The sequence below is a fragment of the Glycine soja genome, chromosome 14 (assembly GCF_004193775.1).
Source record: "Glycine soja cultivar W05 chromosome 14, ASM419377v2, whole genome shotgun sequence".
NCBI lineage: Eukaryota > Viridiplantae > Streptophyta > Magnoliopsida > Fabales > Fabaceae > Glycine > Glycine soja.
Window position 1 is genome coordinate 51,294,384 of NC_041015.1, and position 71,123 is coordinate 51,365,506.

Consider the following 71,123-nt stretch of genomic DNA (forward strand, 5'->3'; position numbering starts at 1 on the left):
GAAAATGACAACTTTTATTTTTAGGAAGAGAAAAAACTTTTAAATAAAAACACGTCTTTTAATAAGTATTCTTGAAACTTAAAAGTATTAGTTAAAGATTTAAAATAAATTTTTTTTATTAAAACATAATCACACGTTGAGAGTATATTAAAGTTACAACAAAAATACAGTAATAACATTTGTAATAAAATATCATATACTTTAAGTTCATTAACTAGCACTTAAAATTATTCGCTTTTATTATTTATTTTAGTTATCATATTATTAGTAGATAATATTTATTAAATTTATCGATAATTAATCTCTATCAAAAAATTTGGTTATCATTTTTCTAAAAACTTTATAATTAAATGCAATAATTATTTTATGATCTTGATCGACTTCTACCTTTCACATGTTGGATTTTCATAAGATAAATACATAATGAAAAAACTATTAAGACAAAAAAAATGATAAAGGCAGAAATTTGGTTGCTAATCACCTTAGTTACCGAAAAATCATTAAAGAGAACTCAGCTATTTTCTAGTTGCTCACAAAAACAAGTTTGTCTCTCTTAGCTACCTTTGCTTTTATTGTTAGAGATCAAATTAGCGACCAAAATTTTGATTTTGTTAAAAATTAAAAATTATTGTTTTGAAATTTGGATTGGACCACCCTGTTCAATCAAACTGAATTGAACTAGCTAGGTGAACGATTTGGTTACTCAATAAAAACGATTGTTTTCATAACTAGTGAAAACCGGTCAAGAATCAACCCAAAAATTGATGAAAATCAATGTAAAAAGTCGGTTTGAACCGGTATTTTAAAAAAATTATTTTTGATAACTATGAAATAATCTTAAGAACCTATGAAATAATGTTTTTATCATAGTTTTTAGTATTATAAAGTTATGGTATTATATTTATTTAATATGAATTTATGTGCTATTTAATTATTATTACTATTGTTATTGTATTAATACTTTTTTAACTATAATTGAGCTAATATTTTCATCCGTTGAATGTTGAGTCTGATTTTAAAAATATTGATAAAAAAATATTAAATATGCATTAAACACATGGTGGATGTATGAGCTTACTCGTATCAACAGATACCAAGACGAAGAATAGAGTTTCTACCCATGCCGATATCAGGACAATTACTATACAACTCTATCTAAACCACATGCACATTACCATCCCTAAGACCCTAAATAATTGAGAAAGCAGGAAAAAATGTATTGAAGACGTCCATTTATGTTGTTTGATAAACACTGACAAAGAAGACTTAGAGGTAGATTATAATCTCATCAGTCAATTTCAATTGTCAAATTTTCTTCTAAAATAATTTCACATTCTTATAATTTTTTTTAATTTTTTGGTTCATCAGCAAAAAGAATCCTGATTAATCACAATTCAATTTCACATTCTTATCTCTAGGCATAATGAACTTTAAAAAATTGGAAATCTTTTAAAAAAGAAGATGATGCATTTAGAGATGATGATATGAAAATCAAATTAGTCGAGAATAATTTGGTAAAGATCAAACTAAACCTATTTTCAGTTTATCACCTGTGAAGCTTTTTTTCTCTTATATATCAAAATTGTATTCGTTTTTTACATCAAAATTGTATTTGTTGAATTATCGATTTAACAATTTTTAAAATAAGAATATTACTTTAAAGTTTGAGACCACACAAATCCTATGAGTGAAAAGTCTAGAGAGTTTTTTTGTTTTAATTGAAAAGGCTAGAGTTTCGTTATTTAACAAATGTCACTGTAAACAAATTGATAATTGTCTTATACATTGCAGATATTTTTTGTAGATACCTCTATGTTATGGATAAAATTGTCATCCATAATGATTTATTATCTAGGTCTTCTCATATTGTAACGACACCTATCATTTTCTTTTTGAATGAAAGACCTTTTTTTATTTTAGGCCAAGACACTCAACCTTGTTTTTGTTTCTTGCACTCAAAGTATATAAGCTATGTTTTCTTTCTCTCGTTTTTTGTCTTTTTTTTTTTTTCCTTTTCTCCTTCTTGAAATGAGACTACAACTTACCCTCTTCATCATCATTCAACAAATCCTTTAGGATATTAAATAAATCTTGCCTTTGTAATCAAATTCATCACCATTTTTCTTCAAATTTATATCACTTTCCTCTTCAACCTTTAAAGCTTTGAATGTAAACCTTTTTTCTAACTTAACAAGTTGGTGATACCTTTTTCCCAATTAAAGAGTTGAGTTCATTTATATCAATTTTACATCTAAATTAAAGATGAAAAATAAGTTTGGTTAAGTGATAGCATCCAAGTTTAATTTTTTTTTAAAATTTAAGATGTTATTTAATTTATTTAACATGGTGCTTTTATTATAATATTCAATATGACCTTTTTAAAAACTTATATTGAATTGAAAAATTCTTTTAACACCTTTTGAGTAAGTTACCAAACAGATTATTAAATAAGTTAAAAGAGAAAATAGTTTATATATCATTAGCATAAATTAATTTTTATATTATCAACCACAAATTATCATATATAATAAATTTATTGAGTTTTATGATCACTACGTTAAAAATTATCTTTATTTTTTATAGATTATAGACCATAAATATCTCTCTATTAAATTGATTAGAAAATAATCTCGCTATGCATGATTATTCCTTACCTAACTTAATTTTGCACATAAAAATTATCTTGTTAAATACATCATTATTTCATATGTATATGTAACCAAATCATATATCATTAAGCCAATTCTGAGTTATTTTAGAAACTATTATAAAATGAAGGCAAATGTTAATAATATTCTAAGAATATTGATTAAAAAACTTAAAGAAAAAAATATTTTTTATACTTTCTTATAATTTACAAAATAATTTTTTTTAGTTTATTAACCAATATCTTTCTTAATTATAGCGAGACCCCTAAAATGAAATACAATTATTGTTGTTGTCCTTCCTATTAAATTGAAAGTCTTTTTAATGTCCATACCATACAGGAGAAATAATAAGAGAGACAAGTGCGTGTTTTGTAGGTGAAATTTCATCAAAATCGAGGGTGTGGGTGGATTTCATCAAGAACGAGACGAGACGAGACGGAGGATGGAATAACTATGATGATCCTTTGATCCTTCTAAATATGCGCTGTATCTCTATTCTCTATTATCTAGTTTCTAGTCTCAGGAATGAATCAACAATCTAGTCTCAATCGCTTATCAATCTTTTGCGCCTGCGACTACGTCTCCTTCCCTTCACTTCTTTCCTTTTCTTTTCAGTAATGGGATAATAATGATACCAAGGCGTATCTAATTAGTGTCTTTTAGAATATTAATTTAAAATTTTAAAAATGTTTATTATATAAATTATAAAAAAAATTACAGATAATATAATCTTTTGTTTTCTAATGAAAATATTTTATTTTAAATTTCATAACTAGTACTCTTATAATACTGATAAACATTTACCTAATATTAATAATACTATGTAGTTAATTTAGTTTTTTTTTTCTCTCTCTCTCTCTCTCATTTCATTTACTGTGAAGTAAGTCAAGCTCCATCACATCTTAAATACCTGCCGCTGCAGCCATCACGATTCACACACCCTCAACTTCTTATTCAATATTCCTTCACACTATCTTCTTCTCTTCATGAGGGTTTAGCAAAGGGTTGCTAACAGAGTTTATTGGCATTCTGTCCACCTCCACTTCCTACTCTCTCTCTGAGCCACATGTTCGTGAAGTTGGAGGTGGGCATACTGTCAACTGAGTTCTGTTGTCTGCTCTTTGTAAAGCCTTCATGATATTTATTCATCTCTCAACAATTAAAAGGTAAATAAAAGAAAGAGCCACCACAACGTTACATCGATCTCCCTAAACCATTATTTTTCTGTTTCTATATATATTTTTCAAATATATACTTAATCGTGATTCTTGTAATGCTTATACAATACTGTGTTCGATCTGTTATCATCTAACTTATATATGATACGAAGACCATGACTTTCTCCTCCTCCCGAAAGGATTATTACCACCATACTGCTTGCTGTTTTGTTTTCTTCTTCTGCAGACCCTAATAAGTTGGCTACGCAAATTAGAGATAAAAGGGAGAGGTTGGTAGCACTAACATGCCTTAATTTCCTTCTTTGTATTAGGTTGCGTTCTCTCAGTCCTCGCTAAATATTTACTATATTTGTTGGTTGGCTTAGGACATGGAAACCCTAATCTCTTCCTTGCTTCCTTCGATCTGTTAATGCTCAAAGTTTTCATTTTTCCTCGTGGATCGGTATAGTGGGAGACTTGATGACAAGATCCTCTCTCGGGATGAGATGGGATTTCAATAAAAAGAAATTCTATTCCTTTTCAAATCAAAGTTTAGGTTTTTATCATTTAATTTGAAATCTGCCATGGTTATAGATAATTATATTTACATGTTTTGTTAGTTACTTGGTTTGATTGTCATAGATATGACAAACTGGAAATTAAAGATAGGTACATATATAGATCAGTGTCCGTGGCTGGCTTCAGCTTTAGCTCCATGCATGCCAGACTTATTGCCATTTTGATTGAAAGAAAACAAAGGTGCTTTGGGTTATTCGCGTTACTTATTTGCTAATAATACAATACATAGCCATATGTAGGTGAGTGAGGCAGATGGGTGTACGTATCTTTCTTTCTTTCTTTCTTTCTAGGCTCCACGAGCTCTCTGAACGTCAAGTTAGGCTCATGATTGCAGATTGAAATTAAAACCCTCTTGCTCTTCTTTCAATGCAAAGCGCAATCTTCTATGGCGCGTGACGTCCATCCAAAGTCAGTAACGCTTGTCTGCTTCCTAACAATGTTGAGAATTTTCATATGATTATTTCTAATCAATTCTCTTCGGTTGGGGTTTTGAGAGATTAGTTTCCTTGCATACATTTTCAATCAAAATTAATGAACTAATAAATAGGTATGTCCCAATGAAATTTTTTCTTCTTTTAATTTCTTAATTAAATGTTCTAAGAACATTATCATTAGACGAACATTAATCAGTGTCTTTTGAACATTAATTAAAAAAATTTAAAAAAATATATTTATTGACAGAGTACGTGATGTGATTAATAGGAGTGGTATAAGGTGTAAACACGGGATAGCAGGGTGGGTGGCCCTCCAAACTTGCGCTGGAGTGTACTATGACTATGCATCTCACAGCTAGCTAACGGCAAATGCATTTTGAATTTGGTTCCAAGCGTGTACGATTCCAAAGTTTGCAAGGAATTTTACCTTAATTATGGGACCATTTCATTATTATGGCAGACTCGTCGCAGTCTTGTACTATAATGAGGGATATAACACCCCAAGGATTTTGTTTTGTTTTTCTCTAATAGATCTGATTTTATTTGGTTTCCTTTTTTTCTGAAATGGAGTGTTTAGATGCCAAAGTCCCAAGCACGAGGTGGACCAATCAAATGAGGAAGTTGGTTAAAAGTAATTTCAGATTTCAGATAATAGTAATCTCGTAAAACTGTAAAAAGTCAGCATTGTGTGTTCCCTAGATAGTAGTATTATTTAGTCACTGCCTTTTGCTTGCTTGAGGATATATCATATAAGTATATGCGCGGTGGGTTTGCAGGCAATCATGAATCTTCAAGACAACAGCACACGTTAATCAAACAACTTTTTCACAAGACTTTTATAAGCTTTGGAAAGGGCATGCAACGATGAGTGCATGTTTTTTGGATCATTATGTTAAAATAAGGCTCCCTTTTAATTTGTTTCAGCCTACATGTCTTAGTCTTAGATATATATACAGTGCTTTTAATTTCAAGGATAAGAGTTGCAATATTGCAGAAGGCAACGAAAATGATCGCCGCTTCTTCCATAATAAGCAGAAAAAATGGTCTGAACTTTATTATAAGAAATTAAAAGAAGTAATTAGATAGAATAAACTGGACAGGATAACTTGTTAACTTATTTTATTTTGAAAAAAACCTGGCTAAAACTATCTGTAAGTAAGACTAACAAAACATTTATTGTTCAATAAGAATTTGCATGCGTTTGGCTAATGGATTTAATAAGGATTTATCTAATGAAAGTTTATGGTTGATTATAAAATATATTTACAATAATAAGCGAATTTAATTCATTTATTAATTTATTTGACACGAAAATAAATAACTAAAGGCGTGTTAGGGAGCGATTTTAAAAAAATTATGATGAACTTAAAAAATTTAATTTGACTAGTATATGATTTACAAGATAGGAGCTATATATGATACTTGAATCAATTTTGTTTTTTTCATCTAAAAAAGAAGTGAATCAATTTTTTTTCTTCATATAATCCAATTTAATCAACAAGTCAATGAAACTTAATTTCTATTGGTTTGATTTGTAGGAGTATATTGGTTGTTAACCCTATAACTTGAATTGAAAATAATATTTTTTGTTGAGTTGATTTGGTTTGCTTTGGTTGAAAACTTCTTTTGAAAATTGTTACAAAATAGGACGCCAAAATTATGGGAAAAAATAAAGAGATCAATTAAAGTCGTTGATCAAGAATTTAAGAGATTCTCAAATATTATAATTGGTTTGGATTTTTTCCGTTTTGGATTTAATCAGATCGAACAATATATATTTCTATTTTTTCCCAATTTTGTCATTATTATTAATTTAAGGAAAATATATTCTTTTTACTTTTTTACAGCAGATATTCTTTTTACTAGAATATGTTTTTACTTTTAGATTTGTTTTCATATTTTTTGTTCCTACTTCAATTTTGAAGAGTTTTCAGTCTTGACGGTAGCAAAGATGGCTCAAGGACATCAACATTTATATTGAAGGACACAAATGTTTCCTCTTCATTCTCTTATATATAAGAATGGCTTTTCTTTGTTTTCTCTTAATACTTCTTTTCTGATATAGTTATCTTCATGTTGAATTTTTTTCATCTTCGACTTCACTTTTATTCTCAATGTGTTCTATGACAAAATTGATGACAATCCACAGTTCTCCTTCACTCCAAGTCTCCAACAACTGTGCTATCTCTCCCTGATTATGGGTAGCTTATTGTTGTTTCTATTTGCTTACCTTCTTTTAATAAATGATTATTCATTGCATGTTTTGTTAGAGGGGGAAATTCTAAAAACAAATTAATATGATATGACTTAGTGATCATAATATGAAATAATTTATTTAGTTCTCATCATAGTTTATGTTAATTTCTTATTAGTTAACACTTTTAATTTAATGAAATGACTAAAATTGAAGATCTTACATGAAACTAAATTTTCATATTTTAAAACAGAATGACCAAAATTATAAATTTTAAAAAAATATAAGAATTAAATGTTTCTATTTTAAAATAGAAGAATAAAAATTAGAAATTTAAAAAATAAAGGAACCAAAATTATATTTAAGTTTTATTTTAAATGTAATATTTATTTATAATTCAATTCATAAAGATTAATTAGATATCTCGTATATTGTCTAAATACAAAAGTTCTAGATAAAAGAAAATATCACTTATTTAAGATATTTCTATTGTATTTATAAACATATAACATAAAAGTATTAAATATGTTTTATTAAATATTTTAAGTTATTTAAGAAGTAGGTGTTAAAATAGTTTAATATTTTAATATAATCAATATTTTAATATTATTTTTATCAAAACAGCCAACATTAACATTATTAATATATTTAAGGCATGACTTTACAAACGTACTTTTTTTATTTATTTTATTTAACTATTATCCTTAAAATTAGTATTTTAAATGAGTTATTTCGATATCTTAAGATATTCTTTTTGAACATGGAAAAGAGTAATGATAATGTATTGCTATAAGGCACACTAGATCATTATCAGCGTTTGCCAGTCGGAGGATGAGTAATTGCTTCCACATTAATGGGTTGAATGGAGCATATGCGAATTATTGTCCTCATTCAATCATTATACTCTTTTGTCATGGCAACCCTTTTTGTGGGAACTAGGACCGCCAAAGGCAAAATTATATGTTCAGATTCGCACTATCATTAGTATTTAAGAGTTATTGGTTTTTGCTAAATACTACTAATAGTTATCGTAAAACACATTCTCTACAAAGAAATTTTTATTTTGAAAATCTTTTTTTTTTACAAAATAGAATCAGTACTTCTCTCCATTTTAATAATATAATGAATCAGAGAAGCAACTCACAGATTTATTCAACTACAGTCAAGCAAGGTTCGATCATGTGCCACAAACCTTCTCTTTCCCAAACAGAAATACTTCCAGGACAGGTAAAGAAATAGTGAAATGCATTTTCCAAATTTCGTTGACAGAAAAGGCAAGAAGCTGGACATTCTATACCTCTTGATTGCAGTCGTATTCTTGTAGGAATGCAATCCATGCAAACCCTTCAAAGGAAAACTTTGATCTTTTGAGGAACATTTAATCTCCAAATTGCCATCCAATTACCTGGGATTTGAAACTGATGTTGGTCTCCGAATTGATACATAACTAGTCTGTAAGTCGACTTCACTGAGTATAATCCGTCCCTGGAAAACTTCCAAATTCTTCTATCCTCATCAAATAGAGGCACTTACATAATTTTATCATACCATTGAGGCATCAATGCATAAATAAGTGTTTTGTCCCATTGTCTAGTACCCGGTATCATCAAATCTTTAACCACCAGCTCTTTGACTGCGAGTGAGGAACATCACCAATAGGACCCGAAGTCTCATTATTAATCCAGTGCTGAGACCAAACATTAATATTAACACCATCTCCGATCCTCCTTCTGAGTGCCACCTTTATTAAGTCTCGAGAACTCCAAATGCTACGCCAAGAATAGCTTGGATTATGACCAAGAGAGGAATCCAAAAAATCCACTCAAGGGAAGTATTTGGCTTTGAAGAGTTTTAGTAACCATATCAGTGGGGCTGAGAGATAAACCTCCACCCTTGTTTCCTAAGCATAACAAGATTGAATCCAATAAGTTCTAAAAAATTCATACCTCGTAGGTCCTTTCTTACTGTTAATTTCTCTTATTTCATCCATTTTATTCCTTTGCTATTTGCACCCCACCAATATGAGTTTAACATACCTTGAAATTCCTCCATAGTTGACTTCGGCAAGAGATAGGCACTCATAACATAGGTGAGAATGGCCTGTAAAGCAACCTTAATCATGAATTCACAACCTGCTTTGGATACAAATTCCCGCCATGGAGTTTATTCTCTTTCACACCTTATCTTTAACAAACCCAAAGGTACTCCTTCTATTCTTGCCAATAATTAAAGGCATTCCTAGGTATTTCTCAGCACCAATTCTAGCGTGAACCCCAAGGATATTTGAAAGCAAATTGCGCCTTGCATCATCAGTATTTGAACTAAAAAAAGTACTAGATTTATGGCTTGACCGGAAGCCACTTCATAAAGCTCCAGAATTCTCCTTAATTCATTCACCTCATTCGTAGTAGCTCTACATAACAGATAGCTATTGCCCACGAACAATAAATGCGTTATTGTTGGGGCACCACGCCATATTTTGATGCCATGAAAACGACCTAGTTGTTGAGCATTCCGGATAAGGAACTTAAACCTTCTCCGCAAGTGAGAAAAAGGTAAGGAGAAAATGGATCGCCTTGCCTTAACCCTCTACCAGGACTTATCGGACCAACCAAATTATGATTAACATTGACCTAGTAGTGCACTGTTTTCACACACAACATAATCTTTTTCACCCAAACAAGATTGGATTCCATGATCTTGATCATGACAACTCTTAGATATCCCCAGTTAATCCTATCTTTGGCTTTATTGATATCCACCTTTAGAGACAACTCCTCAAACCCTCCACTTCTTTTGCTCTTCAAGCAATGGATAATTTCTGAAGCCACGAGAACATTATCCATATTGGATCTGCCAGCTATCAAAGTAGATTGTTATTCTCCAATTATAGCAATAAGGTATTCTTTAATTTGTTGGCAAGTGATTTGGAAAGAATTTTATAAATAATGTCGCATAATGCAATCGTTCTGAACTCTTGCATTGACTTCAGATTTTCACACTTTAGGATTTATAACTACAGAAGTATCATTGGTTCCAACTAGCTAGTAACGAACTTGTTTCAAACCAAGAGCAACAAGCCTCAAAGATCTCATCACCTCATAAGCTCCAAATTCTCCTATAGAAGGCAGAATTTAGACCATCTGGCCCGGGTGATTTGTAAGGATGCATATGGAATGCAACCTGAAGCTCTTCTTTCTCAAAAGCTGCACTCAACATAATATTTGCTTCCACGGTAAGGTAACTCAAATTGTGTAAAGAAATCTCATTTATATGTTTTAATTTGTCTTTTTTACAATGCATTATATATTTGTTTAGAGTGGTCATAAATGAGATTTCTTTGATTAAGAATGTAATCATCATAGACTTAATTTATCTAAAAAAAATATTGTTTTCATTTAATGTAGTGTATCAATATTTAAAATTTAAATAATATCAAAATTAAGTAATAGTTTTTAAAAGAAAAAAAATAAAAATAATTAATAAAAGAAGTCGCCTGATTTGATTAAAAAAATTCTAAAACTATTATCGTTTAAGAGTATGAGAACTTAGGAGATGTATTGGATTTGAATTTCAAATAATTTTAAAAGATTTTATTTTAAAAAGTCAAAAAATTCTTATGATATTTAATCGAAATTTTAAATAGTATAAATAACTTTTGTAATATTCAACTAAGACTTTTAAGAATTTTTAAGAAAGACAACAAAATCTGGAGGTATTTAATTAAGATTTTTTATAATTTATAAAAAGTCTTTTAGTATTAAAGATATACAAATTTTGATGAATTATTCTTTAAGAACAATTTCAATAGATTTCATCTAACTTTTTTAGTATAAAACATTTATCAAATAATCTCACTAAAATCCTTGAAATTTTGTTAGACTTTTTTTTTTTGCTATTGGTTATTAAACTTTCTTTTTTCCAATCACATATCTTTTTCTCTCTTTAATATTTTTCAAGATGCATGTGTCATATATATTTTTCCTATTTTTTTTTAAATAAAAATATCAAATATACTCATTTCCTTTGTATTTTTTCCATTTTTTAAATTAAATTAATGTTTGTCTTATGTGCTAAGACTAGTCTTACTTTCCTTATACTGACTATGTTCATCACCTGCTCAACATCATATTTTTGTGATTGTCATTCTTAATTTCGTCATCCACATAACTCACTAATCCTCCAACCAATTTTTTACCCTCACTAACCCCTTCTAATATATGCTTATTATTATACCCCATTTAAACATGTCCTTAGATTTATCATGAAATAATTATAGTAATTAAAAAAAACAAAAAAAATTAATGTATAATTTTAAATTTATTGTTCAAATCCAAAAGTAAGAATGAAAATATATTATTGCAAGAAAGATTAATATAGGAAGACATAAAGTTAGAATCAATATAACTATTAAAAGATTTAAAAAAATTATATTAATTTTAATTTTTTTATTCAAACCTCACCATTTCTTTTTTTGTATTAACTCTTATAATTTTGAATGTGTTTTTAAAAATTTTCAAATCTTATAAATCTATATAGTCCTTTCGAATCCTTTAAATACTTATAATATAAATTTCTTAAAATTCAAACTATCATAAAAGTCTTGTAAAAAATATAATAAATCATAATATTTTTATATAATCTTTAAAATTCACAAGACTTGTTTTTTAGTAAAATAATCTTTTTAAACCCTAATCCAATATACTCCTTAGATTTATAATACAAAAAATGATAAAAATCTAGATGTGAATATTAGATCTCATATACGAATATTTTTATTAAGAATGTTTTTAAATAAAAAAATATAAAAATAGAATTTTTTTTAAATACTTCTTGAAACCAATATTTACTTGACTTTGGTTAATTCTTAATGGGTTAGGCTCGCTCTCTGATTGCCCAATTATTTGTTGTCCAGACTAGTTTGTTTTTGTTTTGTTTTTTAGTCAAGTTTCTCTCCCTCCCGATGTTAGCCAATTGTCCGTCGAATTAGAGTGTTGTTAGGTGCACCCAACATTATTATTGGTGCATCCAACACTAACCACGAAAAGACAGAAATACCCCTTACGGATCAAATTGATCCATAAGTTAATTTTTAAGACTTACGGATTAACTTGATCCGTAAGTCTTTTACGGATCAAGTTGATCTGTAAGTCTTTTACGGATCAAGTTGATCCGTAAGGAGAGAAATTGGCAGAAATAATTTTGTCATTTTCAAAGAATGCTGGATGTACCTAGTAACACTCAGTTGAATTAAATGTCGTTGCGGGTGCTTAGCAAACAGCCCATTAGGCCCAATGTCCAATTACGCCCATTAACTTCCCAATGTAGTTCGCTTTTAATCAAATGTTTTTTTTTTTCTGATTCATATTTTGACTCGTAAGAATAACATGTATGAAGAGGTTTATAACAACCTTCATTCTTAACTAATTGAGAGTTGGATTCTTTTAGTTTTTTAATCAATTTTTATTTGATTTACAAATGCTAGTAGTTAATCTTTTGTTAGAATATTAATGAAGAATACAAAGCTGCAACTTCTCTTTCCTTTTTCTCTTTAATCAAGTAAATCTTAAATGTAAATCTCTCTTCTCAATATTAAACTAATTTTATGACTTCAAAATAAAATGTGTTTAAGTAGGCATATTCATCAAGTGTTTATTAAATAAAGTCTTATAATATTAGATTTTATGTCATATAAAATTAATTATGGAAGTTAAGATTATACAAAAAAATTGGTTAAATTAAATCACAATCCAAATCAAACCATACTTAAATATTCTAAATAATGCAAACTGATTTTTAAACCAATTTTGGTTTAATTTTTAACAAATAATTTGGCTATCCAATTTTTAAAACTAGTTTTCAACTATAACTGATTTAAAAATCAATTCAATTGCAAAATTTGTTTTTTAAAACTAATTTAAAACCAACTTTGGACTGTTTTTAAAATTAAATTCGGTTTTTGAATAAAAAATTAGTTTCAAAACTAGTTTTGATCAACTAAATCTGGTTTTGTTCATAAACTAGTCTAAAAGTTAGTTTGGTAAAAACTCAAATTAGTTTAAAATAAATAAAAATAGTTTGATTTTAAAAGTCATTCTACATATTTAGTTTTAAAATGGATTTGGTTTGGTTTTTTAAAACCAAACCATGCAAAACCCTCATTGATATTTATTGAGATAAAATAATAACAATTTATTTTCGTAAGCTTCTCTAAAAAGTTTGTTAAAATAAGTTAAAGAGAATTTATAAATGTTAGATAATTTATCAGGTTCACAAAGGTCAAAAAAGTTTATATAAATTTTTTCCGATATCATTTGTGTAACTTATTTAACTAAGTTTAAGGAAATTATAAAAAAAATATAAAATCACTTGGCAAATGCTAAAATAAGAAAGTAAAAGTAAATTTTATATTAAAATGCATAAAAACACTATTGAATATATATATATATATATATATATATAGTTATAATTAATTATGTATAAGTAAATTATGATTACTATATACAGTTGAATCGTCATTTAATTTAAGGAAAAAATATCAAAATTAAATAACATGCAAGCAAATCGACTGGGTCAGGGTAGGAACTGTGGAATCGATTCAGGCAAATCCCCTGTGGGCTGTGGACTGTGGCTGTCAGTGTCTGATTTTCATGTTATACTCAAAATGGCGACATCATGGAATGGAAACGATTAGATTTCCAGAACTTGCCACTAATTGCGTATAACTATTCATTAAATTAAAAATGGTTTTGCAATTTTATCTTAATAAGAAATTTAATATTAGTTTTATTTTTCTTATTTTATAAATAAATAAAATAAGAAAAAGGATGAATTGGTATTTAGGTAAATTTCATAATTTAATATGTGAGAGATAATAGATAAGTTTGTAAAATAGAAAAATATTTTAAACTTTGAAATTTAATATTAAGTTGATTTTTAAAAAATATAATTTATTATTAAATTAATCATTAAACATTAAAACTTAATAATAAAATAATATCATAAATTTAATAACAAAATTAATATATCATAATATATTTAAGAAACTAAATTTAAAATTTTCAATTAGAACACCACCAATATCCGGTACTATTATTTGAATTGATAGAATGTTACTAATAATATTAAAAGTATAAATAAATATTATGAAATTGAAAAGCTGATCCTCTATTAGTGTACCTAAAAAGAAGGCGAATTAAAGACAGAGACTATTGTTTTGGTGGTGAGGGAGAAGATGTATGTTTAAAATGGCGACATTATCTTTCCTTTCCGAGGAGCAGAAGCGACCTATAATTATAAAAGTGGCATAGCATAACGTAACAATGTTGTCATATGGTTGCCACATTCGACATCTCTCTGTCTTAAATTCCACTCGCCTCCGACAACATTCTTCTTCAATCGCTAAGACAGCAATGGGTTCTCTCTCTGCTCTCTACCAACCTATCCAATATCCCACTGCTCGCAGAGACGACTCCGTCCTTGACGACTTCCACGGCGTCAAGATTGCTGATCCTTACCGATGGTAGGGAACGGAGCTCCAATAGTATATTTTCATTTGGTTTTAGTAACAACTAACTAACTAAAGTGAAAGGAGTCTAGTTCAGTTGGTTGAGCTATTGTCAACATGACACTTTCTTCGATTCTTACTTACAAGTGCTTGTGTTTGTGTTTTGTTAGGCTGGAGAATCCGGAGGCAGAGGAAGTGAAAGAGTTCGTGCAGAAACAGGTTGCGCTGACGGATTCGGTGCTGCAGAGGTGCGACTGTAGGCCCAAACTGGCCGAGAAGATAACCAAGTTGTTTGATAATCCTCGTTACAACGCTCCTTTCAGACGAGGCGATAATAAGTATTTTTACTTCCACAACACGGGGCTTCAGGCGCAGAGCGTGCTCTATGTGCAGGACACTCTGGAGGCTGAGGCTGAGGTTTTGCTCGACCCAAATGCCCTCAGTGAAGATGGCACTGTCTCACTCAACACGCTATCCGTTAGCAAAGACGCTGAGTTTTTGGCTTATGGACTTAGTTCCAGCGGCAGTGACTGGGTCACAATAAACTTGATGCGTATTCGGGACAAGACTGTCCAGCCTGACACTTTATCTTGGGTTAGTTAGAGAATGAATCAATGTTCAATGACTTAACTGAATGGAATTCAAATCAAAATAATGCTAATGCTTCATGTTTCAGGTCAAGTTTTCCTCTATTAGTTGGACGCATGATACCAAAGGTTTCTTTTACAGCCGCTATCCCGCACCAAAGTATGTCGTTCTCTCTATTCTAATCTTCTTTCCAGTACTTTGAAATTTCTCATTTGTGATCTTACACATTCAAAGGGATGATGGTGGGATTCAAAATTTGAGTTCATTACTTTTCTTTGCCAAGTAGGGATGGAGAACTAGTAGATGCTGGGACTGAGACTAATGCAAACCTTTATCATGAGCTCTATTATCATTTTTTGGGTACTGATCAATCACAAGATATTCTGTGTTGGAGGGATCCTGAGAATCCTAAATATATGTTTGGAGGAACTGTTACTGAGGATGGCAAGGTACCTTTTTGTTATTTTGACGCTGTTCTTTTCAAGGTTTTAGTGATATCAATATCATTGATGCTTCATTGTTTAGGCCTTACCATTCATTTTTTTTTTTTTTACAAATGTATATCATATTACCGTGGTATTTTTTTGTTGTTGCTATATTCAAATTGGACTTTTTTAGTCATATCTTAACTTAAAGACCTGGATCTTTAAACTTCACAATATTCTAATTATTGTCAGAAAAAAGGATTATGCAACTTACTGTTATGTAATTTATTTAAATATCTACTTCCATCAGAAAATATACTTCTTTTTTTCTTTCTTGTAATTTGTAGGAACTATGGTTAAATTCATAACATTGCAACTTTGCAAGTTAGACGTGATAGTAAGCTTAGGCATAATATGATTTTCCTTTGTCAAAGGGCATTATTGTGACAAGGCACGGAAATGGTTTTATGTATACGATGTGATTTCAATTTCCGTAAAAAAACTGACTGTTTTTTCATTGATTGTGCAGTATGTTCTTCTCTATATCGAAGAAGGGTGTGATCCAGTTAACAAGCTTTATTACTGTGACTTGTCTGAACTTCCAAACGGGCTGGAAGGTTTTCGGAATGAGAGTTCCCTCCTCCCATTTGTCAAGCTGGTTGATAAATTTGATGGACAATATCAAGCCATTGCAAATGATGACACATTGTTTACATTTTTAACTAACAAAGATGCCCCAAAATATAAACTAGTCCGAGTAGATTTGAAAGAACCAAATGCTTGGACCGATGTTATCCCAGAGTCTGAAAAAGATGTGCTTGAGTCAGCACGTGCTGTAAATGGTAATCAACTGATTGTGAGCTATTTGAGTGATGTGAAATATGTTCTGCAAGTAAGAGACTTGGAAACAGGTTCCTTGCAACATAAGTTACCAATTGACATTGGCACAGTCAGTGAAATTTCTGCACGGCGTGAAGACACTGTGCTTTTCATTGGTTTTACAAGCTTTTTGACTCCTGGAATCATATACCAGTGCGACCTGGGAACACAAACTCCTGACATGAAGATATTTCGTGAGATTGACATCCCTGGGTTTGATCGCTCTGAGTTTCATGTCAATCAGGTAAAAAAGAGTTTCTTTGATGTTGATAAGTTGTTACCATATTTTAAAGTTCACATTATTTGTTTATCTCTTTTAAATGTCATTACTCTGTATGAGTACGACTATTGCAGTCTCTTGGAATCTGTGTTGTGGTTTTATCTGTTTGTTCTATTCTTTAATGTAACTAAACATTTCAGGTTTTTGTGCCTTCTAAAGACGGTACCAAGATTCCAATGTTCATTGTTGCCAGAAAGGATATTGTTTTGGATGGTTCACACCCTTGTCTGTTATATGGATATGGCGGCTTTAACGTCAGTCTTACACCATATTTCAACATCAGTCGCACTGTATTGGCAAGACATTTAGGTGCTGTTTTCTGCATAGCAAATATACGTGGTGGTGGAGAATATGGGGAGGAATGGCATAAATCTGGCTCCCTTGCAAATAAGCAAAACTGCTTTGATGATTTCATTTCAGCAGCTGAATACCTTGTATCTGCTGGTTATACCCAACCCAGAAAGTTATGTATCGAGGGTGGAAGCAATGGTGGACTTCTTGTTGGCGCTTGCATAAATCAGGTATGATTCATTTGCCATTTATTTGGGAGTTGCAACTGGGGCTCTTTGGTTGGTGCTTTTCATGTCTTGTCCTTTGTTAACTGTAATGTGCCTTTTCATTGAGTTTGTGGTATTGATGAACCCCAATTTGTGAACAGAGACCTGATCTTTTTGGTTGTGCCCTGGCTCATGTTGGTGTTATGGACATGTTACGGTTCCACAAATTTACAATAGGTTTGTTTTGATCTGTTTTCTTTACTAAATTGTAATTTTGTTATTGTGTATCATTATTGATTTAGTTTTGTTATTCAGGTCATGCTTGGGCCACAGACTATGGTTGTTCAGAAAAGGAGGAAGAATTTCATTGGCTGATCAAGTATGCTATACCGATCATGAAAAATAAGAATGATGTTTTATATTTTATAAATGCATAATTGTAGTTTCTGCAAGTATTTTATTTTAGTGATGATTTGTATAAAATTGCTTGTAAGTAATGATACTGTGGTGAACATTGGTAACGATGGAATGAGCAGGTTTTGGACAATTAAAATGGATTGATAATTTGTCAGGATGCTTTTAGTGAAAGTGTAGTGGATTGCAGATAGATTGCTCTTAATTTAGATACATAATAGACTCAGGTAAATATTTGTACTCGACCCAGCTCAAAGACATTCATTCCATCGTAAATACCCTTCAGACAAGTACTTTCGACTGCCTTATGACTTATGAGACTATAACTAGTCACCACCTTTGATCCTTGACTATTATTTGCAATCAATGCTTGTTTTGTTTCCCTGTAGTTCAGAAGCTACACGTGCATTTCTTGGTGTAGGAAGCAATTTTGATAGAGATAGTCCCATTAGACCAAAGTCATTACTTTTGTGTATGATTGCAGGGCTTCCTCACTCTTTGTCTTTTGCTAAATAATCAAATATGAAAAAGAAAAAAAAGATAAGTGAGTAAACAATTATCAAAATGATGACAACTAGCCCTTAATAACGAGTGATTTAGTTGTTTGTGTTTATCCACCTTGGTTTATGATTGCTTCTTGAAGCCGAACGTAGCTCAAGCTATTTCCATTTCTAAGGGCTATAACAATTCAGTTGGAGGATTACTAGGTGTATTTTTAACTTTAATATGATTTCATGAGCACATGTAATTTAGATTTCCTTCCTGGTTTATAGTTGAGAATTCTTATTATCACTCAGGAACTTTTTTTCTCATAGTATTGATATGATTTAGGGACTATGTGTGTGAGATATGATTTTGTTTAATACATTGTGCTTAGGTACTCACCATTGCATAACGTCCGGAGACCTTGGGAACAGCATCCCGATCAGTCAATTCAGTACCCATCAACAATGCTATTGACTGCTGATCATGATGATCGTGTTGTGCCATTGCATTCGTTAAAGCTGTTGGCGGTTAGTCTGTTTCTCTTAACTCAAAAGTATTGGTTGGATAAACTTTCCAACTTTGATTTATTGAATTATTTTGCAAACTACAAAATAAGTTGTTACAACTCACAAGCTACCTTCGTTATCAAATCACTATTTGCATAATGAAGATTTTGGTTTCTGCTGCAGCACTCTTTAACATGTAATTCAATTTTACTTTTTATTTCCAGACCCTGCAGTATGTCCTCGTTACCAGCCTTGATAAAAGTCCCCAAACAAACCCAATAATTGGTCGCATTGAATGCAAGGCTGGGCATGGAGCTGGGCGTCCAACACAGAAAATGGTAATCGATTAGCTTCCCTTCTCCATTGTTGATTGTTGTAGTGTCGTTTTTAAGTTAAATAAGTTGTTAACCGCAGATAGATGAAGCTGCCGACCGGTACAGTTTCATGGCCAAAATGTTAGACGCACATTGGATTGAATAGAGGAGCATATTCAAACATAGGGTGGAGGAAGGAAAAACAGAATATTTTTTTTCTGACGGCAAGAGGCTATTTCATTTCTTCCTTTTCCACCCATGAAAGGAAAGGAATTGCATTTGGTGGCCAAGAGGGCATGTCAATTATAAATTTATTTTTTGGGAGGCCAACCTACGTAAGGGATCATAGTGCCATATAAAGTTGGAACACCATTCTGATGTCACTCTTTTATACTATTACTACCCTCTGTTGCAAAATGGTATTTGTATATGCTCCTTAGTTTTATTTGAATCGAGCTAGCTTCCCTTTAACATTCAAGAACTGAATAAAAGGATGCCTCATGCTTTTGCTATGCTGTCGAGACAATTTAATCTTTATACACTACTATTGAAAAACACGGTCATTGAAATCTTTTCCATTCATCTGTGGTTCAATTGGAAAAATTGTATGAATTGAACCTGAACTGATCATGATCCGAATCTGCAGAATAGTCGTTTGAAACCATTGCTTCTGTTATACCAGATGGTAGAGTACCCCCAATATTGATATTGGCCATTGGGTTATAATTTTTCAAGTCAGATAATTGTGGTCGTGACTGACTCGTGGAGTGAGTTTCTCGACCAATGCGAAGGCTTATCTTTGAATATAAATGATACTACTATTTCAGTAATTGAATTGCACTATAAGTCTATAACAATAGTTAAAATATTTAGTGCAATAGGACTGAGTTAATATCTTTTGAGTCATAGTTATTAACATTGGACCAAAGCTGCCAGTTTAAACCGTTTACCGTCAAACGCATGTTAACCACCAGAAAAATAACATTGCTCAATAATCAATAGTGAATTATAAAATGTACTTTCTTTCCGTAAGTAAAACAGATTCCTATTGTCAAATTTTTTCTTAGAAAACTTGTATTTATACTCCAAAAAAATTATACTTCAGACTAAATAAAATAAATTCTTATAATCTCAACATAAACTATTTTTTTAACATGTATCTTTCCAAGATAAATTCTATGCAATCGATTCTGAATAGACCCTAAACCTCAATCATAAAACTATAATAACTTTTGGATTTCTTTCTACGTTGCTCAAGGGCACTAACGTTCGGGGACCGAAATAAAATGCTTGTGCTCTTATCTCTACGAAAAGATACAGTTCTAGGAAATCTTTTACTGCTAGAAGAAAGTAGCTCCAATTGAAGATGCACATGGTGTGTCTATCATTTCATCAGACCACCGTCCACTCCAAAGTCAAGCTACCGGATTGTGTCAGGAAACACTCCATTTTGATGTCTGTGACATCAAGTTGCAAAATTTCAGCTCTGCAACCCAAAATTGATCCAATGCTGCAAAACCAAAGTAATAAATAAGGCACATGCCAATAGGGTAACGTGTTCAAGGCAGCTTCGAAGGAGGGAATACATCTTTTTATCAGTTCCCATAAATTGAAAGCATCGTTAGTCATACCTAGGATGGGTGCATCCAAGATCCTCATGAACAAGTTCCTTGATGCAAGTAAAAACATATTAGATCTTTCAGACTTCCACTAATTAGTGATTACAGATTTCATTGTACATAATGATGACTAAAGGACTGTCTATTATACTAACGTTCAAAGAATAGATTTTGATAAAAATTAATTTTAAACCATTGAATGCAACTCAGATGTGTCTAAATTCAGTTGCAAAATTTAAATTGGAATGTCTATCACGGAAGAAGAAATTGACTGTGTTTACCAAACGGGCACTAATTGGAGTGGAACGTAAGGAGAATAGAGCTCGCGCTAGGTCTTCGCTAGTTATAACCACTCAAAACATAAGACAAAATGGTAGTCAATTATTTGTCCTATGTAATAAATCTTTTCACCCATAAAAAGTACTTATATTGGTTTGGAATTGCTTAACATATATTACTTACCATATTTTCACCATTTATGCCAATAAAATGTAAAAGCCTATGGAGGATGAAGCTGTAAAGTTAGTGGTGTTAAAACTTGAAACCATAAGATTCAGTCACACAAAACTGCTTTTAGAACATGTGATGGCCATTATGAGTTTTTAGTTATGCCTTTTGGGCTTATTAATGCTCCCTCCACATTTCGATCAGCAATGAATGACTTGCTCATACCTCACCTGTGTCAGTTTGTGTTGGTTTTTTTTATGACATTCTTATTTACAGTAAATCTCATTCAGAACACTTACTTCACTTACGCTTGATTTTAGATTTGCTAAAGTCTAATCAATTTTATGCTAAGTTGTCTAAGTGTGTTTTTGCTGTGGAGTCTGTTCGTTATCTTGGCCATATTCTCTCAGCAACATGTGTTAGTCCAGACCAAGAAAAGATTAAACATATCTTAGATTGGCCTGAGCCACAATTTTTACAGGTGGTTTGTTCGCCAATACGCCTCACTTGCCTCTCCTCTCACCGATCTTTTGGGTTCCACTAAATTTACTTGGAGTACAACCACTACAACAACATTTACATAACTTAAAATTAAAAAATACACAAGCCCCACTGTTGTCTCTGTCAGATTTTTCCAAGCGTTTCATCATAGAGACTGATGCTTCTACCCTTGCTATAGGTGCTGTGTTGATTCAAGAGGGCCATCCACTTGCTTTTTTCAATAAAAAGATGAGTTCCCAAATGCAAGTTGCATCTGCCTATATCAAGAAACTCTTTGCTGTCACAGAAGTAGTAAAAAAGTGGCGTCAGTATCTTATCTGGAAACTACTTTGATGACTTCATTTCACCAAATCTGCTGGTTATACCCAACCCAGCAAGTTATGTATAGAGGGTTGAAGCAACGGTGGACTTCTTGTTGGCGTTTGCATAAATCAGGTATGATTCATTTGCCATTTATTTGGGAGTTGCAACTGGAGCTCTCCGGTTGGTGCTTTTCTTGTCTGGTACTTTGTAAATTGTAATGTGCCTTTTTTGTTGAGTTTGTGGTATTTATGACCCTCAATTTGTGAACAGAGACCTGATCTTTTTGGTTGTGCCCTGGCTCATGTTGGTGTCATGGACATGTTACGGTTCCACAAATTTGCAATAGGTTTGTTTTGATCTGTTTTCTTTACTAAATTGTTCTTTTGTTAACGTGTATCATTATTGATTTAGTTTGCTCATTCGGGTCATGCTTGGACCACAGATTATGGTTGTTCAAACAAGGAGGAAGAATTTCATTGGCTGGTCAAGTATGTTAACTCGATCATGAAATATAAGAATGATGTTTTATATTTTATAAATGCATAATTGTAGTTTCTACAAGTATTTAATTTTAGTGATGATTTGTATAGAATTGTGTGTAAGTAATGATACTGGGGTGAACATTGATAACCATGGAATGAGCAGGTTTTGGACAATTAAAAGGGATTGGTAATTTGTCAGTATACTTTTAGTGAAAGTGTAATGGGTGGACATGGATTACGGATAGATTGCTCTTAATTTTGATACATAATAGACTCGTGAATAGGTAAATATTTGTACTCAACCCAGCTCAAACACGTTCATTCCATCGTAAACACATTCAAGTTATATCCTTTTCTAAGAGCTATAACAACAATTCAGTTGGAGGATTGCTAGGCGTAGTTTTAACTCTAATATATGATTTCATGAGCACGTGTAATTTAGATTTCCTTCCTGGTTTATAGTTGAGAATTCTCATTATCACTCAGGAACTTTTTTTCCCATAGTGTTTATTTAGGGACTATTTGTGTGTGATATGATTTTCTTTAATACATTGTGTTTATTTAGGTACTCAGCATTGCATAACGTCCAGAGACCTTGGGAACAATATCCTAATCAGTCAATTCAGTACCCATCAACAATGCTGTTGACTGCTGATCATGATGATCGTGTTGTGCCATTGCATTCATTAGAGCTATTGGCGGTTAGTCCGATTCTCTTAACTTTCTAACTTAGATTTATTGAATTAATTTTGCAAACTACAAACTAAGTTGTTGCAACTCAGAAGCTACTTTAGTTAGCAAATCATGATTTGCATAATGAAGATTTTTGGTTTGGTTTCTGCTGCAGCACTCTTTAACATGTTATTCCTTTTTTGTTTTATTTTTCCCCCGACCCTGCAGTATGCCCTTGTTACAAGCCTTGATGCTTTTTGCTATATTGTCGAGACAATTTAATCTTTAAACATTACTATTGAAAAAATGGTCATTGAACACTTTTCCATTCATACGTGGTTCAATTGGAAAAATTGTACGAATTGAACCTGAACTGATCATGATCCGAATCTGCAAACTAGTAGTTTGAAATCATTGCTTCTGTTATACCAGTGGGTCGAGTACCAGCAATCTTGATAATAGCCATTGGGGTATAATTTGTCGAGTGTTTTATGACCATGTTTCAGATAGTTGTGGTCGTGACTATCTCGACCAATGCGAAAGCTTATCTTTGAATATAAATGATACTACTATTTCAGTAATTGAATTACAATATAAGTCTATAACAATAGTTATAATATTTGGTGCAATAGGACTGAGTAATATCGTTTAAATCATAGTTAATAACATGGACCAAAGCCGCCAGTTTGATTGGAAACCGTTTACTGTCAAACGCTTGTTATGTGTTAACCACCAGAAGAATTAAATTGCTCAATAATAGTCAAGTATAATAATGAAAATTATATTTTAGACCAAAATAAAATAAATTCTTTTAATCTCAACATAAATTATTTTAGGATTTCTTTCTACGTTGCTCAAGGGCACTAACTTATGGGGACCGAAATAAAATACTTGTCCTCTTGTCTCTACGAAAAGATACAGTTCTACGAAATCTTTTACTACTAGAAGAAAGCAGCTCCAGTTGAAGATGCACATGGAGTCTATCATTTCATCAGACCACTGTCCACTCCAAAGTCAAGCAACCAGATTTAAAACCGGATTATGTCAGGAAACACTCCATTTTGATGTCTGTGACATCAAGTTGCAAAATTTCAGCTCTGCAACCCAAAATTGATCCAATGCTGCAAAACCAAAGTAGTAAATAAGGCACATGCCAATAAGGTAACGTGTTCAAGACAGTATCGGGGGAGGGAATACATCTTTTTATCTGTTCCCATAAATTGAAAGCATCATTTATCATACCTAGGATGGGTGCGTCCAAGATCCCCATGAACAAATTCCTTGATGTAGGTCCCAGCCTGTACAAGTACAAGCATATTAGATCTTTCAGACTTCCACTAACTAGTAATTACAGATTTCGTTGTACATAATGACTTAAGGACCGTCTATTATAACATTCAATAGAATAGATTTTGATAAAATTAATTTTAAACCATTCAATGCAATTCGGATGTGTCTAAATCCAGTCGCAAAATTTAAATTGGAATGTCTATAACGGAAGAAGAAATTGACTGTGTTTACTACACTGGTACTAATTGAAGTGGATCGTAAGGAGAATAGAGCTCGTGCTAGGTCTTGACTAGTTTTAACCACTCAAACCTCAAGACAAAATGGTAGTCAATTACTTGTCCTATGTAATAAATCTTTTCACCCATAAAAAGTACTTATATCGGTTTGGAATGCTTGACAAATATTATTTACCATATTTTCACCATTCATTGCCAATAAAATGTAAAAGCCTGTGGGGCATGGAGCTGTAAAGTTAGTGGTGTTAAAACTTAAAACCATAAGATTCAGTCACTGTGAAACTTTATATATGTAAGAGATAATACAAGACAATACCTGTGTACATAGGTGCAAAAGAAAATATTGGGAACTTCCCGCAATTGTCTCTGTTTTCATCCTAAGATTTGAGAAACAGCAAGGGATGGTGAAATTTCAGTTACTAGTCAGAATTTCATAGTGAACATGGCATATAACAATCAATAAATGGAAGAACCCTACCAATGAATAATCTTTTCCCGCTCTAAAGGACTGCGACGATGTAGCACCCTTATAGGAGTCCTCTGCAAAACTTTCTGCTCAAAAGAAAAGAAAAATTTGTTGCTCCCACAGTTACAAATTAAAATAAAAAGCATTGATTATAAGCAAAACACCCAGTAGAAAATTATCGTGTTTATGAGCATGAACCAAGGAGAAACACAAGTGATAGACTATGGGTGGTGATCCAAGTCTATACAATGAAAAAGAGAGGAAGTTGGAGCAGCAAGAGGGCGAGGTAAGGGGCGGCAATGAATGAACTACATCAAATGGAGGCAGGAGGAATTGGTTAGGACTTAGGAAGGAGCACGATGGGTATAACAGAATGACCAGGTTGCAAATGTTCGTTGGTGTTGATTCCCACCAAAGAAACTTGCTCAAGCTATACCAAACTTTCAAAGGAGTCAAGAAAATGAAATCAATTGTTATGCTTCATTTTCTCATTTGCTAGTTAGTGTCTGCATTTTTTATTAACAATGGATTTCAATCTTATAATTGAAGTTGAAACTTTGAGTGATGCTTTTGTATGTTAAACTTCTCTTACAAAATACAAGTTTGATAACAAGTAATAGACAAGCAGAAAAAGCTCACCAAATCCTTGAGTGAAGAAACACATTGAATATCTTCATCCTTTAGAGGACGAGAAATCCACACCAAAGCAGCATATTGTTTCTACACAATTTTAAGCTTGTAATAGTTAGGATGTATAGATAAAACAATGGATGAAGGAAAGCTGCAAACCAAAAACAAATAAACAAAAGTAACCAGTTAAGAATCAAAATGCAAAACCTGCTTCTCTGCTTCACCTTCACGCATAAGGTTCCATCCATCACTACCAACAAGTTTCAGATTTTTCACCCTAACCTACATGAACATATGATATTATGAATTTAGTCATCATGAAATAAATAAACAACATAGAAACATCACCAATTCAGCTATCACATTACCAGTTTATTCTCCATTTTATTTATCGTTTTCTCTATATCTTTTACAAACAGTTCAGACGGGATATGTCTTCCATTTTGCACCTCAACAAGAAATGGCCTGCCTGGACCCAACATCCGGACCTAGAACAGTTTCATATCAGATAAGTTCATTCATCAATAAACTTTAAAAAGACAAAAACCAAAAATTTTTAGTACATCAATATCTTCTCTGCCTGCAGCATGAAACTTAAAACTATCACCTTGGCAGGCTTGGAGGATGTTTCCACCAATTATTTCCTACAACCAATTGTACACACTTGTTGTCACCTTTCACAATCAACATTAAAAGGAAACATAAAGGACCACAACCATTTGCCAAAATAGACAGTACCTCAACTGATGCTTCTCCCATTCTTTCATCATCAATGATCCAGCGTGTTTGACTCACATTCCGTGAATACTGCCAAGAAAGTAAAGGCATAAAATTTGAATTTGCACAAGATAAATTAACTCATTGTCAATCGTTACCTTGCAAATTGTAGTTACTTATATCCAGAACAAATAAAGGAAATTATATTCCATGCATGAAGAACATTATTTTTTGAGAGGTTTAGTCAATTACAATTTGTTTCAACTATATTTCAAAGTGCAGAAACAAAGTTCAGTTTGCTAAAATCAAAGAAATATTGTCACATAGTTTCTATCCCCAATATGTATATCATGTCATATTACATATCAGAACATTTTAACATGCAAAATTATGAGCGGCATTCGGATAAGGAAATGCAACATTTGTAATGTTTTAAAACATTGCTAGAGGGAAAAACATCTATGCTAAAGAAATTTGATATACGTAATGGCTTCAGAATTTCAGTCCAAATGTCCAATTAGGAAGAGTGGGGGAGGATAACAAATTCATTACCTTTAGGTATCTTCCACCAAAATAGAAAGGCGTCCTGTAGCAACTGTAAGTAAAATGGCAAGGCTCATTTGCCTAAAAAGCAATGAAAACCAAGTTAGCAATAAAATCATATAAAATCTCAATAGATAAAGAACAAAAAGTCAGTACTTTATTTATATTATATAGCCAAACAAAACAAAACATAATTCCTATTGTGAACCCACCATGAAAACTCACAAGGATTTATGGCACATAAATTTAAGAGGTTGCATTCTAACAATCATGAAATCAGCATGAAAGCATAGCAATTTAAATCCACAGTACATTTAGTCATAAAAATGGAGGAGATTTGAGAATTACCTTTTCTAGCAAGAATTTACAGCAGTCAGAGGAATCATTTTCAAGTGTACTGCTAAAAGATCTTTCTCCAACTATGCTTGGCTCACCTATAAAAATAAAAAATAAAATCCAAAATGGTCAATGCAAGGAACTGTAAAATCAAAGGCAGTGTCGACAATGTTACAACCTACAAGGAATGGCCCTCTCAGCATCAATCAATGGTAACTATTGGTTTATTGCAAAGCATGCTTCGACTGAAAAACTAGCATAACTATAATACACATAATTTCTTTTTTGTATGGAACAGAATTTCAAGGGATCCAACAAAGGATCTTTTTCATGGCAGCATTATACTTTAGAAGAGATTAATCATTGTAATAAAAGGAATTCTCAGCACCAGAGATGCCCATTTTAATAGCAGCATAATAAGAAAAATTAACAAATTCATTGGTTTGTCCAGAATTCTAATACAGCCTCACTCAAAGGCATAATACCATATGCAATCAGAAAATATCACAGTTTAATTTGAAGTGCCAAAATTCAAGTCAATCAGATGATATCAGTTTTGAAATGGAAAGACAACACAAAGGGACATGCCTATTTTTCTTCTCTTGCAAGTCTCAGCAGCACAATCGGAAGATTTATCATTCCCTTTTGTGTGAGTATATGTTAAACGAATGCGGAAAGGGCCCATATTTGATTTACATTCCTGCAAAACTAGATTTCCTGTAAAGGGTGATTGGAAAGCAAAACAAATGGAGCAAAAGATAAATGACTGACCAGAAGATTTTGAAGAGGATAGATAAGAGAAAATTTTAAGGCGTCCTTTGTAGAGATGCATCCACTGTGCAAGTTTTCTTGGAACCAAGGTTGGGATCCATATTTGGTTTTCATATAGGAGCTACCAAAAAAAAAAAAAAGAAGAAGAACAGGTTTGGATACATGTATAAGAATAGAAGAAAGATGTGAAATAGAAAATAGTTACCAAAGAAAGTTAACATCATCGATAATGATAGGTGGAATGGAAACTTCAAGGGAAAAGGTATCGAACTGATAGGCTTGTCGTTTAACCATGTCAGCAATGAGAAGAGGGAGATTGTCGTTTTGAACATTAGAATATGTGAACTGCAGAATCCCTAAGCAAAGTGTGCAAAGGCAATCTTGTTGTGTTGCATCGAAGAGGGAAGAGAGGGAGGGAGGAGAAGCATAGACGGGGCCTTGGAGGCCGAAGAGGCGAAAGATGCAGCGAGTGCATACCTGTGAAATAGCAGAAGGTTAGCAGAAGAAGAAGAAGAATTGCAAGCAATGAAGCGAACCCACCCCGTGCGACAATAACTCCTTGACAGCATCGGAAGGCAAAGCCCGCACCATTTGTTCAAACTCCTTTTCACCCAATTCGGCTTCCTTCTCCATTCCTCTTTCCAGTAACCTACTCACTCACTCTGCGGGTTCACTTTTTTTTTTTTTCGATTTTTAAAGTTTAAATAACCAAATTTGTAAGATAACCGGCTCATAAATTACTCCCAAAAGAATAAAAAATTCAAATCTAAGTTTTCAACGGTTAAATAATTTGATAATAAATTAATCCTAAATTTTGGTCAAAATATAACTTATTATCAAATTAACACTTACACATTATAATTTAATAATAAAATAATTTTACAAATTTATAAATAAAACTAATTTATCATATTTATGGATTAACTTTTTATTTTTCATTTTTTAACATCCATTTATTATTGCATCACAATTTTTAGAAATAAATTTGATTATATATCCATTTAAATTAAACCTCTTTTTCTCCTCATTCTACTTTATTTTTTCCATCTATTTTAAGATTTGGTTTGAAAGATAGTTTAGAGAAAGAAAAATAATAATCACATTTTATTCAAATTTATAAAGGGAATTAAACAAGCTTAATAATTAATAATAACAAAAATAAATATTAAATTGACTAAAACATGGAATAAATACCTAACAAGGACATGAATTGACACAAAATTATTTCAACTTAATTATAATCTCAAGTTTGAATCATAAAAATATAATTATGCTAAATACTTACGAAAAAAATTATTATTTAGTATAATAATTCCTTTCAACTTGACCATAAATAATATTTTTTAAAGATATTTATAGTTCTTACCAAAATAGTAGACACTAAAATAAGTATTTATTCTCTTTTAAATATTCCCTCTAAACCATTGAAGTGACATTTGAGTGAAATAGTTTATTAGTCTATTTTAACTATCATCTTGGTAAAACAATTTTGATTGATGATAAAATCATCCAATAATTTATGTTGGCATCAATATTGTCATTGTAATTAGTGTCTACTATTTTTAACTTCATAGATATAAATATATCATCAATCAATATATTATTTCTATGTCATGGTTTTGATACTCATATGTCAAATATTACAAAAGATTAATTATGTTTTCAGTCTTTAGACTTTTTAGGGTTCGTTTAGGATAGTTGCAAGCTTTTGGTTTCAGTTTTCAAATGTAATTTTTAAAACAAAATGTGTTTGACAAAAATTAATTTAAAATTTTTTTTAAATCATTTTCGAAACACTTTTACACTCATTTTTAAAATCAAGAAAAAAAATTATGAATTTGATTTTTAATTTTTAAAAAATACATTTTCAATACTTGACATTTTGTTATCATCATTACCTTCATCACCACCACCAATATCATTTTTGTCATTGTCGCTACCATCATTGTTGTCAATGACATAACTAGCTATCAACACCACCATCATTGGTACTGACATCATCATCACCACCAACATTGCTACCATCACCATTAATGTAACTGTCATCGTCATTGTCACCATCATGATCACCAATACCACTATCACTATCACCATCATCATCACCACCAACATTGCTACCACTACCTCTACCACCATCATTGTTACCACCAACACCACTACCTCTGTAATTGTCCCTACAACTACCACCAACATCGTCGTAACCACTACCACCGCCACTATCATCACTTCCACCATTGTTGCTACTAATATAACCACCACCATCAGTATTACTACCACCACCCTCATTAACATTGCTATCACCATTACCAACAATACCACCTTCATCATCGTTACCAAAACCACCACCATCACCACAGAGCCACCAATTATGCCACCACCAACACCGCTATCACCGTTGTCACCATCATTGTTACCGACATTACTACCACTACCACTAACATTGTCGCTATCATTATCACCACTTGCTGCCACCACCATCGACATTGTCCTCGTCACTATTATCATTGTCACCATAACCACATTGGTATCTCTATCGTAACCGTCACTGCTAACATCATCATCATCACTAATGTTATTATTACTATCACACAAAAAATACTCTTAAATTAATTTTAATACGATATAAAACTTTTAAATTAAGTTTATTTGAAATTAATTATATTTTAAAACTGATTTAAAATGTTTTTGAAACTAAGACTAAAAATTAATTGTTATTTTTAAAAATTTCAAAACTCAGAAACAAAAATCATCCCAAAACAGGACCACGTTTTTACTTTTAGTTTCTAATGAGAAAATTAATTGACTAGGAACTATTTTCTTTTACTATTAATATTTTTAGTCATTCGTTAAGTGTCGCCCTTAATTGATGACACAATGATGGTTGCTGTCAGTGCACATGTTAAATTTTTGCGACAGTTAACACTGCAAATTCTTGGTTGGTTTGTTTAACCGCCAAAATTGTTTCTCATAGGAACAACACCGCGATTGATCTCTATGCTGGTGCAAGCTTTGGGTTGGCGAAATCCTCTCATCTTACTAAAATGACAAAGTTGTTGCACAAGAAAGAAAGGCACTAATAATAATTAGTGAACCTTGGACAAATGAACCTTACTACGATTATCTTGTACGACTAATATATAATCTAATAACATGAAGGAATGGCATTACATGACTTCCGGACAATACTTTTTCAAAAACATAATTACAAGCGGTGCAGAAATCAATAAATTGTGTTATGGCCTTTAAGCAAAGTAATACTCAACATTTTCGACTGCATAATATTCCACAGCCAAAGAATAGCATTAAGATGACCAAAGAGATCAACTCTCAAGTGCATAGTGATCTATCTGAGAACTGCTAACCCCATGTTTGGTTATGCTTCCAATCCTCCCTGACCTGTGTATGTTTTTGGATCCACATTCAATTATTATCGATCTCTTTTACATCTTGGACGTGAATTATATATAGCCAACCGACCAATGCAAGGATAAAAGAATTAAAGCCTATATTTTAGGTCGATCAACAAAAAAATATTTACTATTAATTTTTATAAAATAAAAAGATCACATATATTAAAAAAATACATATATTATCAAAAAGATTTAACATATAATTTTCTTTTTTAAAGTAAATTTTTTTTCCTTTAAATTTACTTTTAAGTCTCTCTCACCGGACCAATCCTTCTAGCCAAAATGTGGAAGGCATTGTCACCAAAATCTATGGACTAGCATTTATCCAACTATTTTAATTAGAGAAGAAAAGAAACTATGAATGACACATTGCTTTGCGGAGTGCTAAATGCTAACCTTCTTACGACATTAATATGTAATAATAGTAAATTTCTTTCTTCTTTTTTTCTGGAAAAGAATGTGACCTCGAGCTGGGGTCATTTGTAGTTTAAATCACACATGTCCATCGGAGCATAGCATAATTACTGAAACAGAAAAGAAATAAATTCAAAATCAGAAGCAGATAAGTTAACTGCTTTAATTTTCATACTCAACAAGGTTCTTGCTAGCTAGCTCAAAGGGGTCGAGTGTGTCTCCCACTTGCCCTACCACAAAGTAGTGCATTCTTTGGAACAGGATATTCATCTCGGATTGATGTCGATGTTGTATAAACGCGCATGTAAAACTGTTGGCCAAGGTACTGCCGTGCCCAAAATTCAGACCTCAAGTTCCACATTCCCACGTTGTCAAGCGCAATATATATAGCAGTCCATGACTTGGGATATACCTGCACCAATCATCAAATATTTATTTGAATGACTTGTAAAATCTAATCTTCTGAGCATTGAGTAACATATTCTCTATTGTTAAGACACAATGCTTATTCGCACCTGAGTAGTGCACCGCGAAACTGCGTCTCGAAGATTGTACGTGTTCCTGCTAGCAGGTGTCCACTGTCCTCCATCCATACTACAAAAATAATGTTTCGCGTTAAAATGTAAAGAGATAGTAGTAAAATCCAATACTAATGACAAATACAAAAATAAAAATTAAAAATATTAGATAATAAAAAAAAATAGCTAGTAAATTGAAGAACAAAATTAGATTTAAGTGTATTTATAATGATTGATGACTCACCCAACCACGAAGAAAGAGTAGCCATCGAGATGATAGCTCTGAATGATGTCTTCGTCGTTTTGGAAGACAAACTCCACAAATGTTCTGTAGTCAGTTTGCAGCACAGATGTGTCAAGGTATATGCCACCGCCAGTGGGCCTGTCGGAAAAGCTTCCGACACGGAAAACGCCAGGGATTTTAAAGTAGTCGGCGAGCTTAAGAGGAGTGTCTGGAGCAACGTAAGACACACTATTGATTGCGTATCTTTGTTTGCCATTCACTATACCAGGTGAACTCGACAGTATGATGGTCCTGGTTGTGTTTATGAGACCGTAATGGTAGGAGCCTTGCGGGTTGGGCCTAGGCCCACTTGCTGTCAGGTTGGTCCTGATGGAGCGGGCCTGATTCAAAGACCAATCAATTTGGATGGTGGGTCCACCAGGGGGTGGGCCTGAAACTGGGCCTGCAGAGTTGCTATAGCGAAGAACTCCAGTGGAGGTGAGAACTGTGGAGGTAAATCGAGTGGAGACCACAATGTAGTAGTCCTGAGCAGGTTGATCCGCGGTTACCAGAACAGAGTAAGATTGGCCCACGTGGACATCAAGGGATGAGTACGTAGTTTGAAGGGTGTGTGTTCCTTCAACTTCCACCAGTTTCAATTTGTGGTTTTGTATGCGAAAGTTAAGGGAATTTTCCAACCCCACATTTGATATCCTAAGCCTGTAGGTCTTTCCTGTTGAGTCATAATAATAAGATAAAAGAGCTTATGTAATGAACTAAGCATTTTACTTATCAATTAATGAAGGACAAAGACAAGTAACAAATGGGATGCATACCTTGTTCCACATTGAAATATGCACCATTAGAACCACGACCATTGATTAGGATTCCATTGGGGAAAGGCAGCTTCCTACCGCTATCAAGCAGAGACATCAAATCCTGTAAAATAAGACAAACAAATGGTTGAGCTTGTACCAAAGATAAGATAATTAATAAAGTGAAAGATAAGATAATACTAGGTGAAATTAATTACCGTGTGGTTGAGCTTGTACCAATCTCCAATGAGGACAGTGTAATCACCGGCAGGATCATCGAAAGGGACTGGAATTCTAGGTCTGCTCAAAATCCTAATGCCTCCAAAACCACCAGCAGCTTTGTGAAATGCAAGAGATGGGAAGTAGTAGAAGCTTCCAATTTGATCCTTCACTTGAAGAATGTATGTGAAGTTCCCTCCTGGTGGGATGGGGCATGTTGTTCCTAATACCCCATCTTCGAATGAGTTCCTTCTCTGCTGTACCCCGTTCCTGCATGAATTTGTTTTCCATCAAAATGAATGCTGATGTTCTTATACTTGCTTCTAAAATGTTCATACACATATATGTTTTTCTTTCTGCCAAAACATTAATTAAAATAAAATGCATGTTATTAGAAAATAAAAAGAGAAGAAGGGGTAGATTCTAATATCCCGCCTGATTTATTACATACAATGTCATGATTTACTTGAGAAGTTACCAGGAGAAGATTTAAGGCTTCTCAATCAATGGATAGGTTGGATGTCTTGTTATATTATTAATTAAAAAGGTAAAGGTGGTTATTTTTAGTGGAAAAATAAAATCAGTGTGATAATCCATCCATCCATCCATAAATAAAGTAAATGGGCCCACAATATAAATTATTGGCATGGCTAAGAAATAACAAAAAAATGAAACTGACTATTTCATCTTCTTGCATTCTTTTCTGTTTTATTTCAGCAAGCAATCCGACATTATTTACATTGTTATTTGCCATTTTGCCTCATGTAGAAAGCCAAACTGCACTGCTGGCCAACCACTTATGCGGAATAATAACTTTTGATAATGTTTTCCATCTCCGTATATAATATACCATTTCCAGTCTAATACAATCACCAAATTCCATGTCCTGTCATAATCACGTATGTTTGCCCTTTCGTAGGAATAACGTTAACATGTAAAACATTAAAAAAAAAATCGTTTTCTATCAAATGGATTGTTTTTTCTTTTGCACAATGTTATTAAGTTATTCTAAGAATAATAATAATAATAATAGATAGAGTTATTTTGTTGAACTTTTGTACATATATTAAATTTTAATAGTTTAATTATTGAGTATTTTGATATTATCTTAAGAATTATATTATACGTATCAAATTTTAAATATTGAAATTAAGAATTATATTGTATATTAATATTAAGCTTATTTAATAAAGTATTAAATAATTTTAAATTTTCATAAATAACTATAGACTTTATTTAGTATTTAATAAGAATTTTTAATTTAACCATTATATTATTGAAATTTAATATATGATAGAAATAATTTCCGTATATAAATGTCTAGACTTGACCTATTTGAGAATAATTTTTAATTTGACAAATAGATTATTCTAATTTAATATATAATGAAAATAAATTGAGTGTGTATCTAAAACTATTCATTTTGATAACTTAATTATAGTAAATTATTAATCTAACCTTAAATTAAAATTAATTATCAAGTAGATCAAGTTGATAATTTTTTTAAAATATTTAATAGTTGATTAAATTAATTCAATTTAACATATAATATAATTTTTTTAAATATAAAGAAATTTTAATCATAACATTATATATATAGGAGTGCTAAGAAAATAGTATTTTCTAACACACTCTTTTTTGTTGGTTAAGATTTATTTATAATTATAAAATTATGCGAAAGATTTATTAAATAAAACATGAGAGTTAAGACACAAAATTTTTGCTAATTCCAATGAATTTCAACTTATAACATAATTTGTTCGAAAAATTAGTGTATATATATATGATTATTTTGAATTAGAGTATTTTATTTGTCATTCTTCAATAACAACATCTTTGACAAGAACATTTTTAAGAACTTCTTTGAATCACTTATCTTTTTTTGACTATATCATTTTTAACATCTTTAATTTTTTTTTCTTTAGCACACAAAGTCATAAACATGTTTAATTCCAACTTAAATTTTAAAATAGTTTTAAAAAAAATTATCAGTAACCAAAAATAACATCTTAGTACAATATAAAGTACTAGTATTTGTCATAAATCTAAGATATAATTTATATATTTAAAATATTTATTTATTATAAATTTTAGTTATATATTTAAAATATTTATTTATTATAAATTTTAGTTATATAAATATAAATATTTGTTCTATGTAATACAGAGGTTAAAATACTGTTATATATATTATTTAAGATCTGGTTTGATGTCCGCAAATCAGAATTGGTGGGTTGACCCATGCCCCCTAGAAGGGGTAGGATGTGGACATTTGATAGTTGGCACTTTCCAGTTGCAGGTCATGTGACTCAACAAACATCCAAAATGTACTGCTAAACGTGCAACATCACATTCACACATACCAATCTTTAATTAAGAAAAACTAAAAGTTTAACGTAAGCATGAGCATAACTAATTATTCATTTTTTTTTGTTGAATTAACTAATTATTCATTTGATGCTTAGAATCGGATTGAAAATGTATCATGGGATTTAATTGAATTGGTTGAGCATATGTATTATCTCTTCAATTCTCAAAGATAAAAAAAAAAAACTAATTGCAAATGTAAAGTAAGTACCAGGAGAGGAGAAATGGCTGGTCCAAGCTGTTGAAGACATTGATGATGAGGTTGTCGTTGGTAACAGAATGAATGTCTGGACCTGGGAATTGACCGTTGATAAGTATTCCCTGTTTGTGTGAGTGTGTGTGAGAGCAAGACACATAGTATGTTATTATGTTTAGAATGAATGAGATGAAAGTAGAAGAGAGAATCAAAGACCTGTTGGCGAACACCAAGTGGATAAATGTCTCCGTATGTAACATTCCAGTTGAAGAACCTGTATGGATCTTCAGCCACCACAGTGATGCTAAAGGCAGAAATGCACACTATAGCCACAGCCACCGCCGCTGTTTTGAGCGTCATTTTTGCTCTCATTTAATTACTCAAAAGCAGAGAAAGAGAGAGACACACACACACACCACACTCTCTGGCCTCTGCCTCTGACTGGTGAATGAATGAATGAAGTGTAGTGAAGGGAGAGAGAGAGGTTACAAATGGAATGAAATCGACAAATGGAGTGCCTAGGGATGGATGAATACAAATACACGTTTTTAGGATGTGTTGAGTAGTTTAGAGGATGAAAATAGATGAGAATTTATTTAATTAAAGAAGAATATAAAAAATATGAATCTTATAAAAAAATACAAAATTTTTGTTGAATATTATTTTTTTCTTCTTTATCAACTACATCATAAATTATATATAGAAATGATTCTTATATGAAATTATTCATTAAATAAGAATAAAAATATTTAAATATACCAACAAATAAAAAATAATATTGGAACACAGTATGTTTCATAAAAATAAACTTTAGTTTCAAACAAAATAAGTCAACTTTTATTTAATAAAATAAGCTTTCATATGAATAAAAAAAAAGAGAAATCAAGTTAAGTCAACTTTTGTTTCTTGTCAAAAAAATGAGAGCCTTTTTTTTTAATTTGAAAGTCTTTCTTCAAGTGTTTTATTTGTCACACTTTTAGCTTTTTAAATGAATAATAAATTCATATATTCACTAGTTTAACTTGTTTCAATATATAATTTAATATACAAAAGTTGATGAATATAATTAATCAATAAAAATAATATTTTAACTTAATAATCAAAATTACTAAAACATTTTAAAGATTAATTGATGGTTATTAATTAAAAATAAACTCGTTATTATACCAACAAGTATAAAAGTTCTAAATTTTCACATGAAAAATAAATTATTCAATTTTTTTTAAAAAAATAGTTAATTTTAATTAAGATTTTATTGAAATAATTGATTGAAAATATGAAACACTTCTGGTAATGCACTTGTCTACAGTAATTTTATTTATTTTGTTTTGGTTAAAGGGCAGAATGAAATGGGTGTCGGTGGCGGGGTCCACTCATGGGAGGAGCTGAATATTTGAACTGTGTGTTGTTGTCTCCCAGTCCCAGTCCACATGGCCTCGTGATTGTGCTTACAACTGTGCCTCCTAATTGGTTTTGTTTTCACGTCTAAAAAAGACAGTGCACATGTGAAGAATTTATACGCCTAGTATTCTCAATCGTTTTTCTATTCAGATCAGATGCATGCATTCACACACTCACTCATTTTCCAACTTTCAATTGCAGCCTTTCAATAATTCCACTTTGGTTGTTCTTCAAGCTAGTTCCACTCTAACAAAAGCAACAAATTTAAATCTGTTAGTAAACAATATCATCATCATTATCATCATATTCATGTACTACAAAGGAAGCTTTCTCTCTATATAAAATTTTCAATTACAAAAAAAAGGAAGAAATGAAACATGTACTTTTCACACTAGCTAAAAAAATGCACAACTAAAAGCTCCTTTCATCAACCAACCTTGCTATACCATATAATACTAGTGGTACATAGGCATACCTATTTTTAAGGTATAGTTATTTAATTTTTCGTTAGGCAAGAATTCAATATGCATATACCCTCCAAAGTCAAAGATACATACTTATTTACCGACTATTGTTCTTGGCATCTTCTTCTAGCAACCTAATGTGTTGTCAGATGTTGCTGCACTAACTTAAGTTACTAGCCAGTGGCTAGCCATTTTCCTTTTTCTTTCCGGCTGTGATGGTCGAAGTCTTCGAGAGTTATTTGGTAGTAGAAATGATAGAAAAATACGAATCAAAGAGAGAGAAAAAGAAAAGTGATCGAGAAATGAACAACTTGAGGGGCTATTCCTAAAGGACCTAACAAATTTTTAATTAGAATCATAGCATCTCTTTGAATTTGATTAATTCTCTCTTTTATCCTATTGTAATATTTTCGTTGAATGATCGTATTTGAAAACAATTTGATGATGACAAAATTATCAAAGATCGACATTTATCATTTCTATTCAACAACATATGAATAGTTCCATGATTTTAACTTAGTGATTGTTGAATTTTTTTCCTCAAATCAATAGAAAAAAATGGATTAATAGTGGTGTAGTCTGACTCATTATCCAAGATAAATCTTGAACTGGACATATTATTCCTTTTTCTTATATATGAAATATGGGATTTCACTAAGTCAATTCTTAAGAAATATCTAACCAAACCATGTATATTTATTTCAACAAAAGAAGCATGTGCATTCTATTTGGTTTGCTCAACCAAAAAATTATTCCGAGAATATACAAGAAGATAAAAAAAATACGAGATTGTATCCAAAATTATACAAAAAAAATATAAGAATTTCCCCCGGTGTCGAGGGAATTGGACAGATAAAGATTCAAACAAGAATTGATCTTATATAAGTCATAACATATATGGGATTTCTAAAGTTATTAATAGAGGGTAAGTTTCAAAAAATCGAAGAATTACGGACAAATATGTAAAAAAAAAAAACTAAATGGTATGAATCGAAAATTAAACATTACTATTGTAAATTGCAAATGCTCGTAAACATCCTAAAAGTTGAGACCTGTATCTTTTATTTCTTTATGATGTACACAAAAATGCAGCTAAAAAAATGCATCTCATACATTTTATGACGGTTCATTTTGTGGCCAGTAGAAATGACCACAAATCATGTATTTTTTTTTTTTGCATTAAGTGATACTTTTTTCTCACCATTAAAAATTATAAAATTTTATATTCTAACCAACTAAACTAATTTTCTCTGATACTTAGCACCTTCCCAGCATTGGGAGCATGCGATTCTAACGTGAGCTTTCGGGATTCTGTTGTTGTATCTGATGTTAAAAATGTGTCATCTAAAAACACTTGTGCCTGTGAAATTGCATTTTATTCTCATCACATTAGGCTGATGATTCAATTTCTTTTATAGGATGTAAAGGCAGAGACCTAACTCAATCCAAAAACTAGCTTAAAGAATGAGGATTGCCCCTCATATATTTATGAAACTTGAATTATTTCCAACAAAAATTAAATGAGAGACTTCTGTCTGATAAAACCCCTACTCAATCGAATACACAAACATAAATAATACTTACCAAAAGATAATGATGGCTGAGATTGATAATAGTTCCTTTATAAACAAACATAAATTAATTTCTATTGTTTAAAAAAGATAGAAAGCAATGTTAAGGAAAATGTTAATCAATATGAAACAGAGAAAATGAAAACCTCAAAGAAGGATGAATATCATTGTAAATCATACTTTTCACGTATATTTCTCCTAAGAAACTCAACATATCTACAAAAACAAAAAATAAATATACTACTTCCTGTGTGATTGCAAAAATAAATTAACAATGATTTTTTTATTTTTCTTTTTCTTAATTCTTCTTTATTTATTTTAAACTAAACACTCGTATTCCACTTTATTTCTCGTATATTTCTTTTCTTTCTCCCAAAATAACCAAACACACCAGTAACGAATAATAATAAGGACTATTCACGGACATTGAAAAAAAAAGAAAAATTTATTATAAAATGTGATACTGCTTATCCTTTCTCCCGTACAGTTGTGTGCGTGTGCTGAAGTTTTAAATGCACATGTCTGGTTTGTGTGAGCCAAGTAATACAAGAAGATGCGCATATTATAAGGAATTATCTATATAGCTCAATCTGTCCTTTCGTGAGTAGGTCATGTACTGGAAAATAAGGTACAGTTCGTTGAAGGTTCACATGCCAACTATAGCATTCCAAATGTGCAAACACTTAGCTAGCCTTTTGTGTTCCACCCCCGGTACTTGTACATACTATACTACAGACCAGAAAAGGAATTTTAATTTTCTATATAATTTTTTATTTTACATAAATAGCCCGATTTCTAAGCTATACAAAGTTGCAAACTTTAAATAAAATAAAATGTTACCTAAAAAAAGTAGAATTGCCACTTATGTTAGAAGTTATTAATATATGGTTATTGGAAAAAAAAAAGGTTTTAAGAGAAAGCAATGTTTATTGGTATATGTTTTAAAATTTGTATCTAAATGCAAAACAACTATTTTTTACAAAAAAAATCATGATAAAAAGATACTTCAGTATTTGATGTCAAGGCAAGTTAATAAGCGATTAAAGAACACATTTAACAAAACAAAAAAATGTACATGATTATTCCACCAAACTTTTCGACAATGTAACAAATTATCATGTTATCAATTTTGTTGTTACATAATTTGTTAACAGTGACTAAAATAATTCAATAGAAGTATCATAAGAAATTCAAAAAAAAAAAAAAGGACTGTGAATGGCGAGGAGGGGTGTCTAGTATTATATGAGACAGTGAACCTTTAGACATCATAAGTATTTTTAAAGACTAAATTGAGTTGATGATTTTCTTAAAGAATCAAACTAAGTATTTATTGAAGTGATTAAATGTATCTGCTTTATAATTCAATAAATAAAACCATGTTGATTAAAAAGGACATATCACATATTAAAAATCATATAATATATTTTAAAACTTGTGTGCCATTGCTTTAATTTTAAATTAATAACAGATTTAACATTGTAACAAGCAATGAACCAATGAAGTAATAACAGAAGTAGTATTAGATTTGACAGCTTTCCACTACCAAAAAAACAAGATTAGATTGCGCTCCTAACCTTCAAGGCATTGCTGGATGGGAGGAGCATTCCAATCCAACGCAATTTGGGAGCATCTTACGCTCCAATGTGTTGGGTTGGGTCCATTTTCAATTGATGCACATGAAAACAAAAAGTCAATGAAGTCATGTGACTATCTATCACTAATTAAGCAGTAAAAAAATCTCTCACTAATTAATCATCACAGGAAGGCTTTTGCTCGGTCCATATTCTGTCAAATCACAGGCATAGAATCGGGTCCCATTTCGTTAGTTGGCATTTTATGCCATCCTAGATCCAGCTATTTTGCAAACAATATCAATATTAATCATTTAATCTGCTTATAATCTACTATTTTTTCTGCAAATTGACATTTAAAAATGATAAAAAGATTATACATTAATAATATAAAAAAATTTACATAATAATTCAATTATAACTTATCATATATAATAAATTTGTTAACTTTAAAATAATTATCTTAAAATAATTCTGATAATTTATAATTAAATTAATGTATACATATATTGATATGATAATATAAATAATCGTTTAAATTATTTTAAAAATCAATACACTTATTACAAATATTGAATTATGATAAAATAATTATGTAAAACTTTACATTATTAATTTTTAATGTATAACATTTTTTCTCAAAAACTTATTATAATCGATCATAAGGTCTATTGTATCAAAATAAATTATATATTTCATTTGTCATATGTGCATGTTACTCGAGTTATTATTGAAATCATATCTTATTAATAAAAAAATTGAAAAATGAAACATTTTTTTCTTCTACGTTTTCCATTCTCCATGAGAATGAAAGCATGGGAGAGATTTAGTGAAAAGGAAAAAATCATGAGAATAAAAATCAATTCCAGAAAATAAACAAAATATTGAGATTCATAAATTATTAATGTTCAAAAACCTTCCACGCAACTCCAATTTCTTGTGTACAATTCCTAAGTCCATCAAAGCATTAGCTAGGTATGTCAAAACTAAGCTTGTCACGAGCAATGTCCAATCGTATTTAAAAGGTAATATCTTCTTAAAAGATTCTATTTCATATATTTGATAAGTCATTTAAATAATTCTCAAGTAAGTTATAAGCTATTTTGTTTATAATTAACTAATTTTTAAGCTTTCAACTTTTTAACCAACATATAATTAAACTAATTTTACTGACACTCATATTGTGCTTTATCACGCAATTATATATAAGACGAAGTATTGGACGCAAAATGGCTTAACAATTATGCTCGGCAACTAAAATACACACATAAAACTCGTTGCACTTGAATGATTCAATGACCACATGTCAACGAAAAAATGAAAACGTCGAGTCATTAAGCAAAATATTTAAATAAGCCACTGTAAGGTGATTAAGTAGAAAAGGTTTATCTTAAAAAAATGAAAATTTTCACGGAATCTTTTTTCGTTCCCATAAATTTAACATGAGAATATCATTTCTTGAAAAAAAAAATTTTAAAAAAATATCTGGTTATATGTTCAATATTCTTGAGAATATCTTTTAAAATTCAAAAATAATTTAAATAAAAATACATATAAAAAAATTAATGATATTTTAAGAAATAGTTTCCCTTATTCCTATGAGAATATTTCATTTTCATCCCTTCTCGTGGAAATAAAAGTGTGAAAAACATATGATAAAACTTATAACAAGCATGGGTATGTAATATTCTCATGTTACATTATGGGAAATAAACCTTTAATCCCTAAAATAAATACACTCTTAGTTTAATATACTTTATTGCCTAAATATAATTTTATTCTTTCTATTTCATTCAAATATAATTCTGGTTTCTTATAAAAAAAAATAGACATTTAATCCCTCTATTTTTCAAACTTTTGATTCCATCGTCAATTTCTAAATAAAAATGTTAACCACTAAAACGCTAACGTGATACTCCAATATTAATTTTTAAATTATTAATTTGATTAGTAGAACATTTGATTTAATAAAAGTTTGATTAAAAACTACTAATTATTAAGAATCTCTTTAAGTTACCTAAGAATTTAATTAAAAAAAAAACCTTATATTATAGTTTCACATGAGCAATTCAACGGTCTATGTTTACTTATTAACAGTGCACACCCTAAAAATTGACAATTAAACTAAAATTCTTAATTTTGAAAAAGAAGAGAACTAAATATTTATTTTTTTAGGAGGATTAAAATTACAAATTAAATAAAATGAAATAGAAAAATTATATTTTAGCCTACTTCCTTCATATTCCACAATGCACTTTTTTACGGTATCCACCCTAGCATGATTCATAGTGTGTTTGGTTTAAAATATGAAAATAAAAAAGATAAAAATAAAAGAAATTTTTTGAAATTAAAATAGAGTGTAAAAAGTATAGGTTCCTCTAAAGAAAATCTAAAATTTCTCTCATGCATATATTATTCTTATCTTTTCTTCCAAACACACTTTGTCGATGCATGCTATTTGGAGGGAGGGAAATGTGATACACAATACAAGATTGTATCGATTGTTCCATTACTATTGTAAAGGGTAAACTTTAGTGGAAAATCTACTGTACTCTTGGGTTTGGGGCTATGCAGACTTAGGGCTATGCAAGAAGAAGAAAAAAAGTTATAAATTACTATTATAAAAGGGCAAACTTTAGGGGGAAATCTATTGTACTCTTGGGGTTGGGGATGTGCACACTTAGGGCTATGCAAGGGGAAAAAAATAGTTGTAAATTGTAATGCAATCAGATTGAGTCAATTAATAGTGAAAATAATGGAAGCCCTAGATGTGCAAGACTATTTGATAGAAGCCTCCGCTGTCCGAATAAAGCCCAAACGAGGGTATAATCCGAAAGGACTTAAATACGACAATGGATTTGGAAGGCCGTTACAGTCTTAGAATTGGAGATTACAGTCTTGAAGATATTCAATCTGAAGGTTTAGACCTTACAGTCTGAGAATTGGAGATTAAAGGAAGAGATTGCTGATCATGCAAAAGTGCTGGCTGAGCTTGAGGCTGCACAAGCGCAAGTTGGTTGATTTGCTCAATAAGAAAATTAGTTATGTAGCTGAACAGAATATAACTCTTGTGATCATAACTCTTAAACAGAAAGTTTCCAGGTTGCAAGACCAAGAATGCAAAGATGCTTCTTGTGATCAAGATATTCAGATAAGGATTCCAAAGCTAAAGGATCTTGAGTCTAAAGCAAAAGAGTTGAGGAAATCTAGTTTAAGATTGCAGATAGAAAAATCTGACCTAGCTCAATGATTGGATTGTACCCAAATCCTTGCAAATGCATTCCTGGAAGGAAGACCCAGCAGTAGGAAGATTATACTCACCTACTCTTTTCCTTTAGTTTAGTCACTGCTTGTTAGACAATAATTTTTACCTTATGCTTTTGGGATGCAGGCAGATGCAAGAAAGTGAGTGTCTTAAACAAGAAAAATGTGTGCTTGATGAAGGAAATGAGCTACTACAGTACGATCGATGTTCATATCTTGAAGAATTAGTATATGTGCGGTGGATAAAAGCTTGCTTTACGATATGAACTAAGAAATTATCAAGCCCCACCAGGAAAAACAGTTTCAAAGGACTTGAGCAGAAGCAGCTTAAGCCCTACGTCTGAGAATGAGAAGAAAGCAAAGCAGCCTATTTTTGAAAATTCATTTGCTGCCAGAACTAACACCACAAGCCAGACAAACTTTTTGGCAAGCTAGACATCAATTAAAGACGTAGAAGATGAGCATTAGAAATATAGGTAGTAAAGTAGACAATGTATATTAACTTGTTCCGCTCTTTCCAAAGTGTTTTCCAACTTGCTCGGTTCACAAGTCGTGGATATCAGCATAAGAGCATCCACTCAAAGCCGATCTTTGCTCAAGATTTCTTCCATCCTCGCCACCGCCAGGTCGGTGTTCGCCTTCATCAGAGGCCACCTGAACTCTTCCGGTTCTAACTCAATCAAAAGGTCCAGTATTTTTCCAATGGCTTTGTTGCTCGGAGCAGGGTGGCCATGACAGGCACACGGTGGCAGCGATGGACGTAGATGAGGCGAAAAGGGATTTTAGGGTTTGGAGCAGCGGGTTGTGAAATGCGGGGTCGTTCGAGGCTCTAACGAATAGATGGTTAGATTGTTGCAATTTAAGTTTAGGAATAGAGACCATCGGGATAGAGGGAGACGCGAGTGTTAACATGATCGTCGTTGGAGGAGAAGGGGAAGCATGATCTAAGCTAGACCATAGGTGTTCTCACCTATTTCTATCCTTACAAATGATATGAATATATTCACATTTGATTTGCTTATAACCTACAATTTTCTCTACCAATTGGCATTTAAAATTTTCTCTTGTTTTGTTAAAAGAATAAGTATCATTCTGTTCTTATTGGATTGACTTGTCCATTATCTATTAACTCTAATATTATACGACCCAATTCAAATACAACGTTATAATATAACACATGTTAAACCTAAAAGGTGAGATAAATTACATTTTTACACTTAAATACTTTTAAATTAAGTCTTCTTTCTTTCTTTGAGGCACCTCCTAACAACCGGATCATAATGAAAAAAACATATTTTATGAAATAAAAACTTGATTATTGATTGAAAGGTCTATTGTATTATATATATATATATATATATATATATATATATATATATATATATACTATTTTTTTATCATATGTCAATGTCACTATAGAAATTATTCAAATCATATCTTATTAATAAAAAAATGGCAAATGAAAAATCATTTTCTTCTTCATTTTCAATTTTCGTGAGGATGAAAGTACTAGAGAAAAATCATGAGAACCAAAAATATCAAATCTAGGAAACAATCAAAATATTGAGATTCATAAAGAAGGGTCCAAAACTCTACCAAACAACTCCAATTTCATGTGTACAATCCATAAGTCCATCAAAACATTAGCTTGATATGGTCTAAACTAACACGACAATCGTGTAATCTTTAAGTTGTTAAAATTATTGAAACCTAACCAACCTTAAACTAAGGTAAACATTCTTTATTAAGGTCTTTTAGCTTAGCTAATGAATCTCTCGTGAACACATGTCATGAGTAAAGACCAGTCATATTTAAAAGGTAACGTCCCCTCATAAGATTCTATGCATTTTATCCACAACATTAATGTATTTTTAGTAAGTCACTTAAGTAGCTTATAAGTTATTTTGACCATAATCAACTTGATTTTAAACTTTCAACTTATAGTTTATACTTTCTTTTATTCCTATTTAGAAGACTCAAATTAAAAATTGTTTGTTCATTTTTATAAAATAAATCCACAATTTCTATTGCACTAATTTATTTTTAGGCTAAATTCTCTTTATTAATTGTATTGTAATAAAATTTTCAAAAAAAATGTATTAGAAAATTATACCATAAAAAAAATGTATTGAAAAATTAGAAGAGATACAAATTTAAATTTCAAACATATTTATTATTATCAACTAAATTAATCACCTTTTATAATTTTAATAATTTTAATGAATTAGGTAATTGTTAGCACAGAATTCTGGCTGCAGAGAACGGTGTAGGCCCCTTTACACAATAATCCTAATAGATGTAGGGTGTGTTGTACTCATTTACCAATCTACAGATTGAAAATCTATTGAACAGCCGAAAACAAACACTAGTTGACTTCATATCGTCGCAACACAACTAAACTTGATAATGCAATTGTCGAAATTCACAATAGTATTGCCCACTCGTCACATTTAGTATTACGTAATTTCTCAACCTTTTCTCTATTGAACTTTTTTAAAAAAAATAATCATACATACCAAAACTCATGAGATTAATGAGACAACTACACGCTACAGAAGTGCTGAAATATTTTCTTAGTAGAGTCCCCGGTCTACAAAATATACTTCAATTTCCTGAATGATTTTTTCTGAAATATACTTCAATCCATAAACTTGTCCTAGTGGTATTCTTCCGACACCCAACAAATTTTTTTTACATCCAACATATTTAAAAAAAATTATAATTTTATCCTTTTTTCCTTCTTCATTCCTATACAAGTTTCCTCTCCTCCTCCACTGTGAATAGACTGCCTCATCACTGATAAAAAAAAATTTACCTTCATTTACTCCATACAAATTGATGATTCATACGGATTGTTAATCCATATACATGAAATACACAAAAGAAAAAATATAGACAACAGAACTCACGATGACAATAGCAAAACGAAGGCAGACACCAACAACGAGCACATAGATTAATGAAGACAACCACGAATTGACAAGATGAGAGAATTTGGGGAGAGATGAAAAACACATGAATGAATGATGTATACAAACAGATTCTCAATTTGCATTTCACATTTAAGCATGTCAATGAAAGTGGGGCAAAATTTATTTTTCACTCAATGATGGATGTAGAAGAAATGATGTCGGGTGCAGAAAGAAAATCCCCTTGTCCTAAGGAATGAGCAATTCAACACCTCCCACCCCCTCCCACCCAAAAAAAAAAATTAATGCAATCAATTTCAGTCATTTAGCACTGAAAATAAAATAATGGAAGCGCTAGATGTACAAGACTATTTGATAGAAGCCTCCACACTGTCCGAAATAAGCCCAAACGAGGGTATAATCAGAAAGGGGGCATAAAAAATATAACAATGGAAGGCCATTAAACGCCTCAATGCTACATTTGAAACAACCGTCTGGCATGTGGTGTATGCTAATTTTCTCACATGATCTGGAAGTCCGTCAAAATGATTAATTATTCAGGGCACGACACGCAAAACTCGTTCTCTAGAAGGACTTTCGGGAAGGTTAAGATTTGGGACACAATAGAAGGACTTTCAGGAAGGTTGAGATTTGCAACACAATAGAAGCAATGAAGCATATGTATTCATACAAGCTAAAATTAGACATTGTCCGTTTCAGAATGTCCCTCGAGCAGCTTACTTACATCAAATCGCAACATATCTACATATTCCTGCACAGCCAAGAATGTCAATTTTTTATGAGACTGAGCACAAATCATCATGAAAAAAGCTTAGTGGGTTGCATTTAAAGGCAGTGCAACAAACAACTTTCAGCTCGCAAAGGACAAATATCATTAAAACGACTTACCCTGGCAAGACTCTCATTGCTGCACAACTCATCCAGAAGATCATTAGAAGTGCTTCCACTGCCAGATAGCTGGACAGCAATTTCAGCTACAGCACGGAAAATATCAGTAGAAGGACCCAGGTGCTCAATCCTCTCAGCCAGTGGTTGAAGGTAAAGCTGGAGAAGACAAGGAAAAAGTCACATTAGGACTACTGTTCTAGCATTTCAGCTTAGAAAATAAAATATTAATATTGCTGAGGTATTCCCCCAAAAAAAGACAACACAAGTGTTTATTCTAAGAAGCGATCTATGTTCACTTACAAAAACTTAGCTAGATCTTACTAATGTTTTTCATAGTCCAAAATATGTTGAACATCCTACAGCCATTTTCCCAAAATTCAATGCAAGGCAAGAGGTGTCAGATACACAAAGATGATGGTTATGATACAATAGTACACAAATGGCTTGCAAAAGTAATACAATACTCATACAAATACTTGCCATGTCATGCATGAAACATTAAAGGTCAAAATGGGCAAGCCAGGCTATGCCTAACTCATGAACCAAGCAAAATTTTTCATTGCACATTGCCTTCCCCGTGTACATCTAAACTTGAGTTAATTCTCCAAACAAAACTTAAAGTTAATGCTTTAATTGATAAGTCCTGAGTCTCAACTTTTCCTACATCAACATTTCAAAATCCTAGATATAATAGAATACTCAGAAACAAATGAATTGTTATCTTCATTTAATGATAATTTCCATTTTCAAATTTAGGAAGTATCATAATCAATCACAAATGATACACCAGTTGTTGCTGAAAAGGATATACATGCTAATAACTTTTGAAGGATCCTAACCAATCCCAAAAGTTTTTTTTTGTAGGGGGATGTTCAGTCCATTTAACTTTAATAATAAAGAAAATTAATCTAAAAAGAAACATTAAAAGGGGTTGATTTACAGGCCACACAGACTTGCTAGCCGTGTCAAAGGTCTGTAAGTTTATGGCCCTAACTCTCATAGGTAATTGAGTCACCCAGGCTGGCCCAGCTGCCAAAGCCATTTTAACAGTTCCATCTTTCAACAGAAATAGCACAGGACACCTTGCATTCAAGGCTGAGACTAGGGTGCGTAAGTAAACTTCTTACGCACCGTGCGAAAGGATCAATATATATCGTTAGATTAAATGGACAGCGTAGATTTTTTTTTCCTTTTTGCATTTTTTCTTTTCTTCTTTTCTGTCTTTCCAGATTTGTCCCTAATCTTTCTCTCACATTCCAATTCAAACAACATCCCTCAATACAGCGGAGACAGCGAGGAAGCCGCCGCCGTAGGTCCGGTGGTTTCTGCCAGCGAGGCGACAAATCACTCTCGGCCTCTCGGAAGCCCAGCGGCGGGGGCGGCACCTCCATCATCTCCGTTCTCACTCTCGATCCTTCCACGCTTACCGTCACAAACTCGTACGATGTCGCGACGGACTTCAAAAAGGAGAGGAGAAGAACGGCAGAGAAGGGGAAGAGAGAAGAGAAAGGGTAAATTTGGAAAAGTAAGAAAAAGAAAAAAAATAGAAAGAAAACAGAAAAAAAAATTGGATCGTTGATTTAAAATTAATCAAATCTAACGGTTAAAAAATGACCATAATAACTTTTGCACGGTGCATAAGAAGTTTACTTACGCACCCTAGTCTCAGCCTTCATTCAAACAGAAACAGAACTAGAAAAAATTGTTAGGGGGAAGGGGGGCAATTTCTTTTTTAATATGTATGTTAAGTTTATTTATCTTTTTTTTTTGGGGGGGGGGCTGCCCCTGTAGGCTTACCATAAGACTAACATAAAAAGGCTATGTTAAAAAGGACTTGCATCTAGTGCCAAAAGAAAAGTTATGGTTCTTAAAAGTTCACAGAAATTACCAAACATGGAAGTGCAGCAATACAGCCAATGACTTTCTTATAACAAATGGATACAAACCTGTAAACTTTGATTATCAGAATATTCATCTCTGTCAACTGTTCCATCTCGGTAGGGTGCATGGGGTTCAGCTTCTTCAGCAGAGAATAGTGAGGAAGGATTTCCCCCACCAAGGGCTCGAGATACAATGGGCATCATCTGTTGAAACATCCTTGAAATGTCAATACCACCACCCTGCCCTCTTTCCGTTCCAGCAAACATATTCCCCACATCCTGACTGCCAACCTGTTGGACAATTTGATTAACCGTGTTCATCATCTGCGGGCTCTGGGTGAACTGATGCAACATATTCCTCAGGCCATCAGGTGAGTCAACTCCAGTTTGCTGTGAAACTCCTTCCAACAAACCATTCAAGGCAGGACTATGTAAAGCCTGAGACATTAAACCAGCCACATCAATTGGACGATCACTGGAGGGCAAGGGCCGCTGGGATGGCCCATTAGCATTTCTTGAATTCAAACCGGATCCATGACTTGCAAGAGTTTGCAATATATGTTGACCATCTGTTCTGGTTTGCTGATTTTGATTGACAGAAGAACTGGATGATCCATCATCAGCACCTTTACTTACAGGAGGTTGAAGTCTAGTTCGCCTCTGTTTTGGCATGCAAATTTATCAAGGATAAGTCAAGAATATAGTTATGCAATGTGATAAAAAAAAAATGAAGATCAGAGATATAGAATTCCTAATTCCTAATCATGACAATCAAGGGTCTGTGCTAATGCACAAATGTGTTAATGTTCACAATGCATTGCTGACAATGGATTAAAATACTATTTTGTCCCCAGAAAGATTTAGGGTCACTCACACTAGTCATTAAAAGATGAAAATCAACTTTTCATCCATTTAAGTTGAAAAGGTTGGCAAATTTAGTCCTTTTTCACATCAATTTAATCCCTAAAAAGGATTAAATTGATCAACATTTTCATTTTTCAGGGACTAATGTAACTATCCTCAAATCTTTCAGGGACTAAACTGGTATAGGCGCTAATAATGTACCAATTTAAGTAGCACGACAGTTCAAAATTTCATTACTTTTGCTTTTTCTTTACAATATGTTGCTGCCTCCAAATGGCTTGTTTTTCACCATCGAAATACATGGTCATAACTTCATATATTACAATTTACAGGTAAATCATTATTGCCATTCAACAGCCCTGGGTGTAAAATATTTAAAATACAATCAAATGTTTCCAGGCAAGCCCCACACAAATAGTGAAGTGGGGGATACTTTCACTCCCATCATGCGGATGATGCCAGGACAGATGCTTTATCTTCATAGGGTGGACAGCACAATAAACACGTCCCTATCATGGCAAACTGTTGGCTTGAGAGAATTTTTTTGTTCACTTTTAAATACAAAAATGTCACATTGTTTTTACTTTGTTTCCTGTTTTCAAAAATTTATATAACAGTGAAAACAATAAATTTGCTTTCATTGTTTCCTAATCCAAATCTTTGACAACAAAACAAGAACAAGGCGACATTTTTGTAATCAGAAATGAAAACAAAAATGAAAATGGATAACATTTTCTCAAACAAAATGGCCCCTAAAATTTCTGTTAATTTATATATAACATCCCCACACATTAAATTTAATACAGCCCTGCATTTGTTTCAAAATTAGCTTGTCAAATGAATGTTTTAAAATTGCTGCAAATTAACATCCAATTATGAAAGCATAATGAAAAAAATTCAGTTTTAAGCAGCAGCATGGCTAGGCTACATCAACCTGTTAATGCCTGCCCGAGGAATGGGAATATGGGATGCATAGCAAAAAGTCAAAGGGACACATCAAACTATATATACCAACATCTAAGGAGGCATATGATCAACCAGTGTCATAAAACAACCAAATTCTAAATCTAAATGATTTCAGTTTCTAACAAATACATAATATATATATTTCTGCCGTTGCCAAGACACAAGCCTACATGACACAATATCCAAATCCTAAGCCCTATAAGCTACTTGTGCTAATTTTAAAAAGATTTTCAAATTGATTACTTCGGAATATAACGTCATGATATAGATAAAATATAGAGGGATGGTATTGCAGCAAAATCATAATAGAATATAACTTCAAAAGGCAAATATGAATTTTAAGAGAATAAAAAGACTCATCCAGCAGCCTTTTAAATGAAAATAACATTCCAAGTTCCAACATTATAGCAAACAAATCTATTTGCATTGCATGACACATCAATTGGAAAATTCAGGCTTCTAATTCACAAAATAATAACCGTAAACTTACCTTGCGCTCTAAACCACCCACACCCAATCCTAGTGGAGCAGCTTTGGCAGGTTCAGTTACATTTTGTCTTTCACTTACAGCCAGAACATCTTGTTCTATTTCTGGTTTTACTATTGTTTCTCCACTAGAACAACTTTGTAAATCTTGGTTGGAAGAACTTGAAACAAATTTGTCAACCAAAACATTACTTGAGGTTTGGACTGCCTCGGTTTGGACCTAGCAGTGATTGAGAGGTAGATATTAGTCAATTAAAAACTATGATGTACAAGACAGATGAATCACCAAGTATGTGCAAAAGCATTACCTTCTGTACTTCACTTTCAGAAGTGCAGCCAACTGAGGAAGCACTGATAGCCCCAAAACCATTCACGTCCACGGTATCTTGCTGTTTGTTTACTGTAGGAGGTCTTGATTCAGATCCAGAAGACAAGTCCCTGCTGTTTGATTCCATTTGACCTGAATGGATACAGAAAAAAAGTGTTTTGAAATTAAATGCTAATGTATCAAGACTACATACAATGAAACAATAATTGGTAATTACCTGATGGAACTGTGTTATCTCCTTGCATATTACCAACAACGTTTCTAAGGCGAGAATTGATTTCAGCTAAAACAGATGACAATGAAGCTGAATCAGAAGGTGGCTGTGAGGTAGAAATACCAAACCCAGTTTGTGTGCTACTAGAGACTCCAACACCAGGAGGGTGTGATGGGATAGTTGCTGCTATGACATTTCTAACAGGTAATACCCGTGTTGAACCTGAATCACCAGAGCCAGGCTCATTATGGTGTTCACTTCTTGTCCCCTCGCCATTATTTTCCCTAGAACCAATGGCTGAAACAATTGGTGCAAGAGAGGTACCTGGTATGAAGCAAATTTAATAGAAGTTGAATATTTCATAGGTGGGTTGAAGTACAATTAGTTTTGTTTACCAGCATGTATATGAATGTTTACGTTCCTAGGAGCATTTCCAATTCCAATGGTGCCTAAAGTTGCAGGAGTTGAGGGGGGAACTGGACCACCAAAGAGGGAGCTTGTCTGAAGTGGAAAAGGCTGAAAATAGCACAACTTCATCAGAACCAGAAATAGTAAATGTAAACTATCAAACAATCCACATAGATAGGAATGTGATCATCATATATATGTTACAGTGTCATCCAATCATGGATTGTCGTGTATGATAAGATTATTGACTTCTATAATAATTAATTTAACAGCATATCTAGGGTGATTTTAAATTGGTTGAAAGCATATCTTATATTAAACTTATTATATATGAGTCCAACATAAAATTTACTTTTCAATATGAAGAGTTGAAAGAAGTTATCAATTTCTTTCAATCTTCAACCCTTTATCAACAATCTATTTATCAGTAAACCATGCTAATCATGTATAATTTACAGTTTCCAGTTCTGAAATATCAACAATGTATAGTTTATTGAATGTCAATCAGCTTGATTGAAAGTTTGAAAGATCATCCAATGCTTAAATGATTAAACTTGGCATGTGGCATCACCATTAATGAAATCAGAATAGATCAAAATGGCTGACAAACCTGCACCATTATTGGATTTGGCCCTGATGGAGAGATGTAAACTGCTGGTCCAGCGTTAACAACAGATTCTGCCTGAAATTTGAAAGTGAACATGAATGATATGTTGACACAATAAAGTAATCCAAATCACCAAAGAAACGAATGAAACATACAGAAGACTGTCCCATACGCAGTGTCAACATTGTTCGGCCAAGTTCAAGTAGAAGTGCACCCAAATGCTGCATAGCAAGTCCTATTTGCACTGATTCTGATTGTATTTGACCCCTTATGTGCAGATCAGCAGAAGTACCTTCTCTTTCCAAGCGCCCTGCAATATGCTAGAGTCGCAAATTACAAGTAAAACGTAATCAGATAAGATAAAGGAAGAAGATAGTAAGGCTAGTTCATTCTAACAAATCCTACAATGAAATATGCACTTCATCATCATAACATTTTTAGGTTAAATAGAAGTAAGATTAATGTATCGTTACATCTGCTTATATGGCTACAATCAAGGATGGACACTAAGATATCAGAAGACTTGAGGTTTTATAACAAGAGAGTTTGCAATGAATACATCTCTCAAATACTAAGTGCATGTTTGGATTACCGTTGTAAAGTGCAAACAAAAGCATGTTCCGACTATAAGATACAAAGGATATCCATCTCCAAATTTCAGCACCCTCCAATGGAAAACAACGGTAATCCAAACATAGCTTAGTTGTCTTCATATCCAATCTGAAATGGATTTGACCAGGTATCCAAGATATATTAAGAAGGTTTAAATGACACTGCATAATATGTGTTTGGGTGTCCCAAAATTGATCAAATGACGCAATGGATAAAATTGCATGTCTTTTCACAGTCCAACAAGACCAAGCTCTGCTAAGATTGGTAAACATCCCAACATCAAAGTAAAGGTTTAGTTAGATTCAATAAGTTTATTGCAGATAAAGGCCCTAGACTAGGGAAAGTCCTCAATTATTTTCAGTCCACATAAATTAAAAAATTTGACCATCAGCCTCTCAAATGAGCATACCCAAAATGCCAGTCATTTTAATGACATTTAAGTTCCTCCAAACACAAATATATAGCACATTCATGCTTTTAAGGTACTACTGATTAAAAGAGTGATGAAATTTTATTTTGCCCAAAATTTAAAATTATTTAGGATTATCCTATGCAACTTCAATCCATTGCCCTATCATCTTGAAAGAAACTACTCAGACCATTGCCCTATCATGTTGCAGTCCAAAATTACTGATTGGGGTCCAAAGCCTTTTCGAGTTTTCAATGCTTGGTTGCATAATAAAGATTTTAATAAGGTGGTGAAGGATTTTTGGTCTGCAAACCAGCCTATGGGTTGGGGGGGTTTTGCTTTGAAATGTAAATTGCAGAAACTCAAACATAGGCTTAAAGTTTGGAGCAAGGACCAGTGTGGGGATCAGAGTAGTAAGGTGAAACTTATTCAGCACAAGCTGAATGTTTTGGAGAACTCCTTCATAGCTCAACCTACTGAGCAGCAGGTTCAAGAGCTGAAGAAACTTCAATCTGATCTTTGGGAGCAATCTTTTATTCAAGAATCTATGCTGCGTCAGAAATCCAGGTGTAAATGGCTTAAACAGGGAGACAGTAATTCCGCTTATTTCCACAAAATCATCAACTCAAGCAGAAGAAGGAATACTCTAAGGGGGATGCATATCAATGGAGGCTGGGTTGATAAACCCACAGTTATTAAGGAAGCAGTTCTCAAGCATTTTAAAGACAGATTTGCAGAACCTTGTGTGTCTAGACCCAACTTAGATGGAGTTCTGTTCAGAGTCCTGTCTCCTTCTCAAAGTGAGATGCTGGTGGAAGCTTTTAAGGAGGAGGAGATAACTAATGCAGTGTGGGCTTGTGGAGGTGATAAAAGCCCAGGGCCTGACGGGCTTAACTTCTGCTTTATCAAGCATTTCTGGAAGATTCTGAAACCTGAATTCCTCAGGTTCTTCTCAGAGTTTCATGTCAACGCAGTCATCCCCAAGGGCCTTAATTCATCTTTTATTGCTCTCATCCCCAAAATCAAAGATCCCCAACTCCTTACTGACTTTAGACCTATATCCTTAATAGGATGTGTCTACAAAATTATTGCTAAAGTCCTAGCTAATAGGGTCAGCAAGGTCATGTATCATCTTATAGATGAAAGGCAATCAGCCTTTGTTAAGGGCAGACAGCTGCTTCATGCAGTTTTAATTGCTAATGAGGTTGTGGAGGAGGCTAGGAGATGCAAGAGACCTTGTTTGTTGTTTAAAGCTGATTTCGAAAAGGCATACGATTCCGTGTCTTGGCAATTCCTCTTTTATTTGATGAGAAGAATGGGTTTTCAAGATAGGTGGATAGGATGGATTAAAGAATGTTTGTCATCAACTTCTATATCCATTCTAGTGAATGGCAGTCCCACACCTGAATTCAAACCCCAAAGAGGGCTGCGACAAGGGGACCCCTTGGCTCCTTTTTTATTTAATCTAGTAGCTGAAGGGCTGTCAGGAATGATGAGAGAAGCTATTTCTAAAAACCTTTATCACAGTTTTCTTGTAGGGAAGAATAAGGTCCCAGTAAATATGCTCCAATTTGCTGATGACACTATATTCTTTGGGGAACCTTCTATGGAAAATGTCTCTGTTTTAAAAGCTATGCTCAGAGGTTACGAGTTGGTATCTGGCCTTAGAATTAACTTTGCCAAGAGTCACTTTGGAGTAATTGGCCAATCTCAGCAGTGGTGTCGATCTGCAGCTGAGTTCCTTAATTGTGGATCTCTTCAGCTTCCTTTTACTTATCTAGGGATGCCCATTGGAGCTAATCCGAGAAGGTTAATTATGTGGGAGCCCATTTTTCGAAAATTCGAGGCCAAGCTTAACAAGTGGAATCAGAGGAAAGTCTCTATGGCAGGCAGAATTACTTTAATTAATTCTGTTTTGACAGCCTTGCCTTTATTTTATCTGTCTTTCTTCAAAGCTCCTTCAGCAGTGTTAGTGAGGCTGACTTCAATCCAAAGGAATTTTTTGTGGGGAGGAGGTGCTGAAGGGAAAAAGATCGCTTGGATGGCTTGGGATCATATATGTACTCCTAGAAATCAAGGAGGTTTGGGTATCAAAGCTATCAAGGATCTTAATAGAGCCCTTCTTATTAAATGGAAGTGGCTGATGTTCCACCAATCAGACCAATTGTGGTGCAGAATCCTCATCTCAAAATACAAAGGATGGAGAGGGTTGGAAGAGAATTCCCACAGGCAGTCTCATTCCTTTTGGTGGTCGGATTTGAAGGCTGTTTTACTCCATAGCAGCATGGATGGGATTCGTAACCAGATTAAATGGAAGCTCGGCAGTGGCGATCAAATTTTATTTTGGGAAGACTCATGGATGGGTGATGGAAGACCCCTTAGAGACAGATATCCTGATTTGTATCAAATATCTTCTCATAAAGCTGAGATAGTGGGAAACTTGGGGTCCTTTGGAGAAGCAGGGTGGCAGTGGAATTTCTCTTGGAGGAGGAACCTCTTTGATCACGAGGTGGTTAGTGCTTCAGACTTTATAGATCAGGTTTCAGCTTTATCACCTAATGCAGCTATGAAGGATCAGTGGGTTTGGGGTGCTGATCCAAAAGGAATCTTTACTACATCCAGTGCTTACCAATATATTAGAGATGCTCAGTCAACAGCGTATCAGAATCATGCTTTCAGCCAGTTATGGAATATAAAAGCTCCTCCGAAAGCCTTATCCTTTGCTTGGAGACTGCTGTGGGATAGACTACCGACCAAGGAAAATTTATCTAGACGACAAGTCGTGCTGGATAGTGACCAATGCACCTTTTGCCAAAGCCAAGTGGAATCGGCCTCTCATCTTTTCTTCTCTTGCAAAAAGATTATGCCATTGTGGTGGGAATTTATGTCTTGGGTCAAGGAAGCCAGAGTCATGCATTGTAGGCCTCTGGACCACTTCACTCAGCACATCTCTTTGGCCGCTTCGCAAGCTATTAATAGAAAGTGGAAGGTCTGGTGGGTAGCGGCCACAGCCTCTATCTGGAACCACAGGAACGCTATGATTTTTAAAAATCAACAGTTTGATATTTCCAAGTTGGTGGACGATGTAATTTTTCTCACCTGGTCTTGGTTGAGGGGGTGGGAAAAGGACTTTGCCATTCCGTTTCATCAATGGTCATCATCTATGTCCTTTGCCTTCTCCTAGTGTGGGAAGGTTGGGTGGTTTTTTGTTCGGTCTCTAGTTGGAGAAGTTTGTGTAGACTTTATTTTCTAATCTCAGCCTATGGCTTTTATTTGTATCCTTGTAGTACCCCTGGTACTATCCTTATATAATATATGATATTTTGGCCGTTCAAAAAAAAAACTTCAATCCATTCTTATTTTTTTAATAAATCTATAATGTATTTATACTTGTAATAAACATCTTATAGTTGCAGATAATAGAAAGATATTTTTATCATTAAGGTGAACATGAATATTAGTAAATGGGATGTGTTAATTACAGATAGTGCAGCAACAGCTTGACCACCAAGTAACTGTTCTGCACGATGCAAGACAGTGCTTAATGCTTCAAGTGTCGGCAACCCTTGTACATTAGAAGGCAATTCCACTAGCTGATCTCTAGGGTTAGCAGATGAAAGATTTGATTGATAACCTGCATAAGCATTAAGCAAATATAAATATTTCAATTTCTTTAAAATTAAAAATAAAAGAGCAACAATTTCAACATCATCACCATTTTGTGTTAGTATCTGTTCCATGCGATTCATAAACTCAGACAGTGTGTTCAGTGAATCAGGAATTGGCTGAAATGATGGAGAAAGAAAGAAAGTTGAACATCATTGAGAATGTGTTAAATTTCCACAGGAAAAAAATAAGCATCCAAAAGAGAGGCCATGTTCCTACTGCATTGAGAGAAGGAATGGGTATGGTCCCTGCCGCCACAGGAATCTGAACAACATGAGAGACAGATTGAAATGTCGGGCCATGAAATGTCTGTCCAGATGGTGCCTGATTTCCTGCTGGGTTTTGATTTCCAGCATGCATTCCATCAGTTTCATTCCTTGGCTGAACCTGACCAAATAGATTGGGTCCCAGTTTAGGTCAAAGGATATATAGTGCATAATGCACGTAGCAAAACAACATATACTAACTTCATAGTACATTAGTACAAGTCTGTGTTCTGTATCAATTCTATTCACAAATTAAATTGATGACAATAATTAAGAGAGTTTAACAATGCCATGTTAGTATTGTAAGGAAAAATAAATATCTATACATTAAACCAAAAACAAAAAATGGAGATTCCATAATTTAAGATAAATAACCATTCATAAGATACTTGAGATTTGACACCATTATGACAATAGATAAAATATTTGTACACTATGAAACACAAGCCACTTGAAATAGATACCACAACATGCGGTTGCTTCATGATCTAAGAAGATGAAATCGAAAAAAGGAAAGCAAATATAACTATGCAATGTTGCAAGGAGAATTCAAATAAAGAGAAATCTAAACAATAAAATGGATGTTAAATTAATTCAGTCCCTCGTGGCTAAAAAAATTAACAATGTGCATACAATAGTCCAGTAAATCACACAAATGATAGAAAATATAACAATACATGATCATCTATTCAAGCAGGAGTGGTACTAACTGAAGAAGTTTGCGTAGCATTAGGACCACTAATTGTGCTCTGGCCACTGTTTCCAATAGAATTTAAAACATGCCCAATAACCTGAAAACAAAACACAGCAATACATAATGTTCCTTAAGCAATATCAAATCACACCATTATTGCCAAGACCTACATGAAAACAGAATAGAATAGAATGCATGATATGAACTGCATAAGATAGATACAAAGAACATGGTAACAAACCCGAGTGAGGTCATGAACAATTCCTTCACCTTGTTCACCCACATTAAATGTTCCCAGAACAACACTATGTGAAATTTGCCCAACACGATTACGAGGAGCCCCTGAGCCTACACCATTTCCTTCCAAATAATTAAATTTATCAGCAGCATAGTAAAATACTACAACATATGTCTGGTATTTAAAAAATGATTAAAACCTGAAGGGAGAAAAAAACAAAAATGACCATCAATTGCAGCCTTAAGTTATACCTCGGTTACCACTTGTACCAGTTGACTCACCAGAACTCATACCAGAAGCCTGAGACTGATTTGGTTGTCTTTCAACTAAATGCAATGTATGCCCATTCTCAACATCTTAAATGGTTAAGGATTAGCTTATAATATAAATAAATGAGTGACGCGGTGTGATTTCAAATACTAACTCATTTCACCATTTATGAAAAATTCTTCTACAGGCCACAGCATTTCCTTCTGTCAAGCAATCCAATTTTAAAAAGCTAAACCAATAATGGTGTTGAATAAAGAGAAGACACTGAACATAAATAATGCTTTAACTTACAAGATAAAAAAAATCATGTTAAAACTAAGAAAAGTCCAGGTACATTAAGCATTATGCTGATGGGAAAAAAATTACAATTTGAAGGATACGATACTCAGAAAGAACATGCTCATCCTTTAAGACTTTTCCTCTAAATATCAGCCGTTGCTGATTAACAGGAACACCAATTTCATTTGCAATTTTCTCTTTGAACAATGAAACAGGCATCTGAAATGATTTTGAAGACAAGTTTTTGGGTTATACCCTAGCCTACATATATTTACCTCAAAAATAGGACTCGAAAAACACAAGAATGACAGGAATAGATATATAGCTTACATTTTTGTCCACTTGAAAACTGTAGATGCGGGAATCTAGAGTCTTGATATTGAGCTGAACAGTTGAATCGGAACATTCTGCTGAAATGTTTCCAGTACTGGAGCCTTCATTGGAGGACTGACCCGCCATGCTGTTGGTTCAGCTGCAAAGTCTTGGACCAAGGAATTCGACAGAACTGACCCAGAAAATACGATGCCAAAGTAGCTGCAACTGCAACACAATGCAGATGTAGGGCCATAATAATCATTCAATGAGTGAAAGAGATCCATCGAGGAATCAGAAGAAACCCCAAAGCAGAACTTCCAAAGCATGTGGCAATATATTATATCGTATTCTACTTTAACCATAAACAGGACAGTGCAGTAAAAACAGCACAATAACACACTATGCTTGTATGGCCAGTGATGCAACATATCTAACACATCAGTGTGCAAAAAAGATATGCAATGTAAAACACAGTAAATTTTCATATTCAATCATTAAATTGTAAAATCCAGTAAATAACAAGTTATCACTGTAATGCAAATATAGAATATGATTATACTATCCATCCTTTTATTCATCCAAACGACTCATAAAGAAACTCGGTGTCATTGGACATATCAATTAGGTTTTTGGGAACTAACAGATGTTGATGATACATTTATCCAAACATAAAAACATCTAGCAACCATTACAATAATGTTGCCTGATGCATATGCAATCAAGACACGCCACTAAGTCTATGTTTGTATCCAATAAAAACCAACACAGAACATATTTGAGATTCGTTAAAGCAATTAGGTATATAAAAGCCTGAAAGATAGGTCAGATTTTGATAGTCCAGTTACAGTGGAAAACAACTACGAAATTGAAACAAGAATCAGGAGATCTGAGTTAAAAGAAAAAGAGTAGCATCCATAATTACATTAGGAATAGTATATGAAAGTGCGATTGAAGGTTGAGAGCACGGGGAACTAAAAGTACCAAGGTTGAGTAGAGGAAGTTGGCGTGGCTATTGTAAAGAAGCGAAATGGAGTAAGAGAAAAAGAAATAGAAGAGGTGGTAAGATCTGCGTCAGGAAGATTCTAGAGAGCTTTGGGCGAAAAAGAAAAAGAAAAGCAGAAAGATTGGGAGAGAGAAAAGAAAAAGTGCCCACCTTGACTCACCGGAGATGAAGATGGATTGAAGGTTATACGATCTTTGGAGAAGGGGACGATGCTACTGCTAGCTAATCAGTAATCACCAATGCATAAACACAACACAGCACATGCCTTCGTTCCAAAGTTTTCATTCCTCGTCATAGACTATCAAATAGGGGCAACAAGTCCTCTAGAAGTCCTTCTGGACTGGACTGGACTGGCTACCCTCCTCGGCCCATTCTGGCCCAGTTTCTGCCGGCCTGTACAAAACTTTTAAACAATTAATTACAACTAATTTTAGATATATTTTAGAATCGTATTTTTTTAATTAAAAATACTATTCTTAAATATTTAAACTCACTATTTAAGAACAATACTAAAAAAATATATTAAACAATAAAAATTGACAAACTTTTAAATATATCAATATAACTTCAATGAGAATGAGTATTTGTATATCAAACTTTACTTTAAATGAAATTTTTTGCTTATTTTTTAAAAAGATAATTTTTTGCTTATTTAAAAAATAAGCAAAACATATCTACTATAAAAAGAAATGCTTATTTTAAAATTATTTATTTGAATTTTAAACAAAATGATTCATTATCATTCAAGTAACATGGACAAATAATCTAATAGTTATGTTCAAATGACATACAAAATATCATTTAAAAGTCATAAAATGAAATTCACTATATAAACATTAATTATAGTTTAACAATATTAAAGTCTTAAAAATATCAAAGTGTCAAGTCAACCTACATAATTGAAAATCAAATTACTAAACAAATATAACATTAAATTCTAAACTACAACATCCAAATTTTTAAGTGTCAAGCTGAAATTATTGTTGTTGTCCATCAAAAATATTGAGTTGTGAACTATGAAATCTAAAACAAGTACTTATATCTCAACATCATCATTATCTTCATCTATAATTAAATAATAATAATAATAATAATGTTAGCATTAGCATTGAATATTTTTTAGAAGTGGTATAGTAATAAAGTATTTGCAAGTAATACAATACCTAATTATTCAAAGCAAATCAATCAATTTTGGGTTACAAATAGTGCTTGAACATTGGCCAAAAAAAGCAATAATATACTTGTTAAACACACCAACATCAATGTTAAATGCAAACTTACTAGCAATTGTTGTAATTGGAATGCTTAACACATCACATGTCCGTATTTAATGATTTGGATAACACTCTTGATGGTCCTTCCAATAGCTCAAAACATCCAACTTTAGAAAAAAAAAACTTTGGCTCAAGGGGTGTCTCAATCAAATAAAGATCCAAATCAAACTTATTAGGGACATTAACATTTTGGCTCACAAAATTGATATATTCTTATGACATTATTAGAAAAATAAATAAATTAACAAGTACACTAGATTAGATATAAACTAACAAATACAAAAGATTGATAACAAATACAAATAATTAACTTACAATGCATGGATCCATGTCTTCCATCCCTTGATTGAAATCTCGTTCAACTAGAGGAACAATTCGGGAACTTGATGCATCCGATGACATTCACATATTCTTCAAAAAGTTTGTCCATCTTAACTCTTATGTTTCCTACTTTTTCATTACAAGTAAAATTATCAAGCTTTGAATAATAAAATTGAAGTGCTTCAAGTTTCATCAGCGGGTGAAAAATCATAACAATTAAGAGAATGAGACTATATCACTCCAATAGTTGCTAAAATTTTCCATCATCTTCTCCATCGTGTCTTACATTAGTGCATCATCACTTTTGAGTGTTTCCCACAACAACCATTTAATTTTCCATACTTGCATAAAGTATTCATTAGAGGTTGGATAATATGTACTTGAAATCAAGTTAGTTGTCTTACAAAATGTCCTAAAAATTTCACACATCTTTTAGCTCTTTTTCACTCTTCACTTCATAAACAATAGTTGTAGTTTCCATCATGAATGGTGAAATTGTCAAAAGCACAACAATACTTAGTAGCACTTTTGAGCATGACAAAAATGTAAGTCCATCTAAAAGGTACATTTAACTTCAAGCCTACCTTAGTATCAATACTTCTCACTTGAACAACACATTATCTAAATGCTATTTTCTAGCCTTTAATGTTTTTCACGTGTTTAATGTTGTCTCTAATCTTTTGTAAAACATCTTCCACCATTTTAAGCCTTCTTGAACTATAAGATTCCAAATATAAAAGAAACATTTCACATTAACAAATTCACCATTACACAACAAACTATTTTTTTATAATGCAAATATCTATACATTAATAATACAAAATAAATAATGCAAATATCTCTATATTAGTTCCAATTGAAAAGAAATAAGACTAATTTAATTGATATATTAATGCAAAAATATAGAAGCACTTCAAAGTTTAGACTTACACCGAAACAACACATCCTAGTACCATTAGTTTTCAATGTTTATCTAAGTAGAGCTAAGCCCAACATGAAAGTATGTTTCTTCTATTATAAGCTTGTCATTGTGCACAAATAAAACCAAGGTGGCAGAAGAACAACAATAATGTAATCTTAAGCACGAGACGTGCAGAATATGCAGTGAAAACACATGCTTATAATAAAAGGGACTAATTTAAATGACATCATCACAACTTACATGACAACACATGGTAAAATTTTGACAATCGCAACAACTCGTGTTTAAAGAGCCACAAGATTTTATTACTCCAAGGTTGCAAACAAAGTAATGGAGTTAACTATACAATCACCAAATAAATTAGAAACTCAAGAGCTAGATTTGTAAAACAATGTTTTCATATCAAAACTCAAAACATCATCAACATAGGCTAAAAGAAAGCATTGCACAACTAACCTTGAACACCTCTACGTGGTAACAGTGGCATTGGTGAACGATGCCACGACCTTAATGTGATGGAAATTAAAATTGCGATTGAGATAAAAGGACAAGTCTTAGGCGGTCTGGGATGGTCGACGTTGGCAAACAATGACAAGGCGAGGGACGGTCAAAAGTGGTCATTGATGAGAAGTGAGTGGCACAACATTGTTGTGTGGGCTAGGGTTCACGAGAGTGGGAGACCAGAGAGGAAGAGACCAAGATGTGTTTGTGAGTGATTGAGTGTGACTAATAAGTGATTCTTTTTTTTTAAAAAAAAACTTTCATTTTGGACTAGACTAGACACTAAACTTAAAGGTCTATGTCCATTAGGAAATGTCTAAATTTTGTCTAGTTGGGTCTTTTCTTGGCCCCATGTTAAAAGTTATTCAATGACTTTAAAGTTGAATCATTTAAGCTAACCAACTCCCACGAAAAAATAGCACTTCATTATATAACATTAGAAGTGTCATCACCAAAAAGAAACCATATAATTTGCATAACTTCTTCATTCTACTATGTTCATCTTTGAGCATAAGTCTATTGCTAAAGTATTATGTATGCTTTTAATGTCAAGAATTAGCCAAAATCAAGTAGAAGGTTGTTAAAATGGTAAAAAGAATGAGAGAGACCATTGCAATTGAAAAAAAACTTCGTCAACTTATAGCACAAACTTTGTAGGTTGCATATTTATATATAGACATTGGTTTAATAACTAAGAAGGTATATAAGTTCTAAATTCTAATTTAAGTAGTTTGGTTTAAAATATCTTATGCTACCATCTAAGAAGATTGTATCCTTCTAAGTGTGCGCGTGGTTGTTAGGATATGCATTTGTAGAATCGACTTCATTTAATTTAGGTTTGGATAAAATTAATTTAAAATAATTCACATATATTGAAAAAAATAACTTATGTTTTAAAATGATATTTTCAAATCATCAAAAAATAAAATGTTGAATTGCAATTTTGGCCCTATAATTTTTAATACACGTTTTTGGTGCTCCTGTTTTTTTCTCTCGATTTTGGTCTTTATATTTTAGAAAATATGAAATTTGATCTAATTCTCAATTTGCATATTTTCTTCTTCTTCTTTTATTTTGGTCAATTGAACTCTAGACCTAACATATTTACTTAAGATATTATAAAAAATGATTTAATTAATTTAAATATATATAAAAAATAAATGTATGCAAAATTAAAATTTGGACCAAAATTATATATTTTTAAAATAGATGGATTAAAACCCAAAAAAAATGAAAATGAAAATCACGGATTAAGAATTATAAGAGTACATAAATTGCAATTTAGTAAAAACTAGGTAAATGATATTTCCAATTAGTTTTGGGAGAAATAATTATGTTTGAATAATGAAATAAAATTACTTTTGAAATGTAAATCTATATATTAAAATAATTTTTTAAATTAAATTTACTTGCAGTAAAATTAAAAATTAATTTTGAGTATTCAAAATTTTAATCAAACAATCACGTACATTATGGTTACATGGCGGCAAACGTAACCTTTGAGTAAAAGAAACAGATTGTAAGATGATACGGAAGCTTGCCTTTAACATTGCATTTCTTTTAATCAATGTCTTTAACATTGCACGAGGATATAAAAACTGAATATATAAGTTCAGTTAACACATAAACTGAAGTAAATAATTCGTAATAATAAAAGATGTTTTTATCCTTGTTACCTCTAGCTTTTAAATGACGATTTCAATTAATCACATCAACAGACAAATCAATTTAACTAATGAACTCAATTTCTTAACATGTCCATTAGAAAAAAAAATGTAAGTTGGACAGCTAATTAATGGTGCCAAATTGAATAAGTTAACATGGAATTTGGACATTGGTAAGAGACTAGATTACGAGTAACGTTTACGAAGCATAAAGAATTAGACCCTGAGCGACAGAGACAGTGGGACTTAGATCCAATCCAAATTAAGCGAAAAGATGCACTGCGTTGTGAATTAAGCTCCAAAGACAAAACGTATCCCATGCATGAAGGGTGCATCACAGTTATTGGACCGTCAGTTGGGAGACTGAAGTGTTCCTGAGCCAGCTCTCTGAATATATATGTTGCTCCTCAAATAAGTCAATGGTACCACGAAACATCAATATTTAATAATGGATCATGCGGCGTGTTTGAATTAAAGAAAAATATTTAAAGATGGACCCCCAGTAAAATGTAGTATATCATTCTATTTATTCTTAGTTAATTGACCGTAAACAAATTATTCCTAAAATAATTGTGTTATAGCTAACTATAATTTATAACTTCAAAAATTTATAAATCGTTCCAATCTAAAAAAAATATTTTTTTTTATCTCTCAGAATAAAAAAAGTCAAAAAATTTATAACAATTTATGCATACTTGTTAAACCAATTAAGTTAGATTCGATTAAAAAAATTAATTTAGTTAGAAATAAAACATGATCTAAACATTTTGCTACAACAACAAATTCTATGTTTTTTGAGAAATCTATTTTAAATATTGGTCTACAAGTCTGATGACAAACTGATAGAGAAGTTATTCCAATTGAAAAAAGAAATTACAAAGAGACAATTTTATTGCCTATAAGGTGTACTCACAGCACTTTGTTCTCTACAAATTACAATAGACTGTTGAACAAAGAACAGATAATATGAAAGCAGCAAAAGTAAACAAGCCAGAAAATTACAGCAAAAAAGGAGCTAAAGATTATTTCCTCACTTGTCCAACTCCGATAGAAAAAATATATTACGAAAAAGCTCATCTATTCAGAGTTTAGACGTTGCGAGTTTGATGAGATCCTTCCGAAGAATTTTGCCAGATGGATTTTTGGGTATGGAGGAAATAAATGCCACTTTTCGAATCCGCTTGTACGGAGCCACCTGTATGAAGTGTAACCCACGGAATGTTCAATATTTTATAATGTTCACTGTTCAGCCGTTAAAGTTGAACTCCAGCAATCAGATATTCAATAATAATTAAATGTTAACCAATATCCTATAAACATTTAATATGAAACTTTAAAAATATTTTTATTAGCGGAAAATTATACTTTTCATAATCTTTTTTACTATCTTATGATTTATATAAAAAAGTCGCCATTGTTGAAGACTGTTTCCAAACCCAACTAACCTGTCCTGCAACAAAATCCATAACTTGAGTTTCTGATAAGCTACTTCCAGCCTTCCTCACCACGTATGCCATTGGATGCTGCCCAGCTTCCTTATCTGGATACCTGATCATTACAAAAACATTCACCACTCAGAACTGCTCCGATTCAAGTGCTCTTCTCCTTCTATATATTCATTATTAATCAGGTGTGGTAGATGAAATTGCTGAAAGACTTACGGGATAACAGCGGCATCTAAAATAGCAGGATGAGTCAGTAGCAAGGCCTCTAGTTCTGCTGGAGGAACCTAAAACATCATCAAGACCTTCAATAGGATTCACAATATTCGTATCCCAACTGTATGTTAGTGTTGCGATTATCTTCCCATTGGTTCCTCTATAAAACAGGTCTCTATAGTTGTTAAATAGTAAATACTACATCTGATATCCCTTTTGTCAATAATGGATTAAGTAACTGGCTAGAATTCGTAATTTAGTAATTACCTGATATCCCTTGTATTTGATGAGCTCCTTTAACCGATCCACAATAAATATGAATCCATCATTGTCAATGTAACAAATATCCCCTGTTCTTAACCATCCTTTTGAATCAAGGGTTGATGTGGTTGCTTCTTCGTTACTGAAATAACCTGTCATCCCCACGTTTTCAAAGGTTAACTAGGAATGAGCAAATCACAATTTCATCCAATTATGTGCCTAAACCTAAAACTTGTTCATGTTCTGAAAGTTTTTATCATTTTGAAGTATTTTAAACACTTAATTACAAAAATGGACTTTTTTTTATACATAATTAAGTTTTAAAATAATCAAGTAATTAATGATGGTTAATACCAAAAAAATTAAGTTTCCAAATGACAAAAACCTCCGGAGTAGCTAAAACATTGAATATTCAGTGGAAAAAGCAGAAGCTAAAGCATTGAATAACTCTTAATTGACACGTACACATAGAAGGTTTATTTTTTCATCAATCTGGAGCAACCTAAACCAATCAATCGACTGATGATATAGTTTTTTTTAAAAAGAAAAAGAGGAAAAGGTTTAAATATATTTTTAATAATAAATGTTCAGATTAGTTAGGACAGTTGACCCTTCTAAATAACTAGGTAGGGGAAACAGATAATAAACCCGCGGCGCATACCAAACAAGTGGAGTTGCTTAATGCACATTTTGACAGTCAAATGTACATTTTTTTTGTGAAGGATACACATACTACATACACGAGTAGTCCTTATTATCTGTCATCATCAGCGCACTAAATAATAATATAAAAAAGTATAATTCCCCAGAAAGAAAGAAACGGTGATGTAACATATTCAATGAATGTGATTACCTTTCATGATGGTGGGACCCCTGAGCCAGAGCTCCCCGGTGCGGTTAACCGGAAGCGATTGGCCGGATTCAGGATCGACGATCATAGCCTGGGTGGCCGGAGACAAGAGCCCCGCCGTGCCGTACCTTCGACTCTCCTCCAAGGAGTCGGTGGAGGCCCCAACGCCGGTGGATTCCGTCAAACCATAACCCTGAAGGATGGTGACGTTGGGATACTTGGCCACAAAGCCCTCTATGACCTCCTTGCTCAACGGAGCCCCACCGGAGAGCACCGAATGCAGCGACGTGATATCGTACTTGCCCTTGATAGCGGCGGCGTTGTTGAGCATGGCCACCAGAATGGGCGGCACGAGCGGGAGGTAAGTGGCGCGGAACCTCTCGATCGAGGAGAGCATGTCGTGCATCTCGAACTTGGAGAGCACGACGATGGTGGAGCCGGAAGCCAGAAGCCCCGTGGCGAAGGCGACCAGGCCGTATATGTGAAACATGGGGACCGTGCATATGAAGGTTTCGTTCTCCTCCATGTGGAACCGACCCAGCACGATCTGGACCATTGCTATGAGGTTGCGGTGGGACGATACCACGCCCTTGCTGGGCCCCGTGGTGCCGGAGGAGTAGAGCAGCGTGGCCGTGTCGTCCTGCTCCACGCGCTCTTTCACGCGCTGAGCCACCGGTTCCTTCTTCGCCATCTCATCAAGAGTGGCCACGATATTATTATTGTTATTGTTATTATTGGCGCCGTCGTTGTCCATGAGAACGATTGGTAGAGAGGGTGCAGCTGCGGTGATTTTGGGGAGTAAATCAGAGATCGTGAAGGCGAGGAGAGGCTTGGAATCGGCGATCTGCTTGGCGATTTCGCGGGTGGTGTTGAGGGGGTTGGTGGTGGTGATGATGGCGCCGAGGGACATGACGGCCAGGCACACAACGGGGAAGTGGATGGAGTTGGGGGAGAGGATGAGGACCACGTTGCCCTTTCGGATCCCCATGTCCACGGAGAGAGAGGCTGCCACGCCCTCCACGGAACGCCATAGCTGGGTGTAGGTGAGGCGGCGGGCGGTGGCGGCGTCGACGAAGGCTGTGGTGGCGCGGTGGGCGCGGGAGGAGATGAAGGTGGTGACGTCTAAGGCGTTGTTGGGAGGGAGTGGGAGGGGCTTACGCTTGCTGTAGAAGATTGAATTGGAGCTGCAGAAACCACTTCTGGGGTCTATCTCCTCCATCATATCTATCTTTTACTTTCCCAACAACACTTCCGGATATATATCTCCATTTCACCGTCCACACTCTCTCTTTTTTCTTAGTTTGAAATATTGATTATTATTAATTATGATTAATTTCTGATATGAGGTAATTAGCAGCGGCTGTATAAATTTGACATGTACAACATGTGCTGTGGACTGTGGCCGGTGGGGAGCTCCCTTCACAGCCCTCTCATTGACTGTGTTTTCTTTTGGGTGTCAACCTTAGTCCCTTTTGTTAAAGAAATTAAAAATAAAACATGCGTATAAGAATAATACACTTTTTATTTTTATGTAGCAAACTCTATTATTGATTTGGAGTCTTATACGCGTATTATATGTGAAATATATAGTGCTTGACATTTATGCATTTTATACTCATGTTATTATATATACAACAACAAAAGGTTTGTAGTGCTCAAAGGAACATTTGGTCGAATTCCAACTCAGTGAATTATGTTTGTTATTTTTTTAATCATTATATTAGTGTGGAATATTTATTAGTTTTGTTGAGAACTAATCTCCATAAAAACTTATTTAATCATTTAGTGAAATTTCAAATTATATTTTTCCCACAAAGAATTTATTCAAGGAGATCAAGTGACTTTATTTAAGGAGACTAAACGTAAGATCACTTGAATAAATTATTTATTAGTATGTTTGCATATAACAGATAGTGTTTTTTCTTAATTTTCTGGTATGCTAGTTCTATGGGAGCTAGACGTATTCAGAAATTAGAACAGAACCATATATCCATG

The 71,123-nt window shown here is 32.8% G+C and overlaps 6 protein-coding genes and 3 long non-coding RNA genes across 16 annotated transcripts; 3 read left to right on the top strand and 6 right to left on the bottom strand.

Moving 5' to 3' along the window:
- The first annotated feature begins 3,588 nt into the window (after positions 1-3,588).
- On the top strand, positions 3,589-5,789 carry LOC114384601. The gene is made up of 2 exons (XR_003660732.1): positions 3,589-3,814; positions 5,087-5,789. It is a non-coding gene; the product is annotated as an uncharacterized LOC114384601 (long non-coding RNA).
- An 8,438-nt stretch (positions 5,790-14,227) lies between these two features.
- On the top strand, positions 14,228-19,463 carry LOC114385045 (prolyl endopeptidase-like). Its single transcript, XM_028344983.1, has 11 exons — positions 14,228-14,534; positions 14,690-15,113; positions 15,196-15,266; positions 15,394-15,556; positions 16,062-16,655; positions 16,832-17,212; positions 17,350-17,425; positions 17,504-17,567; positions 18,480-18,615; positions 18,819-18,932; positions 19,009-19,463. Exons 1-11 carry the CDS (start codon positions 14,335-14,337, stop codon positions 19,072-19,074), a joined length of 2,289 nt encoding a protein of 762 aa, XP_028200784.1. The 5' UTR covers positions 14,228-14,334; the 3' UTR covers positions 19,075-19,463.
- Positions 19,464-20,123: 660 nt separating this feature from the next.
- Positions 20,124-20,807, bottom strand: LOC114383519. Its single transcript, XR_003660526.1, has 2 exons — positions 20,540-20,807; positions 20,124-20,418 (listed from the first exon to the last, which is right to left on the bottom strand). It is a non-coding gene; the product is annotated as an uncharacterized LOC114383519 (long non-coding RNA).
- Positions 20,808-21,036: 229 nt separating this feature from the next.
- On the top strand, positions 21,037-23,099 carry LOC114385507. The gene is made up of 4 exons (XR_003660889.1): positions 21,037-21,910; positions 22,049-22,124; positions 22,221-22,266; positions 22,826-23,099. It is a non-coding gene; the product is annotated as an uncharacterized LOC114385507 (long non-coding RNA).
- Positions 23,100-23,673: 574 nt separating this feature from the next.
- Positions 23,674-28,617, bottom strand: LOC114385506 (putative tRNA pseudouridine synthase Pus10). Its single transcript, XM_028345621.1, has 15 exons — positions 28,462-28,617; positions 28,127-28,398; positions 27,922-28,042; positions 27,739-27,850; positions 27,163-27,248; positions 26,824-26,895; positions 26,293-26,361; positions 26,118-26,198; positions 25,923-26,042; positions 25,762-25,836; positions 25,564-25,644; positions 24,937-25,010; positions 24,775-24,835; positions 24,175-24,230; positions 23,674-24,053 (listed from the first exon to the last, which is right to left on the bottom strand). The coding sequence occupies exons 1-15, from the start codon at positions 28,552-28,554 to the stop codon at positions 23,972-23,974; spliced, it is 1,455 nt and encodes a 484-aa protein (XP_028201422.1). The 5' UTR covers positions 28,555-28,617; the 3' UTR covers positions 23,674-23,971.
- Positions 28,618-29,884: 1,267 nt separating this feature from the next.
- On the bottom strand, positions 29,885-30,405 carry LOC114384198 (cell wall protein IFF6-like). The gene is made up of 2 exons (XM_028343852.1): positions 30,315-30,405; positions 29,885-30,240 (listed from the first exon to the last, which is right to left on the bottom strand). Exons 1-2 carry the CDS (start codon positions 30,403-30,405, stop codon positions 29,885-29,887), a joined length of 447 nt encoding a protein of 148 aa, XP_028199653.1.
- Positions 30,406-31,704: 1,299 nt separating this feature from the next.
- On the bottom strand, positions 31,705-36,616 carry LOC114385326 (L-ascorbate oxidase homolog). The gene is made up of 7 exons (XM_028345357.1): positions 36,300-36,616; positions 36,099-36,208; positions 33,520-33,790; positions 33,323-33,425; positions 32,508-33,219; positions 32,261-32,339; positions 31,705-32,157 (listed from the first exon to the last, which is right to left on the bottom strand). The coding sequence occupies exons 1-7, from the start codon at positions 36,453-36,455 to the stop codon at positions 31,945-31,947; spliced, it is 1,644 nt and encodes a 547-aa protein (XP_028201158.1). The 5' UTR covers positions 36,456-36,616; the 3' UTR covers positions 31,705-31,944.
- Positions 36,617-47,569: 10,953 nt separating this feature from the next.
- LOC114383390 (ubiquitin-like domain-containing protein CIP73) lies at positions 47,570-61,974 on the bottom strand. 6 transcript variants are annotated; one of them, XM_028343054.1, is made up of 18 exons: positions 61,828-61,971; positions 60,690-60,899; positions 60,461-60,578; positions 60,062-60,166; positions 59,814-59,932; positions 59,589-59,669; positions 58,832-58,999; positions 58,662-58,731; positions 58,429-58,580; positions 54,081-54,245; positions 53,929-54,000; positions 53,306-53,426; positions 52,914-53,234; positions 52,677-52,828; positions 52,373-52,588; positions 50,119-50,712; positions 48,173-48,328; positions 47,570-48,035 (listed from the first exon to the last, which is right to left on the bottom strand). In XM_028343054.1, exons 2-18 carry the CDS (start codon positions 60,816-60,818, stop codon positions 47,964-47,966), a joined length of 2,811 nt encoding a protein of 936 aa, XP_028198855.1. In that variant the 5' UTR covers positions 60,819-60,899; positions 61,828-61,971; the 3' UTR covers positions 47,570-47,963. The 6 variants fall into 6 exon arrangements, with proteins under 6 accessions (XP_028198855.1, XP_028198856.1, XP_028198860.1 ...); XM_028343055.1 differs by having other exon boundaries at positions 47,623-48,035; positions 61,838-61,974; XM_028343059.1 differs by having other exon boundaries at positions 47,623-48,035; positions 59,814-59,920; positions 60,092-60,166.
- Positions 61,975-67,188: 5,214 nt separating this feature from the next.
- On the bottom strand, positions 67,189-70,647 carry LOC114384222 (4-coumarate--CoA ligase-like 5). 3 transcript variants are annotated; one of them, XR_003660611.1, is made up of 5 exons: positions 69,132-70,647; positions 68,285-68,430; positions 68,021-68,177; positions 67,805-67,907; positions 67,189-67,554 (listed from the first exon to the last, which is right to left on the bottom strand). XR_003660611.1 is itself a non-coding variant. In XM_028343883.1 (5 exons), the coding sequence occupies exons 1-5, from the start codon at positions 70,348-70,350 to the stop codon at positions 67,441-67,443; spliced, it is 1,650 nt and encodes a 549-aa protein (XP_028199684.1). In that variant the 5' UTR covers positions 70,351-70,647; the 3' UTR covers positions 67,189-67,440. The 3 variants fall into 3 exon arrangements, 2 of the variants coding, with proteins under 2 accessions (XP_028199684.1, XP_028199685.1); XM_028343883.1 differs by having other exon boundaries at positions 68,021-68,088; XM_028343884.1 differs by lacking the exons at positions 67,189-67,554; positions 67,805-67,907 and having other exon boundaries at positions 68,074-68,106.
- Positions 70,648-71,123: the final 476 nt, after the last annotated feature.

Excerpts from the sequence above, each read along its gene's own strand:
- LOC114385045 (XM_028344983.1), top strand. The coding sequence starts at position 14,335 with ATGTTGTCATATGGTTGCCACATTCGACATCTCTCTGTCTTAAATTCC. Across the intron at positions 17,213-17,349 it reads TTGGCGCTTGCATAAATCAG|AGACCTGATCTTTTTGGTTG; the intron begins GTATGATTCATT and ends ATTTGTGAACAG. Across the intron at positions 17,426-17,503 it reads GTTCCACAAATTTACAATAG|GTCATGCTTGGGCCACAGAC; the intron begins GTTTGTTTTGAT and ends TTTGTTATTCAG.
- LOC114385506 (XM_028345621.1), bottom strand. The coding sequence starts at position 28,554 with ATGGAGAAGGAAGCCGAATTGGGTGAAAAGGAGTTTGAACAAATGGTG. Across the intron at positions 26,043-26,117 it reads CAGGCAGAGAAGATATTGAT|GTCCGGATGTTGGGTCCAGG; the intron begins GTACTAAAAATT and ends AAACTGTTCTAG. Across the intron at positions 24,231-24,774 it reads TTTTGCACCTATGTACACAG|GCTGGGACCTACATCAAGGA; the intron begins GTATTGTCTTGT and ends GTACTTGTACAG.
- LOC114384198 (XM_028343852.1), bottom strand. The coding sequence starts at position 30,405 with ATGTCGATGGTGGTGGCAGCAAGTGGTGATAATGATAGCGACAATGTT. Across the intron at positions 30,241-30,314 it reads TAACAATGATGGTGACAACG|GTGGTATTGTTGGTAATGGT; the intron begins GTGATAGCGGTG and ends ACGATGATGAAG.
- LOC114385326 (XM_028345357.1), bottom strand. The coding sequence starts at position 36,455 with ATGAGAGCAAAAATGACGCTCAAAACAGCGGCGGTGGCTGTGGCTATA. Across the intron at positions 32,340-32,507 it reads TACTCTTTCTTCGTGGTTGG|TATGGATGGAGGACAGTGGA; the intron begins GTGAGTCATCAA and ends TTATTTTTGTAG. Across the intron at positions 32,158-32,260 it reads TTTCGCGGTGCACTACTCAG|GTATATCCCAAGTCATGGAC; the intron begins GTGCGAATAAGC and ends TGATTGGTGCAG.
- LOC114383390 (XM_028343054.1), bottom strand. The coding sequence starts at position 60,818 with ATGGCGGGTCAGTCCTCCAATGAAGGCTCCAGTACTGGAAACATTTCA. Across the intron at positions 60,579-60,689 it reads GTTTTCAAGTGGACAAAAAT|ATGCCTGTTTCATTGTTCAA; the intron begins GTAAGCTATATA and ends AAATCATTTCAG. Across the intron at positions 54,246-58,428 it reads AAGCTGTTGCTGCACTATCT|CATATTGCAGGGCGCTTGGA; the intron begins GTAATTAACACA and ends TTGCGACTCTAG.
- LOC114384222 (XM_028343883.1), bottom strand. The coding sequence starts at position 70,350 with ATGATGGAGGAGATAGACCCCAGAAGTGGTTTCTGCAGCTCCAATTCA. Across the intron at positions 68,431-69,131 it reads GGGTCCCACCATCATGAAAG|GTTATTTCAGTAACGAAGAA; the intron begins GTAATCACATTC and ends TGGGGATGACAG. Across the intron at positions 67,555-67,804 it reads TGGATTTTGTTGCAGGACAG|GTGGCTCCGTACAAGCGGAT; the intron begins GTTAGTTGGGTT and ends CACTTCATACAG.